The following is a 72089-nucleotide window of genomic DNA, read 5'->3' on the forward strand; positions in this document are numbered from 1 at the left end:
GTAAATACACGCCATGTTGTAGAAACTTGCGTCGATTCAGCAAACTCTAGTCGGGTTTTTAGGCATTCCAGACTTCCAGTACCCACCTGTGATGTGTGAAACAAAGCTTTCTCCGTTTCTCCCCCGGGACATGACGATTCGACGAGTTTTGTTTAACGGTTGAGCTCTTGCCCCTGCGATGGGCATGGATATATGTAGGTATCTGTGGATCCATTCTAGTTCACCTTAACTGAATATGTTGATTAAGTTGAAGTAGAGGGATCTACTTGGCCCGTTCCAGCCGCCACCATCTCTCCACACCTTGGTTGCGCCCATCCTGTGGGTGACCCTGTGGACAGCCGTGCCGAAGTGGGGGACGTAGTCGAACCAAATCTTGCGAGCCGATTTCACATGGATTCACAATTGCAAGTATTGAAACAACCAAGTTCAGTTTATCAATGAAACATCCAGACGGCAACCTTTAGCGCTTCTACAGGCGATGAGACCACCTGATTCCTTTCTGAAAGGAAGAGCATCCATAAACGAAGAACTCGGCTTCGACTTAACCAGGCTCCGTGACAATAAACGAACAGTAGAAAAAAAACCTGAAATATTCCTTCATTTGATCTACCAGAAAACAATCACCTCTATCCGAATTCAACAAGTGATTATAGAAGTCAGGCACAGCACACAAACTGACAGGAACTAACTTCTACAGTTCGTGAAGGGTCTTGGTCTAACCAAGTAAACAAATCATCAGCAGAGGGACGTGAAGCTCCTATTATACACTCAAAATAAAGGCGAGTTCGCAAAAAAAGCAGGCACCAGAATGGCCGAAGACGTCAAAAATAAGCCTGGGTCTATGTCTCCCTTCGGGACCTCCTGCGTGGCGCTGCGGTCTCCTCCTTCTCGTCATCTTTCTCCTCCTTGTCATCTTTCTCCTCCTTGTCACCGCTGCTTCCAGCATCGTCTGTTTCTGTGGCCTTGGGCTTCTTCGCCTCAGCTGCAGGTTTCACAGGAGCCTGCTACAAGCAAATGTTGTGTGGATTGAGCATTCGCTTCAAGTTAAGGATGGCGAGAGCAGTAAAACAATTGTTGGGAAGAACAACTTACCGCTGTCTTCCTGCCACCGAACAGGATCCTGAAGAGCACGGTCACAAAGACGACGGCGACCGAGACCAAAATTCCGATTGTGATGTTGGGCTGCTTCTCTCCCTTCTCAATCACATCCTGTATGAAAGATACAGAGAGAACGTATCATTTTCCAGATAAAACACTAGTCAGATGTTTGAAAAGAAGATCAAGGATCGTCAATCTCACAATGATCTTGGTCTTGTAGGGAGCCAAAAACGGAACATCAGCAATCTTGTACAGAACATCAAAGATCTTTTTCTGCAATATGAATCACAAATCAGTTAGTGAGTGATAAATATCCAAGCGATGCTACACTAAAGAAATTAATGAACATAATAGCTTCAAAAGACTCGTAGAATGAATCACCTGGAACTCAGAAAGACCATCTGCACCAGCAGCAGCCTCCTCAGCCTTCTCCTTTTCCTTCTCAACTTCATACTTGGGCTTCCAGGTCTTCTCTAGGATAGAGGTAGCAACCTTCTCATCGTCAGCAATCAAAATATTGTCAAACAGGATGCCATCTTGCATCGTCCAGATCTCAATTCCAATAGCAGCAATTGGATCAAAGTCAGGCTTGTCAAGCTCAAAGTACTCAGGGTTGGGGATTTCCTGAGGCTTCCAGATTCCCTTGTAGTTGGGGTTGTCAATCAGGGGTGCATGCCACTTGCCCTTATAAGCAGGGTTCTGCTTCATTGGCCTCTTCCACTCGCCACATCCAGGTCCCTCTTCGCACTTGGGGTTATCAATTTTTGGTGCCTCCCATTCACCATCCTCCTCATCATCCCAGTCTTCCGGCTTGGTGGCCTCAGGATCATCAATCTCCTCGGGCTCATCATCCAGCCAACCCTCAGGCTTGGTGGCTTCTTCATCCTCAATTTCCATTGGGGCATTCTCATCCCAGTCATCGGGCTTCACTGCATCCGGATCAGGGATCTTAGCTCTCTCATCCCAATCCTCGGGTTTTTTGTCATCAGGGTCAGGAATGGTCTTGGATGGGATAAGCGCTGGCTCAAAATCATCAGCAGACAGGAAGTTTGACTTCTTCTTTTCCTCCCCGTCTATCAAAATTCTCACCTCATTATCCGGCTTCAAGATAGCCGTGTAGACATGAGAGAGCTTGTCATATGGGACAGAAGGTGGGAACTTGAGGTGATGCTCAACATACTTGCCAGTCTTGGGGTTCTTGTGCTTGAGGATGAAATGCACCTTGTTTGTTGACCCACATTTGTCAGGACCAAACATGATGGTGTACGGAGTCTCATTGTCGAACTCCTTCGCATCCCATCCAGCATCCTGGGGGCGGATGTACTTAAGATAGGCACCCCCACATTCAAGACCATTCTGAAGTCTAACTTCAAACTGCAGGACTACTGTCCCATCCTTCAAAGTAACTGGCTGGTCAAGCTCCTTGACTATGGCATATTTCTTGGCCTTCTCACTAACAAGGAGGCCATAGTCCTCATGTCCATCACTCTTGGCATGCTTCCATACACCTGCAAACCAGAGTATGTCAAACATTTAATCTATGACACAGTGGTACAAAGAAAAAATGAAGAAACAGGAAGTTATGACAAGTGACAACAAAGTTCAATGAAAAGTGGCAGAGTAGCAAAATCTAAAGTTACCTAGTCAAAAGAAGGATTGCATTGCTACTCCATACGAAAAATATGTCAAACGACAATGACAGGACCGAAATACTATTACCAAAAGAGTATATAGGGAAGAAAATTATTTGTTGTAATTAACTCAATGCATCATCACATGCATATAGAATTATCCAAAACGTCACAATGTCATATGCTACTCCAGAAGTTCAATGTTTGCAATTATCACAGCATCAATAAATGTTAGCAGTTTCAAAAGCAATTCAAATAAGCATAAAACTCATCAAAGCAACTGGCACACAAGCAACCATGGTCACTGCAATGATCCTGTGTTCCAAACAACCAAAAACACGATGTATCTTCTGCAGTTATCAGCACAGTGTATCAAGAAAAGAATGAAGGCGTGAGCGGGAAGGAGGCAAAGCCCCCTCGATCACTAGTACTTTGGAACGTGGAAAGGCTAGCCAACAGATCACATAGTAGATCTGAATCTAGTGAGATGCTGTTAGCGAGGCACACGCACATCTGATTTGACTAAAGCACGTACTTGACTGACACTAACATATCCTCAGATTCCAACCAAACCAGAATACAGGTATACACCTACTCGTGGATCCCGTGAGCAATTGCGCAGTTGACTCGTGCTCCTAATTCTTCGCACTGACAACTAAGATCTCGCGCGAAGAAGACCCAAAACTCCCACTAAACCCACGGATCTGGCGCAGATCGGGCAACCACAACAAGGCGAGGCGAGAGATAGATGCGCGCGTATACCTTGGTAGTCGCCCTTCCCGGAGACAACCCACCTCCCCTCGAAGTCCTCGTCGAACGGCTCGTACAGCAGCTGCACACACACACACACACCCCAAAACCGGCAGAAGCCATCACAAATCTCGCCCCAAAAATTCAGAAAAAAATCTAACAGCGACGAATCGCTACGGGTTCGCTGAGATTACCGAGTCGGAGGCGCGGATCTGGACGAGCAGCGCCGACACAAGCAGCAGCAACAACGCGCGCCCTCCCATCATCCTCTCTCTCTCTCTCTCTCTCTCTCTCTCTCGCGATCTCCTCGAGCCGAGGGGTTCTCGAAAGCTTCCAACCAGAGCGAAGCGTCCGCGAGTGGGATAAGAGGAACGGGTATAAGAAGCGGGCGCGGTGGAGCGGATGGACGGTAGGGATTTGTGGAGGGGGAGAGGGGGCGGTGGAGATCGGTCGGTCGGGATGGCGGGGCCGGAAGTTGCGAGGAAAAGGGCGTCGCGTGACTTGTTCCGGCCAATGAGAGGGTGCGGGACGTGGTGGGAGCCAATGGGCGGCCGCCACGTATGCATTGTGACGCCTTGGCCTTGTAGGACGCCACGTCGGGCGCGCTGAGGAAGCATGTGCGCGTGTGGGTTCCAGTTGAGTGGGGCCGGCGTGCCAGTGAGACGAGAGCCGAAGACCGCGCATCCGGTGTGCTACCACTAGTGATATATAAGAGGGTTTTATACAGACTTGACGAAATCAATCATTAAATTTTAATTCTAAAGTAATCTATGCTCTGAGAAATGATAGGAGATAAATTATGCTGAAAGATAATTCAAAAATAAATCAAAAAAAAAAAGAATTACTGATCACTTAGATTTATCTTTCTATTCTTGCATACATTACTTAAGCTCATAAGTGATTGTACCACAACATCACAACTTCACAAATTATGAATATGACTTAATATTTTACATTACCCAAAGTATGCTCGTATAAAAGAGATTCTATAGAAGAGTTTGATTCATATCACGACCGCTAAAAACTATTTGGCAGTGATCCTTTACCCCATGTTCCACATCCCTTCTCAAGTCCCCTGCTCCTCTTCTCTGTGCAATATGTTATGTATCAAAGTCACCAATTGTACGGTTGCTCATCCATTGGGGAGGGGCATCTCCTCAACGCCAATCACTCTTTTGTATAAAATAAATAATGATCAATGAAATCAGATATAGAGTTCACTCTCCATTCTCTCTACTGTCCAATTTACAATTATACTTTAAGAGCAACTCCACTGATTATAGATAGCAATTAGCTCTTATTACTGCAGCATGTAGAGATAAGAGAAATAAGGGGATGGAGACGAAGCTATTGTGAAGGGAAATCTTACTCACATGGAGGGAAATCTTGGAGAGCTAGCTCTTAAAAAGATAGAAAAGAAGATATAGCTCTAAGCATTATAAGATATGAGTAATTGATAATGTAATCTTTTGAAGAGTGTGCTGAGAGAAATAAAAGATAGTAACTAGAGATAACCACTAGAGATGTCCTAATACATCCTTTGACTCCCACTGCCATAACTAGTCATTGCGCTGGCACTGTCATCAGTACATGCTGTCAGTATGCTTGCGTCATTTTTCACCCTAGCCATAAAAGGAGCTCATCCCCCACAATGCACTGTCCTCCTATCTTGCCGTGGTAAGCCAAGCAGCACCATTGTTGGCTTTGTCTAGCCAATGCCACTACTGCCCCCAATTTCTCTCTAAGGTGTTGTTTGGTTTCAGCAGTGGTAATATAAATGGTAATGATATTAGGTTAAGGGGGACTAGTGGTGGGATCACTGATTGCTTGTTTTGTTTGGTTTGATATCATAATGCAAACACTAATGACTGGTCAAAATCGCTAACCACGGTCAACACCAAACAAAGGAGTCGCGACGACATGAAAGTACAATGATGGCGAGGGGTGAATATACGTTTTTATAAAAATTTGTTCCCTTTTACTATTGGTCTAAACTTGCAGCAGAAAAATAAACTAACAGATTTTTCACACGTGAAAATCCTAAATATGGTAGGCTAAACTAGTGCACAATTATCCTAAATAAGTGTGGAGGTTACAATCCTGGGTGACAAAGATTACTCAAATCTAGCAAAAGATATGTAAAAAAATATTAATTAAAAAATTCTGAAAACATTGTTGATCGAAGACTCCAGGTTGACCCGGGTAATCTGGGTTCAGAGCTGATTGTATAGTATTCAGAGTTTTTGGGTTAAATCCGGAACCTCCGAGTTCAACAGAGAATGAACTCAAAATTGAAATTAAATAGCGTATAAAGGGTTCTAGCTCAAACTAAGTGAAGTCGTATGTTCTAAGTGATGATTCCAAGTAAATCTACGGGAAACCTACAATCAAATGCATACGAACAAGTAGATCAAGCAAAATACATAAATATTAAGCAAGAACATAAAAATAAGAGAGAAGACACGCGATTTGTTTCCCGAAGTTTGGACACTTATTCTAGAGGTTCCTACGTCTCCGTTGAGGGGCTTGGTCACACTTGAACCGGGTCTCTCAACCCTTTTCTCTTCAAGCTCAGTCACACTTGAGCTTGGCTTTCACTCTTGATTTCTTCTCCTGCGGAGGCGAAATTGAAACATTCACAAATTTTTCGCAGCACACCACAACCTTTTGTGCTCACCATCGACGCCTAGCCTCCTAGGAGCTCTAAGCTCCAAGAGTAACAAACGCTTCGCGAACTTCTCGCCGATGAACTCAAGTGCTCAAGAATGGATTTTAGCTCACTTGCACTCAATATTTCAATCTCTCAACCCAACTCACTTTTCTTCTCAAATCTCTCACTAAAATGGAGTGGGGAGGAGTTCTTTTGACTCTAAAGATGTTTTTTTCATGCTCTTGCAGCAGCAACAAAGAATAGGGGTGAAAGGGTATACATACCCAACCTAGCTGTTACACACTTTTTTTACGAGTATCCGGATCAACCCAAAGTCTCCAGGTTGGCATTAGAATGCATAACCGAGAACCCTAGCCGGAATACAACTCAGAGGGCATGGAACCCAGAGTCTCCAGGTCAACCCATAGTATCCGGGTGACACACTTAGGCACTAACAGGCCAGTTGGCTCGGAACCTCACCTGGAGACTCCAGACAACTCGAAGTATCCGGGTCAACCTCGAGTATCCGAGTTCAGCACAGCTGGTCCTTTAAAAAACGGCGATAACTTTTGATCCCGAAATACAATTTCAACGATTTTGGACTCTATAGAAAGCTTATTCAGAGGGCTACACATCCCAACTGAATTCATGACATCAAACACATTAGATCAAACTAGGAATACTTTGAAACCAAATTCAGACACTTTCACACTTTTCGCACTTGGCTCCTTAAGCTAACTCTCACTTTGGGTTAGTTAGAAAACTCTTGAGCACTGAGACACGACAAATAGCTCACGTTGCATCCCTATTAATAGTGTGGCAAATTTATACTCAATTTTAAAGATAAAACATGTTTGAATCATATTGAGCCTTTGAATACCTTTAAGTACTGCTTCTTTCCTTCAAATCTAGAGAGTTACCAACTTTTATATCATCGGCACTCCATCTTTTCTTGATTCTTCATGTGATTGATGTGAATCACCGGTAGCTCCATATGACCTCACATGGTATAGGCGCAAAGCCTTCACTCGTTCTTCACCACCACATTGGTCCTTCGATGCTAAGCCATTTGCTTGTCCTTCACCACTGGATGGTCCATCGCAACCAAGTCTTGCTTGCCCTTCACCGTCTTGCCATAGAAAACCACTTTGTATTCGATATCTTCAATAAATTCACTTTATCATATATGGAATCTAATCTTGTTCTTCACTCTTGGCATATAGAATATCTCAACTCAACTCATATCTTCTTATAGATCCTAACCCCAACTCACTATCAAGCACAAAGTATATGGATTAGTCCATAAAACTCAATTGGAAACTTTTATACCGTAAGTTACTTGATCTCCACAAGTAACTTATTAGCCTTCATGCATATTGTCAATCTTATTGAGCTTCTCCTTCTCCTCATGAGCATCACCTAGCATCACTAAGAGCTCATTCATCTTGATGCACTTTCAATTTTCTCATTTACCTAGAGCTTATATATATCTCTCGTCCATGAATCACCTATGGAACAACCTACTAATAATTCTCAACAATATTGTTAGTCCATAGATATTATCATTAATTACTAAAACCACATATAAAGGCTAGATGCACTTTCACGACAGCACTAGAGGGCTCACTAGCAGCGATTCCGGCTATGGCTTGGCTGGAAGAGTGTGGGGAACCATCTAAACAGTATTCTAATTAATCATTAATTCGATCATTTACTTAATCACAATTTTAACGATTAATCAGAATACTATTTTGGTAGTCTTGATACGTGTTTTGTGCCAAATATCGGAATACATGTCTTTCCAACATTTAACATCACAACACGACTTAATAAAGAGCGAGTAATTAACATTAAATTATAAGTTCTTAAGCATTTATTAAGTTATTACAACTTACAGCAAAATAGTATTAGGAGGAGATAAAAACCGACTCAACTCCTAACCAACAAAAGAAACTACGTAGCGAAAGACTAAAGACTATTCAACAAAAGAAGGATTGAGCCATATGCCCTTAGACTCTATTACAAAAATACGACCTCAGAGTAGTTGCCTACACCTGCCCGCCACCACCCTCGGTAGGCATGAAGTAGCTAAATATCAACTCCTCCTCGCGGGTAGTACCTGAAATAGCAGCGTAAATACGAAGGTATTAGTAAGACTTAATCCATAATGGGTACTTATAAATAGTCCGACCCTAAGGATTATATATTTAGATGTTAGCAAGGATACATCTACATGGTTAAGTAAATTTCATATGCGAAAGTAAATTTCACATATACAATGTGAGCATCTAAACTTGACTAAAGTAACATACTAGCTCATAAACATCAACTGAACATAATGTAAAAGGAACCATATGGCTAATATCTATAAAGCATCTCAAACCATCAACCACATCAATCTACACTCGTAACTCTATGACTGTTGCAAATGCATAAAAGCATACTCATGACCGAGAGCGTGATATTTTGAAATATTTTTACACCTTGTAGGGGTACTACTTTACCTACACGACTTGAGAACCATACAGCTTGTATGACTACATAGGTTCATACAAGGGGTACTCATGTCAATCTTTTTCAATAAGCCCGACCGTTTGATCATGCGCTGATAGGTGCCAGAATCATCCAGAACTACTCCTGGAGCAAAATAGATACCCCAACCTGTTTCATTCCCGACACCATCAACCCACACGCCAAAAAGCCACAGCTACAAAGGTAATCGACTTATCATTCTCATATGTGACATGTAGTAAGTACGGAAAATACTAAAGACAACTGCAACAACGATCGTTGCTTAAACAATACAATCGATCTACGGTGTCTGGGTCCCTCTCCCGATCTACCTAAGAAAACTCCACATCTGGACAGGACAAACACCCCTAACACCGCCCACATCTCGTCTCATCCTCACCACTCATCCAACCAACACCATCAACCCATCATTATGATCATTGTGCAAGTAATTAAAGCCTAGGCTCGCCAACAATGAAACATTTCACCGCTTGACTTCTGCCGATGACATAAGCACTTGCTAAGCATCACGAATGATATTTTAAGTTAGATAACACCATATTAAACCTAGGCTACAACGATACAGATCAACAATTATTTAAGACGGGAGAATTAATATATCAACATAGGTTCTACCCATCATAAACCCGATATCAACTCGAACTCATGCATAATATACATAAAGCGTATTTTAATAATTTTATATGGCACTAATCATAACATGAATTGTCCAAGAGGTTTCATAATTTTAGGACATAATATTCATTAACTGTGATCTAATCAAGCCGAAACACATTTAATTAATTAATTATCAAAAGCATTTTCTTGAGTTACAATATTTTTAACATATAGTTCATACTCATATGAAGCTAATGCAACTGATTTCATGATTTTTGGAGTCCGTATGAACTAATTATGAAATTTACAAGCTATCAGGACAAAAGAAAAAGCCTGATAAACAGTAACTCCAGAGTCTTCAGATAATTTTCTGGACTCTCCGGATTCTTGAGTCTCCGGATAATTCTTCGAACTCTTCGGACTGTCCAGAGAGGCTTCTTTAAAGGGAAAAACTCGATCGGTTTGATTTGAGAGCCTCACCAATATAAAGGGAAACATATTTGATATAGTTCATGGAGTCTAGAACTCACTCACTAACCTAGCAACACGATTCCTAACTCAAACCTTATCCAAATTATCTAATTTAGCTCCAAAGCTCAAGAACTCCGCTCCAACTCAAAATCGACCAACCAAATCACACATTCTCTCCAGAGGAAGCCTAAGGGACTTACCCACAGTGCTTGTGGAGGTTGGGGAAGGGCCGGAGCTCGAGATGACCATCAGGGAGGTGGTGACCGGCTTGAGGAGGAAGAAGGTCTGGCCGAGGGGCTTGAGCTTGATGGGGAAGATGATCTCCCGGGGCTGCGGTGGGGGAAACTTGTCAGGAACCTCCTCCTAGCCTCTACGTGCTCCTCCTTTCTCACTTTGCCTGTTGGGGAAGAAATGAGGGAGAGTGAGAGAGAGAGAGTGAGAGGAGAGAGTGAGCTGAGGGATGAGGGAGAGGGCTTGTATGGGTGGGAGAGAGAGGGAGCAGGTGAGGGAGTGAGAGAGGGAGGGGAGTGAGGTGGCTGCATGTGAGGGAGAGGGAGAGAAGTGGTTGGCCCATTCTGATGGGGCCCACGTATTAGAGAAACTAGGTATTTTCAATGCGATTTTTATTCTTTTCTCTTTTAATTCTCTATCTCTCATCCATTTGACACAAACCGAAGTGCTCCAGCGTTCAAAAATGAAATTACACCAAATTAAGTATAATGCTTAAGAAGCATGATTATGCTTAATTATGTGATTACGGATTTAGAACGTGACAAAAAAGGTAGCAGCAGTACCAACGTGACATGAGGATATATTTGAGGCAGCTGGGCCAGTCTACAGTGGTCGAAGCGACTTGGCGTTGGCGATTTCTATGGGTGGCAACTCTTCATGACAGTGCCTAGACGCGAAGAAGACGAGCTCACTGGCAACCTACAAAGGAAGGGAGGGGGAGCAGAGCGCCAATTAGGTGAGCTGGGTTGTGTACATGCTGCACCTATGAGAAATCGATGAAGGAGCTCACCATACCGTCATTAATGGGCTTGGGCTATCGGCTACAAGGAAGAAAGCATGTTCATGAGCCACCACAAGCGTACCATGTCTGAGCCATCCCAGTCGCGCCAGATCTTGGAGGAGCTCTACAGAGGCCTCCTCTGCTAATCTTCCAGTTGGATCTCGTCTGCCAAATCTCCTATGCTAATCTCCTTTGCTCGATCTCGTCTATTCCCCGCTGGAGAGCCCACGCCCAAGATTTTCTTCCATAAACCCAACCACCTCCTCTTCGACCTCGCCGATGAATCCTCTACTCTAGCTCATCTTCAACTCGAGCGAACCCACCACAAACCGAGGGAGAGGAGATCTTAGAGAGAGAAAGAGGAGGGGATGCAGATCCAACAGCAAGGGAGTGGCAGATCTGTTGGTGATGCAACACGATGGCCGACATTGAGGAAGAAAGGACACAAACGTAGGCTCATACGATATGGGGGAGACGGCAAGATCTATTGGGGATTTGACAGGGAAGTTCAGTAGTTCACTGTGCAGCACCTCAAAGCGTCAGGTGGCTGGTCGACATTGGTGGAGTAGCTCGCTGCATGGCGAGTGAGTGGCGACGAGTTGATACTGATGAGCGATATCGCGATGCGTTACCGGCCAAGAGGGACAAATCAAGTCTGAATAGACCAGAATCCCATTACACAGTAATAGATCAACAACTAGATTAAAACAAACACCCATAATAATATAGTTACCCTCCAAAATCTATTTAGGTTAAAAAATATCCGAACCAAACAGCACATAAACCTTATCACACCCCGTCGTCATCCTTGACCGCGCGTGACAAAATCGCCCGCCATTTAGCTGCTTGCGGGCACACGTGCCTGGACCAGAGATTTTGCACGGCTAGATCTAAGAACGACATCGCGTGCCCCACATCAATCTCAACAGCATTTTTTTTCGAAGGCCAACCGAAGCTGAGCCGGGCGTGGAAGCTATCGACATGCGGACCACGCTGTCGCTAATCCTAGAGGCCAACCCGCACCTCCATCGCTGTCGCTGGTCGCCGCTCGCCGCGACCACGCGTTCGCCCAGCGACGGCAAGGGCGAGGCTAACGGTGGCAGATTGGCAGGTTGGCATATGCAAACCTGGATGGTGTCTGTGCTCTCGGCAGTCCCGGCATCTGAAAGAAGCACCAAACAGGGTGAACGTACTGACTGATACTTAACAAAGCGAGTTCCTTTTTTTTACTTCTTAACAGAGTGAGTAAATTGTACAGCTAAAGGAAAAGCACCAACATCTTGTTGGACAACGGGGTAAAAATGGCTATATACAAATAGATTTCTCTGAACTTTTCTGAAACAATACTAAATTGGAGCATCTGCAAAGTACTAAATGAAGTACGGCCACATCATAATATTCTAGCAATCGATGGTTTAGTTGTTCCTATGGTTACACAAATCGTATTGTTCAGGGCTTCAGGCAATCTAGTAAAATACCATGCCAATTATTCACCTACACAAGTATCACAGACATGTCAGACAATAGATCCGGAAGCACAGAAACTAGATAAATGTCAACATCGATAACAATAGGTCAGGTTCAGTCATGAGCTCTAACCAACATCAACAATATTTTGTTTATCCTCAATCGAACATTCTACTGTATTATTACATTGCTACGGTGACCCGGGGGCTTCAGGGTCTTCAGAGGACTTAAAAGCAATGAACTTGATAAGGTCAAAGCCCTTGCTAGGAGGCGGTGCTTGAGCTGGAGCTAGCGGGTCCTCGTCGTCGTCAACACCCAGTGCCTTTTCTTCTTCTGCTGTCTCTGACACGTCGCGAAGACGCCAAACGCCACGGTGCTTCTTCCTTGCGTGCTCCTGGAACTCCTCCAGGTTCTTTACAGCAGCCCTCCTCTCCCAGGAGTCCCACCTCTTCCTCTCAATCTGAGCGAAGCCTCTCTGCAGATAAAATTCGTGTTAGGAAAGAACACAAGCTTTACATAGATAAAAGTACTACAATATGTAAGAACACAAGCTTTACAATGTTGATGTAAAGGCATATTATCCAGGTAGAACTAAATGGAGGAGCTACATTGTTCAAAATTATTTGGATGGTGAAAATAGCATTACCTCAAGCATAGCAGCGTTGATGCTACTTTCAACGTCCTCATCAACCAAAGTTACAATGAACACTTCTCCGGTTCCTTGTCCTTCTAGCTTAGCTCCTGCAGTGCCGCGCTCTTCAACTATGGCTTTAAACTCTTTCTCATTATCAAGCAAGAGCCTGCTTAGATACCCAGCAGCTTGTTCACCAAGATCATCCTTTAGGCTAGGCACTGTAATGAATGCAAGGCTACACAGCTTGGCAAGAGGAGGAACCAAAGAAGTAAATTGATCTGCGGGTCTCAAGTGACTGTAAGGAACTGCTTCTTGGTTTCCATAGTCAATGTAAAATACAATAAACTCAGGCTCTGCAGCTCCTTGACATTCGCTCACAATCTGCACAACAAGAAGAGATGAGTATATATTGTTATGTAAAACTTAACCTAAACAATACTCTACAAAAATTAACTAGAACACATAAAGATTTAGTTTTTTTACTATAGACGTACAACAGACAAATAACATGAACATATAAATATTTAAATTTTTGCTATAGATATGGAATAATGGGTTTTCACCGTACCATGGCTCTATTCCAAGAATTGTCGAGGCTGAATTGGGCTAGTACCATATCTCCCTTGGCAGGATTAAATGGAGCAGATGGGTCGTTAGCTTTCGAAGTGTTTGATGGATCTTCAGCTTCCAAAGTATCTAATGGGACTACATCTTTCAAAGTCTTTGATTGATCTTTGAATAAAAGAGACCACCTAGGAGGAAGAGGAATCACATGATTCTTTGCCTCTTCTTTAACTTCCAATGTATCTGATGATGTATTCTTTGGTTGATCTTGAGCTTCCAAAGAATCTGATGAAGTATCCGGGGAATCTTTAGCAATCAAGGTTTCTGATGTATCATTAAATTTCAGAGAAGCAAGCTGTTCCTGAATGGAGGCCAAGCGACGGTCACCAACTATTTGGACGTAGAACTTTCCACCATCAAGGACTTCAGTTACAATAACCTTAAGACAAACACATGCAGTTAGCATATTGTTATTTGCTCACAAAATCATATTGTATTATGGTGTATCCCTCCAGGTTACAATAGCATTTGTGTACAGTAGACAAACCTTGAGAGTTTCTTTTTCCTTTTGTCCCGTCATGGATCTTTGGGGAATCACTTCTGCTTCATTGTAGTTCTCCCACACCTTGAAAACAAAATTATTAGAATTTCCTTAACTATTCCCTTTTTGCATTATAAAAGAAATAATTGCGTCACCTTCAGTTTCTTATGCTTGGCGGACTGTTCTACCCTTAACAGAGTTTGCGCATCCGGGGTCCTGCTGAGGCCAAATGAACTAAGCTTGGCTAGGCCGGCTTCTAGAAGAACAGAAGCCATATTGGTCTTGGACTCCCATAACGAACCTAAGAATGTTCCAGTCTTGTCCACTGCTTCAATCTCAATCTACATAAACAAAAACATCCTTTAGAAAATATAATAAATAGCTAAGAAAATAGACAAAATAAATAGAAAAGGCGTACCTCCACATCACGTTGGAGTATCCTTTTCCTCATTAAAGAAATGGCATCATCAGAGTAGGGCTCATTTTTGCCAGGGCACCGAACACCAGAGAATGAAAAGGCAATAATGCTGTTCTCTTTAGGAATTGTTAGCTTGAAACGATGGCCACTAAAAATGTAATCAACAACAGCAGAATGTCTCCTATTTTGCTGCAACAAGTGAAGAAAGTCTCTCGCCTTCTTTGCAGGAGCCTGAGAAAATGACGAGCTTAAATAAAAGTTAATAGAGGCGCAAAACAATGGTTAAGACAAAATGAACTTGATCGAGTGAGAGAAAAGCCTAACCGTTGTCAAATCATTCATGTGAGTTACAGGATGATCCTTTTTGGAGTGATAACCTTTCCTCGCTTTCTCAGCTCGTGAATAGGCTGCCAAGAGTGCATCATAGTGGTGAGACCTCTCCTCATAGTCTCGGTGTCGGGTGACATCAGCAAAGCCCCGTGAGAGCAAGAGCTCGGCAACGTTAACACCAAGCTGGTTACCAGAGCTGCTAGAGGAATTAGAACCAACTCCCTCAACCTGGGAGGGTAGAAAAACTGACCCATAATCCAAAACTCTAGTATCAGCCGAGTTGATTTTGTGTGCAACAACCTGTCCATCTGCAATATTGATTCTCCTAGAATACTCCATCGACACATTCACCTGAACATTGCGAGAATCAAATTATGAGATCATTTTTCAGGAATATAAATTACTATGTTCTTTTGCAGTTTACTAATAACTAATACAATCATAAGACATTGCTCGTACCTCTTTACCAATCAGACGTGTGCGCAAGAATTCCTTGGCTACACGAGCAAAATGTTCAAGAGTTTTGTTTTCTCCAGAAGGATCAGCCACCTTTGGAGGCCTGATGCTAGAAAGGTTTACTCGACGTTCCGCCGAAGCCCTACCATAAGGTGCGGCATCATCAGCAACTATTATGCAGTACCCATTCACAACCTCTATCACCTGGAAAGATATTAACACAAACCAAATTAGTTAGGTGATATACATAACTATTCTGATTTCAACTAAACAGATAGTATTGCACAAATGTAGCACGTGAGCCAAACCAAACAGATTATATAATTTCTTGATAACCATTTTTGCTGATAACAGAGACAATCTTCAATCCTTTTTAAGTTAAAAAACATCAAAATGATTATATGCCACCAAAATTTAACTTGTTTACAAAAATCATATCTGTGTAATGCTTAAACTACCGGCCGTGATTCCCCACAAAGAAACAGAGAAAACAGAAACCACGTGTTTTGCTCACACCCAGTACCCCTCCAGGCACTTGACCAATGCCGCAGCTTCCAACCCGAGACCATCCACAACGAGCCAGTAACACCCAATACGAGCTTAAAGATGGCATGAGTATTGACTGTTGAGCACGAGCTTAAAGAAGCCATGCAGGTGAGGGCAATTTTGGGTCTCAACGCTGAACAAATCAGACTTAGCGGAGCAGTACAAAACATGGGTGTGGAACCTTTGAGGGGTAGTATTAAAGTAAACCAAAAAAAATTCTACAGTATTTTTCTGAGTGAATCAACTTTTCGATGGTATATAGCCTTTTTTTCATTTCTAATGTGGATATAATGCTACGTTCTTAATAGAGAATGTGAGCAAGTGAACTAACTTTTCCGGTGAATTTTTGGTTCTGGATTGGCCTTGTATTTGTAGCGGGAGGCTTAAATCCGGTCCAAATCCTTAGTTGCTTCTTCTTAGCCTCGAGATCGGCATTCTTCAACTTTGTTTTGGTTTCAGGTCCAAGCATGTTTGCGCCCCACTCCATATACTTTGCAAACCCCTGCATCGAAAGGTGCCAGAAGGTGCTCATGAGTAAAATTAAGAAATACTAACATAAAAAAACTATTTTGGCCTAAGGAAAAGGTGAAATAATAATGCATACATTTTCAACGAGTTCAAGTGCTAGGTCCTTTGCAGTGTTCCCATCAGAATAATACACTGAACCAAATATGTTGTTAAAACTGGTACCCTCCAACACAATCCGCACCTAGAGAAAATGCAATAGAAATTGTGGTTAGAAAAATAATTCTAAAATGTGTAAATCATAGTCGAATGACGTTGATAACTCAATATTCAATAGTGAAAGTGGAGCAAACTTACTTCCCTATTAAGAACTCGTGTCTCGGTGAAGTGCTTAGCCTCTCTGCCAAATGGGTCTGGTGGAATTTCAGAACAAATAGCAGGAGACGCTACAAGCTTTTGTACTGCTGTCATTGATGCTTGAGTTTCTGCAAATGCTTTCCTGTTCACATCATCATCCCCACCATCTTCAGTTTGAGCAACCCTACTTGGAATGAATGGTTGTCTTCCCATGGATGGGGCCTAAGATTAGAGTCCAATCAATATTTGTCATGAGAGGGAAATGTGCACATAGAAGAGGGTTTATGAGGTATATACCTGAACACCGGCGACATGGACATGGACAAAATCAAAACTGGGGATCAAGTAAACACAAAGAGTACTTCCGTCGCGTACTTGTTCGACAATGGCTTCCAAAGCCTTGCCCTTGTTTTTAGCAACAAAATCTTTCGCATCGGCTTCTCCAATGGATGATGTTGGCAAATTTCTTATTGGATCATTAGGTTCCTGAAAGACAGAAATAGAATGCAGTTTAGCCACTTGTATATTTCAACAATTCATGCGCTAATTTGATATGTGATGGCAGGGAAGGGGGACAAAAATTTGGCACATGTACATGAGGGGCACAAATCTCGTAACAACACCAACACAATGGCAAGGATGGTAGGCGCAGCATACGCGCAAGGGATATAGTATTTTCCATATATGATATGCATAACGATCGTAGGTCCCAGAAAATGTTTTCGCTAGTGCAATATAACCGTAAATGGTGCAAGTAGGATCTTCCAAATCTGGAAGAGGAATACTAACCTTGGTCCAACGACCTAAACCATGTTGCTTGGCAGTATCCTCCAACCTTACTAGTTCAGCAACATACGGATTGTCATTAGCCTTCTGGCCTTGCTGTTTCACCTGATCAACCAAACAAAAATAATTAGAATCAAATACTATAATACCAACGACAATATAGGGCAATGACACCAAAGCAAATGATCCTTTTTGGAAAAGCAAAGCAATTGAAGGATCTCACATTTGCAAATCCATTAGCAACTACCAAGCACGCGATGTTCTGGTCACCGAGATAAACTGTGCCAAATTCCCGGCCTGTAGCAGGAAGCATGTAGTCCACTCTAAACGTGACATCCTGTTTTCAGTTTTAGCTCATATTAGATTGTAAGAACACACTGGATGCTACATACAAGACGATATATATCAAGAGAGTGTGGATAATGCATGTATATATGAACTCATATGGAGCACCTGTCCAATGCAAAGCTTCCTCAAGAACTCCCTGCTTTCCCAGGCGAAAGGCTCATCGGTTCCAAACCGACGTGCCTACATACAGAGTGAATAATATTTTTTTTAGAACAACATGAGGGCGGCACGATCGAGATCTCACAGTGGACGCACATAAGATCTTACCAGCCTCGGCGCGATGATGGAAGAGAGTGTTATGGACTTCTCCGGGGGGATCGTCTCCGGATTCCCGCTCCCCATGATCACTAGTGTGTCGCCGGAAGGCACGGCCTTGACCTTCCCCCTGAACCAACCCGACGCCGCCATGGCTGAAGCAGCCCTTCCCTGCCATTGCAACACACAAAGATCTCCGTTAGATTTCAAGCCCAGCCTGTCCCTCCCTGTACACCCAGAATCTACGGATCCTTTCTTTTCCCAACAAATAAAGAAAAAAAAGAGAAAATATGCATGCAATGCAACGTGAGCACGTATATATGCTTCATCAGCTCACGCAACGCAGAGTTGTCTTCAACTTAGGTAACCGTAGATCGAGACCGAAGCTAGCTGCTTGCTATCTCGCTGCCACTGTAGTATCAAAAATTCATGTTTGATCTGATCTGAACGCCGGAGATCTACACGGTACGTATGCATTAATAGTTGGAATATATCGATCGATCTAGACGAGTACGTTGTGATCACAGGTGCGTTAAACTTCGCTGGATTCTTTTTGCCCTCTCCCTAGTTGAACGATCTAACAAATCCGAACCTGGCAAGAGGGGATCTAAACCTAGCAAACAACAGCATCGTGCTCAAAATTTTTTGGGGAAAGGGAAAAACACGCGCACCGAATCGAACAAGAAGGAAAACGAGCTGACAGACACCGGATCCCAGGAATCCCAGCAAAAGGAAAACGAGAATTCCACGCGAAACCTTCCAATCCAACACCCCCAAGACGCCGAAACAGCTAGCTAGCGATCGCCGAGGCCGGCCTCCGGATCGCGAGGCAGATCCGGCCCGGGGACGACGCTACGTACCTCCGCGAGAATCCCTTCTCGCTGGGCAGGCAGGGCCGAGGACGAACGGACGGGCGAGGCTAGGGTTCTGGGGGCGCAGGCGGTGAGCGAAATTTCGAGCGGTGCGAGAGACACGGGGGAGAGAGCGCACTGGTCTGTCGGCCTATTTGTAGTGCGAGGGGAGGGCTGCGGGGTTGGTGGGCGGATTGCGGCGCGGCTTTGTCGAGTCCTTTTCGGCGTGTCCGACGTAGTAGCCTAGTAGGTCTGCTCCCCCCCCCCCTCCCCTCCCTCACGGTCATAGGCTAGATCATTGTAGGCAGAGTACAACTCTATACGTACTTCGTTTCTCTTGGATTGAAACAATGTAGGCGCAATCGTATCTTTGGAGCCTGGGGATTACATGTATCAAGGACTGCAAATGTTTTGATTTGTTGTGTTCCAGACCAAATGCGCTAAGTCGAGACATAAGATACGGTTTTTGGCGCGAAAACGCGTGAGTCTATATTTAGACATCTTTAATTCACTCGATTATATATATGGATGTACAATTTTTTGGAAGAATTAATGCGATTATCCACACAAGTCCTAACACGCTGAAAAAGCATGAGATAAAATTTTTGTGGTGGCTTTTATTACGTCCAACACGAAGATAAATAAATATGGTCATAAGGAATTTTTTTAAAAAGAGCGAAAAGGACACCGATAGCCATCAAGTGAAGTTTGTTATATTTACTCTCTCTCTCTCTCTATATATATATATAGCAGACTGTACTAATAATTAATAGCTCTATTTAGTACGTCTACAATGGATATGTTACATTACAACTTTTATATAGATTATGTATATGAATTAGAACTTATCCATAAGGTCATGTTAGGTGAGCGTATTCACGAAGGCGGATCATGAATGGCTCCAATGCTAAAGAGACCCCAACAACAATGTTTGGATCCGAGGATCCATCTCAACATCCTTAGCTTGCCACCTCCACACTTCATTCATACCATTGGAAGTTATCTAGAGAGCAAACATCCTTGCTCGGTCATCACCGCCAATACCACACCTCTTTCCTCCCCATGTGCTAGCTTTCTGTCACCCAAGACCCTACTGACCGCCACTGAAATTGACTTGCTCTAGTATAATTGTGGGACGCACATCGCAATTTCATACCACAGCTTCAACACGCCGCTCTTCATGAATTCACTTGATGTTTTGATTTCAAGCATCAACAAAGCAAAGTCTATAGATAATATAAAAAGCTGACAATCCAACTTCCATATGGAAGAACATGATCAGTTTTGGAAGACGAATAGAGAAGTGGGTGCAGAGTTAGAGGTGGATCAAGGTGTGCTAATGGCAGATGAAGTGGAAACGCATAATGTGGTTGCATGTTCTTGTTTCTAACTTAGGAGTAGAGCATGTGGACGAGTATGTGCCAACTAGGGATGAGCACTAAGTGTTAGCGAGATAAGTTTGTGCATACTTGCTGCATGTGTTAGTTGAGATACGTCACTCATCTTCGATTGCCTTATATCTTGATTATTTTAACCGTGATCACATATTGTTAAGATCCAGTTGTTGTAAATGGAAAAATGCCTTCGCCTCCTCCCCCCCCACCACCGGCGTCAGCTTCTCTGACTAGGTCATCCACCCTCAACCCACATGCCACCCCCTTCAGGTCGGGCACGGTCAGGCCCTCGCGCTCCAAAGAAGAGATGCCAAAATGGTTACTCATCAGCCCCTCGTCCGCTTCTTCCATGGTGTCTGTCGTCCTCCAAGCCGCCATCCAACCTTGTCATGCCTGGAAACTCCACTACCCTGCCAGGTTCGGCCACGGGCTCTGCTCCGTGGATACTAGTGCAATGGCACGACCCGATGCGTGTTTCCCCACAGCCACAGTTGCAAGTGTAGCAACAGGTCCCAATGTGTGCCTCCCCGCAGCCGCGTCCTGCACCTCCCAACCAAGGTCGTTTGGCCATGGAGCCCGACGATTGGAAGCTGCTCATCAGGAAGTTTCATCGAGGCATCCGGGTGCCACGCCCACCACCTCAACCTCGAGGCCGGTTCCGCCAGACCTGGTTAGGCGCTGTTTCAACTATCTCGCTACCGATCGCATTGCAGTAGCCTATCGTAGCCCGTCGAATTGCCTTCGGTGCCGGTAGGAGGGTCATCGGGCGAGGCAATGTAGGCTTCCTCACTCACCTCCGATGTTTGGGTTGTGCGATCTCCGAGGACCCTGCCATCACTTGTCAGCGAGGCACTTTTGGCAACCCTGTTCTACCCCTCAATCGCCGCAAGTGACACTACCACCACATGGGGTTGCCCACACCTTCTCCCCCAGTCATGAAGGCTGCCGTCTTCTTATTCCCAGTCCACAAGGAAGTCCTTCTCAATGCCTTCCATTTGTGTGACCAGTCCGCCACAGCTGTTGCCGTCCATTGGCCTACCCTATGCCTTCATCGCTGGTACATGGAAGCCTTGTGCGTCCACGTCATGCTTTCTACTTCATTCCTCGGTCTGAACAGTTGCTCTTAGAGGAGGCCAGGCTATCACATGCTCTGGTCGCGCTTGTGGTGGGCACTAGATCGTCGATTAGCTTAGAGCAAGTCCGGTCGCTGCTGATCAACTCCTACGGTGTTGCTTCTGGCGATTTCACCGTTCACCGTGGATGCTTGGAAGACTTCCTAATAGTGTTCTGTCACCCGTCGGCGCGTAACATCATGCTTCGTTCTCCTATGCCGGTCGGGTCGTCGTTCCAGTTGAGCTTCCGGCCGTGGCAGTGCCAATGGATGGCAACCGCGAGACCGCTCCTCTACCGCGTCCCGGTCGAGCTCAGGGGGTGCCACCGCATGCCTGGAACCTGTTCACAGTGGAGCGCATCTTGGGCAACTACTGTTCTAACATGTAGGCGATGCTAGACACAATCGCCTATGAGGATTTGCGTCGGTTCTATGTAGTCGTGTGGTGCATTGATCCTGATATCATTCCAACTGAGGTGACCCTCGTCGTGCCGGAGCCCGTCGAGGGGTATGTGGAGTGTAGACTTTTTCTATGCCCGAAAGAGATTATCCACTCGAAGTTGCCGTGCCTTCGCTATAAGATTACCATTAATATCAGGGAGGTCCATGACTAGATTACCATTCGACTCCATCTTCATTCTAGTTTGCTGGTCCATCTGGAAGGAGAGAAACCATAGGGTTTTTAATCGTAAAGCATCCTTGGCCGGTGATTTGTGCAGGGCAATCCGTGATGATGGATGGTGTTGGGTGCAGTCCGGCAACAGGAATCTTCTCAAACTCCTACAGCGGTAGTAGTCACCTTGTATTGCTTTCCTTCCTTGTTGTTCGCTCGTACTACTAGTTGCCAGGCTTTGCTGCTCCTTAGGTCGTGCTTATGTATTCATATAATATCCTGACGATGTAACCTGCTCCTCCAAGTCACCTTGGTGCAGTGGTGTGGTCGCGTGTAACTTCTTCTTCCTCTTAATGAAACAACATGCTCAGGCGTGTTCTCGAAAAAAGTTGTTGTAAATCTTGTACACTAGGTACTCTATATATGTGCCAAGAGTAATCACCCAATGGTGTGGCGAATTCTCCTAACAAGTCTCGCTTTCATGGTATCAGACTAATCTACGATCCCTGCTTTCGATCCTACACGTACCTCTTGCCCGATGCACATAACCCATCTCCATGCCCGAAGGCGCCTCCATTGCAGGAACGATTGCCAGTTCCACCTCTGAATCCTCGAGTTGTAGCACCGACCCTCCTCTCACCAACACAATGAGCCTCTTGTCGTGTCCTTATCCATCGCAGCTCTATCTGTTGCGAGCATCAAGATACATATCCATGTGTTCCTTGACATCAAGAACTCAAACTACTCTAAGTGGAGTACATTCTTCACTGCCATGCTGGGCAAGTTCACTTTATTTCACCATATCAATGGCATACTTCCTCAGCCTGATGATGTCAAATGGAACCGTGTAGACTTCACTGTGCTCTCTTGGCTGTATGGATCTATGTCTGAGGAAATCCTCGACATTTGCATGCAGCCCAACCAAATGACTCATTAGCTCTAGACAAACGCTAAGAACCTCTTTTCATGATGACAAAGAAACTCAAGCGATCAACCTACAGTCCAAGTTCCACAATCTCTTCCAAGGTGATTCCTCTATCACTGATTATTGTCACAGGCAGAAGAGCCTCTTTGATGCCCTCTACAATATCAACAAGCCCGTCACTGACCATACACTCGTCCTCAACATGATATGAGGGTTGAACAACAACTACCCCAACATTGCCAACTAGGCATAGAATAGGCATCGTTCCTGTCGTTTATCCATTTCTGGTCCATGCTTATGTTGGAAGAGATGCACCTCACCAATGAGGATAACATGGTGACCACCACCTCCCTCTATGCCATGCACAGTGTAGCCCAGACTACCCCATCAGGAACTTCCTACAGTTCACCTCCTCACGGTGCCTCCTACGGATCTTTTGCCCAAAGGCAGCAATGGGCACACCAAGGGTCATTCCAAGAACTGTGGTATATGGTGGTCCTCCCGTTGCCAACACTGCATCGGCCAGCGCTCCCTGTCTTGCAGACCCTTTTGCTCGTATGCCACCTCTTGCATCATCGGGGATGAGGCTCTACTATATATGGCCGCCATCAACACTTTTTTCATTGCCACCACAGCAATAGCTCTCCGTGCATGGCCATGAAAGCGGGCCAAGCTATGGGCCCTCACCTGCACAGCTTCCTGTGTCATCCCCATAATGGCACAACATGGGCAACTAGGCCAGAGCGCGCCCACCTCAGGCCTACTATGCCACTTTCATGCCCTCCATTGTGTCTCCACCACAATCTGCACCTGCATCGACCACGCCAACATGGGACCAGGCAGGTGTCATTGTGACATTGAACAACATGACCGTCACTTAGAGCCCTAGCAACTAGGTGATGGATTCTTGTCCGATGATGCACATGATGACCAAATATGTACTCTCTCTCACACAATATCTCCTCCTCGGTCATCATGGGCAATGGTTCTATAGTGCCCATCTCCCACATGGGACACTCCTATCCATCCACACCATCCAAGTCTTTTTCCCTTTGCGATGATCTCTGTGTTCCTGATCTTGTTAAAAACCTAATTTCTATTAAAAAGTTTATACATGATAACTCTTTTTCTATTGAGTTTGATCCCTTTGGTTTTTTTTTTGTCAAGGGTCTACAAACTAGGGATGTGATCTTTCTCTCTAGTAGCTCTGATGAGCTCTACTTTGTTGGCCAGCTATCTCCTCCGTCACCATGCACTCTTCTTTCTGTGGCTGCTTCCTCTGAGCTTTGGCACCTGATGCATCCAAAATATGTAGAGATCATATCTATGTTTTTAATGTAAAATGCTCTCATACGCCCCTTGCTAAATGCGCTTTCATATTATGATTCGCATAAATCTTGATAAACACGTTTAACAACTTGAGAATCATATATTTTATCATTTTATCATATTTGAATACTTCCTACTTGTTTTTTATGCAGAATAAAGGTGTTCATAAACTCCCAAGGATGACCCACGATGAAAAGACTCAAGTTGAAGCCACTACGAAGGAGTTACGGATGTCCAATACACTGTCTAAAGCTTGTATTAATTATTTGGACATCTAAATGACTTCAAATGCAAAAAGTCACAATAAAAGTTGTAGATCTTGTCAAAAGCTATGATTTTCATAAAAGGATTGTCTCCATCCGAGATTGTATGAATTTTCTATGAATTTCTGAAGATGAGCTGCGGTGAGAAGAAATCAAAAGGTTTAGAGGATTACCACGAGAAAACCCGGTTGAAGCTCTAACCTATCCGTTTCAACTCCGATTCGAGTAGAACTTATTTTGGGAGGTTCCTTAGCACTTAAGGAAGATATTTTGGAGTTCTGCTCCCATTTACCATCAGATTGGATTAGAATCACATCGGAGGGATTAGAAGGCCACCTACATGTCTATATAAGGTGATCCAACCCTAGCCGCTGACAAGACCCCCCCCCCACATAGAGGTGGCATCCCTTATGCACTTCCCTCTCCATCTCCATGCCACCGTCATGCCTCTTCGCCACCTACAGTCGCTGTCTCCACTACGTCTTCAACTCAGCGTCGAGCTCCATCACCATCTACACCACAAGTGAGGTTTTTTTTTTGTAACTTAGGGAGTCCTGGACAACACTTGTGTTTGCATCTTTTGATCAATCCATTGTGTCTTGTGATTTTGCATCTTTATTTATCTTTCAATGGTTGTCCAAATGTTGCATGAGTAGTTGAGTTATTCTTGGCCAAGGCAATTATGATATGAATTAGGGTTATTTAATAGTTGCTGATATAGATCATTTCTCTTAGTGTCGTGTTGTAGTTGCAAACATATATTTAAGATAACGCTAAAGGGGATAACCGGGTATATGTGATGGGATGATAGGCGAACGAAGTGACAACCACCTAGCTAGCCTTGACTTCTTAGATCATCGATACGGGGGAATCATGAAGTACAACAACTTAGGCTATAGCCCAGGTTTTACCCTTAATACCATGAACTGACCTTGTTAAGGCATACAAGCGAGGTTACGGAGAGGATAACTCAGAAAAGGCCATCTCGATTTAGACTTCACCTTCCTATTAGTAATAGTATAAAGTGCTTATTTCTATGCCATAAGAAATGTCTAGATTAGCCAGAAGCCGAGGAACCTTAGCTTGCATAAAGTCTTTGTCTTTATTGCAATGTGTCTCTAGTTAAGTTCATATTTTCAGCATTTATTTTATTGCAACTATTTCTACTTTATTCTCTCATTTACCGTTAACTTAGCCTAAACCCACCTTTCACCTAGGCTACCCAGTTTCAATCCTTTTCCCTTTTTTTCTACAATTATCTCTATTATTGTTTTGCATTGCATCCTATGCTATGACTTCAAGCACGATTCATCATATAGCAAGCTCCTTGTGGATTCGATATAAACCTAGGAATACTCCTCAGAAAAAGTGCTACACTAATCCCATGCACTTATAGGACATAAGCACCAACGCCTTAGGCACCCCGGCCATGACCCATCCACATCATTTTTTTTTAATTTTCAAGCATCCCATGTAATAAAGAACGCACCTCTGTTTGTCACTATTATGGAAAGAGTCAAGTTAGTTTAGGCAAGTTATCTAGTTGTTGTGGGCAGGAGATAAGTTGGATTTGATTAGGAGATAGAGTTTGATTAGTTTTCAATTCAGCTAGAGATAAATTAGGTAAGTTAGGATTTGGATTGTAATTTCTCCTCTCTATATAAATGGGCAGCCACGCATCATTGGAAGCGAGCAAGAAGAATTTAGCAAAGGGCTTCTACCTAGATGGTTAGATTAGAGGTGATTAGAGGGTGATCTACCCTTGGCATCGATCAGAGCCTCGAGTCTATAGGAGAAGCCCGAGATTAGAGAGCGATCTGCCCTATCCTACCCCTTGTATCCAATGTTTCCTCTCATTAACATAATAGCCACACCTGTCAACTTGGCAAGCACATCCGATTACCATTTTTTTTCTTCTTGCTCAAACACCACCTGTTGTTTTCAACTTCTTCATTGTGGTCCTTGGACCTCGTTAATCCATAGCAATTTAGGCTATCAATACTATTTGATTATTGTGGATGACTTCTCTCATTACATCTGGACTTCTCCTCAACGCAAAAATCCAATATTGCCACGATATTGCCTGATTTCATTGCTTGTGCATGCACTCAATTCAACAGCATTGTCACTACCTTCCAGCCCAACAACACCGTAGGCAACCGACCGGGAGATACACGCCTAGAACGTCACAACCTTGTCTTAATAGTCTTCAACATCTTCACTCACTGAGCAACACCACACAAGTCGCATGACATAGAGAAAATAGCAAGTGTGAGCACATGATGCGCTCAACAAGTGCATAGAAAAATAATGATATGCATGCTTATTATATTGACAGACTAACACAAAGTATATTTGCGTAAATGCAATTAAAGAAACAATAATGTAATATGAAAAGCATTAAGCAAATATTTAAGTGAATGTAACCCAATTAATCCAACCCTTATCGAACACCTAAGGCTACCCACCTTGTAAACCACAACTATCTAGTGCCCAGTACTACCATACTGTAACCATAACCATTCCACCACTATACCCAAAACCATTCTAAAACCAACTAATTATGTGAGGATCCAAGTCTTCCATAACCGCGGGCACGACTATTATAACAGTTTTTACACTCTGCAGATGTTGTCCAACTTTCTCCACGAGACATGATTTCATCACATGCAAGCAAGTAACTAAAGTCCCCATTTTGCCCGCATTAGCTAGATGCTTACACACTTCCTAGGTGTGCGGGCAGGAGGTCACTGCAAGGCTGTTACAAAGTTTCTTCCAGAATGTGCATGTCCGCTAAGGTTTCACCATTAGGTTTTATGAAGCAGACACATCTGTCCTACCCAAAAGCCTCATCTTGCACCAGATGGTTCTCAGGATCTTAGATCCGTTCCCCACACGTCCACTACCACTAGCCAAATGGTTCTGGCTTGAAAGCCTTCCCCAAATGTCTGCTCCTACCATTTGACACGCACAAATAGGAATCCACTAATTAATAAGCCAGACCCTCCCATAAAGACTCATGGTTTGTACGTTACTTATTGGGTTGTCGCTCCATGAACCAGTCCTTACTTAGGTTACTTAGGTTACTTGAGCAAAGACTAACCTACCAACATAACCATGATCACCATCACCACATTCTTTGCTCAAGGCCTAAGGTTCCATGTTGCATAAGTTCATTAATCAAGTATACGACACTTCCCAACATTCTTTCAGCAGGGCTAAGCAATTCTACTCATGAAAGACATCTAACTATAAACCACTTAGGTTTTAAGGAACTATAAGGGAATATCTAGGTAAACCCTAATATAGGTGACTACATATCAAATTGACACTACATGCAATTTTATAAAACAAAATAGTTTAAAACATAGGAGAAATATAGTCAAGAAGTACACTTACCTTTTACCCAATGATGCTTAGTGTTGTCGAAATCTTGGTTTTGAAGTCCCTCGAACAGATCCGAAGTGTTATACTAATTGCGAATTCTACTGACAAACAAAAACAACATCGAATAAACACCAGATAAAATCCAAATTGCAAATATAAAAGGAATAAAACAATGAACTGAGATCTTGGTTGAACTAGGCAAGGAGAATGGAATTAACTAGACTTGTTTCGAGGAGAGATAAAACGATAGGAACTAAAGTTTCATATGAAATGGTAGAAAAGATTGAATGAAGCATTAACATATGTGTCCTACAAATTAGTATATTAATTTAATATCATAAACTCATGTTTGAGGTACAATGACATGTAGATTTGATCAAGACCTATATGTCATAGTAACAACCATAAATTTACTAATCAAAATAATATCTTCATGTTGTAGGCATCTAGATGTTAATGAGGAATAACTAAAGTAGAGATGTGGGATTTGATATCTCAAACTAGAAAGGTTGGATAGATCATGTTTTTGGGAAAAAAATTGAGCGTAAAAATCACTTAAATAGGAGCTAAAACGAAAAAGATATGATGCTTTGAAGTTCTAGGGACCTAACTGCAAAAGATGCAATTTCTGGAATTCTTAGAATTATTTTTGTACTGGAAATCCATATTTATTGACTGAACTAATGATTGGGCGACCATGGGTGATGTGGCTTGACATGTGGCAACACGTGGACGCTGATTGGGATTAGATGTTGACTTGGATTAAGGTGGACATATGGCAACTAGCGATTGGTTGATGAAGAGGTATGGAGCAAGTCTAATCAGGGCCCTTGATGATGGATCAGACGATTAGGAAGGGTGGGGAGACAAACGACGCCAGTGATAGAGAGAACACAGTGGAGACTCGTTGGACTAGAGCGAAACCTCATCGCCGGCCATGGTTCACGACGGCGAGTGGCGGATGAGCTTTGAGAGGGTGAGGGCGATCCGATTGGCAGCTTACCTCGGGTGGCGCAGCACCGGAAGGCAGTCGGTGAAGTAGGAGGCGGCGGAGGCACACAAGAGCTCGATGGGGAGGCTACTTCGACAGGTGGGGAGCAGAGTAGATGACACAAACACGATCAGGGGATGGTGGCGAAGCTTCTGAGCGGTTCAAACGATGCAAGGCGCGACAGGAACGACGCAACAACGAGCTCAGCCAAGGAGGCAATAATGGTGATGGCGGCGGCTCTGAGATTTCAGTGACTCAGCAAAAATGGCAATGTGAGGCAGTGAAGTACGACAGAATAGAGACAAGGGAGGGTGAGGAGAACTTGGCTGCTATTTATAGGCGGCTTGGCGTGTGGATGAGGCAAGGAAAGGTGGCATGCGGGGGGGGGGGGACTCGGCCTCGAGTTGGAGTCCGGGAGGGAGACGACAACGTGGCTGACCCACATGTCGGTGGGGCGGAGAAAGTGTCTTGGCACGGGGCACCTTCTGCTGCAATTAGCGGTCTAGAAAGAGGAGGCGGCCGCAAGAGGATGGGTCGGGCGCGACCCAAGCAGGAAGGGAGAGAGCGACGGGGAGAAGTGGGCCAGAATGGCCGGACCCAGGTGAGAGGGAGGGTGGAGGGGGGGGGAGCTGGGTCAGGTCGGCTGGCCAGCTGGGCTAGGGGAAGAGGGAGCGCGTCGGCTCGGGTTGGGCCAGGGTTAGGATTAGGATTTGTTTTTTTTTTTGGTTTAGGAATTTCAGAGAACAAGATAGCAAATGAGATACCAAATAAAACCGAAAAAAATTCTAGAAAAGTTCAACAAGCTTTTGAACATTTAGAGACCAATAAAAATATTTTGAACTCATGAAAACATTTTGGTATTTTGGAAATAAATTTTGACTCAAAAGAATTCAAATAAATTCCAAATGTGCTGAAATAAAATCCAAAGGCCAAATTAAAACCTAAATGCTTATTTTCTAGCATGAATGTATTCAAACAATTATAAACTTATTTAAATTTAAATTTGAATTTAGAGAATAGGATTTTTTTCCTATTCTAATTATTTAATCTACAACTATTCTTGAAATTTTTTAGAAATTTGAGAAATCTGAAAATCAAGGTGTGACACTTTTCTCTCTCGGCAATGCAGTACCTACTTTGCACCCGCCATACGCTACTATTCCTCATTCGGCTAACTTGTCTCCTATTTCCTCCCAGGCATTAGCCTCTAGTCCCGCACCTAAGGCGTCCAGCCTCGCGGTTTCAACCGTGTCACCCTTGGCACCTTGCCCTGCTACTATTGCTGGTCTAACAACAGTGGCTCCGCACATGCCATGCCTAGCTCTTGATCGTTACACAACCATAACTCAGGCCAAATTCGATCTCATTTTGCTGGTCGATCATCTTAACCTCCATGCCACTCATATTTCTCCTATTCCTCTCACCTATCTTGGGGTTCTCAAAGATTCAAACTAGCACCGTGCACATGAATCTGAATTCCAATCTCTTCACGACAATGACATTTGGTCCTTGGTTCCTCCCCCACTCGACGCTAACGTTGTCTCTAGAAAATGGATTTTTAAACATAAATTCCACGCAAATGGCACTCTTGCTCACTACAAGGCGCAATGGGTCATTTGCGGTTACTCAAAGTAGACATGCATCAATTTTGATGAGACATTTAGCCTTGTTGTGAAACCCACAACCTTTCACGTGGTTCTCAATATCGCCACCTCACGTTCATGGCAAATCCATCAATTGGATGTGAAAAATGCCTTCTTACATGGACACCTCAATTAAATTGTGTTTTGCCTGCAACCCTCCAGCTTTGTTGATCCCTTCCGGCCTAGCGACAACATTGCCTCTTCATCTTCTAAGCGATAAGCTATGGTGTCCAGCTCCAGCATAGAAGCTGAGTACCGTGTCGTCGCCCACGCCATTACTGAGACATGTTGGCTCTGCCAGCTCCTCAGTGAGCTTCATCACGCACTATAGAAGACCACAATTGTATATTGTGACAACATAAGTGCTATGTATATGTCTTGCAACCTGGTCCAATATCGTTGAACGAAGCACATCGAAATTGACATACACTTTGTCAGGGATCAGGTCGCACTTGGTGCCATTCATTTGCTGCATGTTCCTTCACAGCAGTAGTTCACATACATTTTCACCAAGGACCTCCCAACAACAATGTTTAAGGAGTTTTGTTCCAGTCTCGGTGTCCGTGCATCTCCCGATTCGACTAAGGGGGGTTGTTAGCAAGATAAATCTATGCATGCTCGCTGCATGTGTTAGTTGGATATGGTTGTAGCATCTAGGTCCCTAGGTAAGTGGTAAGTATTTCGATGATTAATGATAACTATATCATTATGACTAAAAAGTTTATTTTGAAGGGTATAAAAAATTTAGTTCACAATGATGATTGGGTATTTTCGGTCTCTAAAATTGATTCTATGGACGATCAGAGGATATGAGCATCAAGATCAAGGATCTTCTAGTTCTAAGTGTCACAAGGAGATGAATGACATTTAGAGTGGTATAGGTCTCATTTTTTTAGTCTTTTGACCATACTATAAAGAGAGGCTATGAGTAGTAGCTTGAACTAGTTGAGTCTAGACTTGGTTGGATCAACACTTGTGAAATTCTAGCATTATATAACTTAGAGAAGCCTATGGATGAGATGATGAGAAGTTAGAGCTTAGGAAAAGTTTGAATTAGACGAGCTCAGAAAAATTTGTTCTCACCGGATAGTCCACTAATCAACAAAGAATATACACCAGAGTGTTTTTTGGCTAAGAGAGAAAGTTAATGTCTACACCAGATGGTCTGGTGCTAGTGTCGAGTGCACACCGTAGTATTTTACAAAACTTGTGCAAATTATCAGAAAATAGAGTTGAATACACCGAACCCAGAATAGCATATATACTGTATTTGTCATCAAGAAGCAAGAGAGTGCACTAGAGTAATTTGCAAAATTCTTGATTAAAGATTAAGGATATCATTAGTGTATAGAGAATAACAAGTGTACATCTAGCTGTAGTTTATGCTTGATCTTGGTCAAGTGAAGCTATTGGCTTGTTACTTTTGGTGGTTAGAAACACCTACCCGGTCTTGGTGATTGGAGGTGCTTAATAAGGTCTTGGAGATGTTGTGGGAGCCTCAAGAAAAGCTTTGTGTATGGTTTGATTCCCGCCACTCTGGAGATGGAGAAGTGGCAATCATGAGGGAGCAGTTGAGTCTTAGTGACTCAAAGGGGAGTGATATCCTCAGTGGATGCTCCAACGAGGACTAGAGGGGAGTGCCAACTCTTCGATACATCGAGAAAAAAATGGTGTCTTCTTGTCCATCTTTTTACTTTTCCGAATTTACTTTAAGCATTTACATTCTTGCAAGCTTCAATTCTGCAATTTACTTTGTATTCTAATTTGCATGTTTTACTTGCCTTCCTCTAGCTTGTTTGTGTAGTTGCATTATCTTTCATCTAGGATAAGGTTACTACTTGTTCTAAAATTTGATAGAAATATTTTTAATTAGAGCCCAATTCATCCCCCTCTTGGGTCATTTGATCCTTTCAATTGGTATTAGAGCTTCGTTTTCTTGATAGGATTAACATCTTAGAGTAATGGCCCTCGGGAATAGCGGTAGTGTACCAAAGTTTGAGGAAAGAACTTTGTCTATTGGAAAGTTCCCATGATGAGCTATCTTAAGGCTATTTTACCTGAAGTTTTTCTAGCCATCTACATTGGGTTTGATCAACCTTTTACCGAATAACTAGTTAAATAGAATGCTAAGGCTAGAAATGCTATATTTGAGGGAATTAGTGAAGAGGTATTTTCTAGAGTAAGGAGCAAGGAATTAGTTCATGATATTTGGACCAGTCTTTCTGAAATTCATGAGGGTTCTAGAAAAATCTAGGAGAAAAGATATCATGTGCTAATGAATACTCTTAATCAATTTAAGATGTTTCCAAATGTGTTATGCAATGATGGGGCATCTTGTAAACTCATCTATGCAATGAAAATCAAGTTTCGTAAGTTGATGAGTTACTGATTTAGAATTTTCTTTGTTCTATATTCTGTGTACTTGGTTTTGGTTTTTGATTAATTTCATGTTTATATCAAGTTTCATCTTGGTTTAATCCATCCAAAATCTTGCTAGAATATCTAGTGTTTGATTTGAGAAAATTTTGAATGACTTTGGTTTGATCTCGAGTAGCTTTTTGGTCAACTCGAATAGGTTTTGATCTGCTCGATTTTGGTTTACACAGTCTACTTTGACTAGGAATAATTCTAGATCCACTTATCAAATTGACTCGATTCTTGTTGGGTTACTTTCGTATTTGAATCTAGGTTCAGATGTTCAAATTTGAGGGCAATCAGACCAGCGGATCTTTCTCTACATTATTTTACTAGAGAATATACAATCCGTTTCAAGTGGAATACCGAGTTTTAATCGATTTTCAATTTGGGTGAATTAATCTCTGAATTTGGTTTTCACAATCATTCACCCCCCCTCTGATTGCCTTATTAGAGTATAATCAATCCTATAGAACGTGACTGGAACCTAGTGGGTCTTCCGTAATAAAGAAGATGAGAATGGTGTGGTAGTACACAACAAGGCAAGACTCATCGTGTAAGGATTTGCACAAGTTGAATGATTGGATTTTGGTGAAACATTTGCTCCATGGTAAGTCTTGAAGCCATCCATATCCTTCTTGCATTTTCTTTATATCATAACATTAAGTTTTATCAAATAGATGTGAAGAGTGTATTTTTAAATGGCTTCATTAATAAACTTATTTATGTTGAACAACCCCCTGATTTTGAAGATCCTAGATATCATAATCATGTTTATAGGTTGTACAAAATACTTTATGGACTCAAGCAAGCCCCAAGAGCTTAGTTTGAATACCTACGTGACTTCCTCATTAACCAAGGATTCAAGATCGGGAGGTTAGATACAATATTGTTCACAAAGATCATTGACAATGACTTTTCTTATGTCAAATTTATGTCGATGATATAATATTTGGTTCAACTAACAAAGAGTTTTGCAAAGAATTTGGTGACATGGTGTCCATAGAGTTCGAGATGTCGATGATTGGTGAGCTCAACTACTTCCTTGGATTTCAAATCAAGCAATTAAAAGAATGGACGTTCATCCATCAAGAGAAATACATGAAGGACATTCTCAAGAAATTCAAGATAGATGATAGCAAGCAAATCAAGACCCCATGCCTACCTATGGACATCTAGATATGGATGAAATGGGTAAACCGGTTGATCAAAAACTTTATCATTCTATGATTAGGTCACTTCTTTATCTTACCACATCTTGGTCCAATATTATGTTTAGTATATGCATGTGTACTCGTTTTCAAGCTAACCCTAAGAAGTCACATCTTAGCATGGTTAAAAGAATCATTAGATGCCTAAATTATACACCTAGCATAGGTTTGTGGTATCCCAAATACGCTAGTTTCTTACTCTTAGGATACTCGGATTTGGACTTTACCGGATGCCGTGTGGATTGTAAGAGTACTTCAGGTGGGTGCCACTTGCTATGGTCCCTGGTTTCATGATCTTCTAAAAAGAAAAATTTCGTAGTCTTATCCACTGCGAAAGCGAAATACATAGCCGCCAGAGCATGTTGGACCCAAATCCTCTATATGAAACAAACCTTGTTAGATTTTGGTGTTCATCTAGAGAAAGTTCCACTCCTTTGTGATAACAAGAGTGCTGTAAAACTTGCAAATAATCCCGTTCAACACTCTCGCACAATGCACACTGATATCCATCATCACTTCCTTAGAGATCATGTGGCTAAAAATGATATTTCTCTTAGTAGTGTAAGGTTGGAAGGTCAATTGATGGATATATTCACAAAACCTCTATATGAAGCTACATTTTGTAGATTGCGAAGTAAGTTGAACATGACAGATGCTTCAAATGTGATGCATTCATAATAGGTGCTTGTCTAACATTCTCAAGATAGTGGTGAACATGTGTTTTACTTGAGTTCGTGACCCCTAGTTTCACTCAAGGTATGTTGTTGGGTTCACTATGAAGAAGCTTGAGGAGGAAAATAGTATGACAATATAGATTTATTTTATGCTTTGCATTCACATGTCATATATTTTGCACTTATGTTTACTTTCATGCTCTTGTTTTGCATTGCATGTGCATTATCGGTAGAGAGATCACAAAGGAGAATATCACTCTTTGAGATTGTTGTTCACTCTTAATGTGGACATCATCTATATAAGTATGATTAAAAAGATGTTTGTACTTAGTGCCTATTGAGTCATGTCCTAGTGAATTTAAAATTTTGCTCTTTAAGTTCATAGGCAATATGGCTCACACATTTTCTTAGAGTTTTCACTCTCCTTTCTTTATTTGTTCTTATTGCCTATTGCGAAAATTATGTATGGTATATCCTTGTTGGGCAAATATTTGCAAATGAATGTTTGAGAGGGTAAGGTCTTCACTCAAGCTAGTCCAAACATGTGTTTTGTTGAGTGTTTATTTGAAGTTTGGACTCAGTGAGAGATTTTAGTGTAGAAGAGTTTTTCTTCTCACCAGATGGTCTGATGTTCCTTTCTATGTTCTCAATGGACCGGTGCTTAGACTCTGTCAGCTCTGCATTTTCCCTAGAAAAAGGTCCAACGTTTGCTGAGAGTTCTTCACCAGACCTTCCTGTGTTCAAGCCAGTGGTAGTATCTCAGAAGTTCTAGAAATCTGTCTGGCGCATACAATATTTCCATCACGGACCTTCTGGCGTTCAGAATTGAATTTTTCCTCAGAAATGGTCCGGTGCTCTATACTGAGGTTAGCAGACAATCCAGTGTTTGAAAATCGGTTTTCTCAACTCAGTTTTGGCAAGTCTCCTGGAATTTTGTCTTGTGCATTTGTCTGACGCTCAAGTCTATGCATCTCCTAGAAGAAATCGGCTTCGACTCGGCTTTCTCTTCCCGATTCGATTGCTGTCGTGCCATCACCCAAGCTCCCATCGCCTCATCAAGTCGTCATTCCAACACCGTCGAGTTCTAGAGTAGCTGCGCACCTATCCCCTTGTGCCACGTCAGCCACCTCACCGCCGTGTCTCACTAGAGCTCTGCCCTAGCACCACTTCCCTGTGCTTAGCATTGCCACCACCTGAGACGTAGTTCTTCTCCATCATCACCGGCTTCTCCCATAAATTCTTCGTGATGGGTCGTGAGCGTCGTGGCAAGAGCAAGGCCGTTGAGCAATAAAAAAAGAAAAGGTCAAAGGAATAGAAAGAGTGGGATTGAGCGATAGCTGTTGCAGATGCTCCTATTTCTTAGTGAGGTCTTTAGATTAGAGGTGACACTTCTCCGCCGCGTTGGTCCACTCGCACTCATTCTACCATGAGGTTGGGCTCGACGCCTTCCGGCTAGTTAAACAGCAGAAAGAGGGCTCGTCTGGAGCTAGAGCCAAAGGAGGAGGAGGAGGAGCAGCAGACAGAGTAGCCTCCATCACAGGCAGAAACTAGGTTGCGTGAATTGACATCTTTCAAGTCACCAATGATTAAGAAGCTGAGGTTCGTTCCAGTCAGAGAGTGGTTTACCCTACAAAGAAATAAGGGGGTTCCTAGGTTCTAGAGTACACTGTATGAGAGCTTCCACATGTCATACCTGAGGAAGAATGTCAGCTTGAACGAGTACAAGACGCTCAACTGTTGTTACATGTAGTTGGCTTCAGGGAGAGTGGACATGAGACAACACTTTGTGCATTCCCTGGAATATCAGCTCTGCTTACGGATGTGAACATATATGTTGAGGAGTGGGTCAGAGTGTTCTACACCATAATGTCGATTGTAATAGAGATGAACTTCATTCAGTTTATGTTCCAGGGCGAGCAGATGAGATTATATCAGAACAACATGTTTGAGTCTTTGGGGGTTCAGGTGAGTGCCAGGTACCGTCATGAGATCGTTCATCTGAACGCCAACCCTCCTCGTCGTCCTCTTGTTGGTGGTTACTTTCCGACAGACGATGAGATTAGATCGTTGTTCTGGCAGCCATTCGTCCTAGGTTCTCTCAGACTACCAGACATTCTCACACTTGACGCAAAGGCCATCCATATGGCCATGAGACGCAAGCTATTGCCGAGGGTCAGCTATGTAGATGTCATCACAAATATATAGCAGTGCCTAATCCTTTCCATCCTTACTCAATAGCAATTTGACATTGTGGATCTTATTCTTTGTGAGATAGAGGATGTGATTGCAGATGGGATGACGATGGCTAGATAGCATCCCTATGTGCACTTGATATCATATATGCTTGCTCACTCGATCAGGTTCCTTGAGTTTCTTCAGACCTACGATTAGTCTTTGACTTACTTCAATTAGTATTCTCCTACTGCACTTTCAAACATACGCCGAGGTTGGTGTGCCATGTTATATGCTCAGGAGTAGATCCCAGTAGACAAGCAAGAGAGGGCATATGCTGAGGACCGTGCCCTAGCTGGGGACGAGGTAGAGCTACCACAGGCTGTCTTTGATATTGACAACAACTTAGGTTCTGACAATGTTGAGTACTTTGCTCTAGTCGCTAGGTCACACGTTGCAGAGGTAGGAGGATCTACTGAGGCAGTCCCATAGACTTCAGTGCCTCCCTCTGCAGCACCTGAGATGGCACCTCCCATGACTCCTGCTGCATAGCCTTCCGAACTCTTACTCATTCTTCAGCAGATGCAGCAGCAGCCGACAGTTCATGCAGAGATGCAGACGAAGCTTTAGACTGATCTTATTCGCCAGCAGGAGCAGCAGTTGGTGCTTATGCAGTCACTCCAGCAGCATTAGCAGGCTATGTTCATAGCTCTCCAGTCAGACAGGAAGAACACCAATAGGATGTTCTCGTTTATTTTTGGTTGTTTGGGATCTCTGTTTTAGGCTTCAGGTCTTCAGTTTCCAACTGCACCTTGAGCATCTGCTCCAGCCCTGAGTCCTCTCCCAAATAGTGTTAGCGGTTTCTTGGTACTCCGGAGCCAGGCTTTCCACTCTCACCACTTTTCTCCACTGGAGTCTTCTCACAACCTGTCGAGACGTCTCAGAGGCCAGTGTTTGCACCATTGTCTACACCTATGACCATTAGGCCCCTTAGCTTTTAGGACTCTTCGCAGCTGACTGTCCCTGAGCAGCGTTCATCAGTTGTTCCACCTCTTGCTGTCACATAGCCTAAATTTGATGAGATAGATTCTACGCTTTGGGTAGTGCAGAGTCAGATTGTTCTGGAGATGGTAGCTCAGGGTCATGGAACCTTAGGCTTCGACCCCCGTCTAGATGTAGTTTCATCAAAGTCTCTTGCCCCATCCGTCTCTGTTCAACCTTCAGCAAGATCCCTCTCAGTTGATGTTGACATCACTGCTGCCGCATCCGACTCCGAGTTCGATTCAGGGTCTCAGTTCATGGCGCGTCCTTCTTCGGCAACGTCGGCTCCTTCGTCTCCTATGGCCTTATGTGTTTAGTAGTGTTATCTTTTTGGTTCTTAGATGCCAAAGAGGGAGAGAGTCTAGTGTTAGGGGAAGAGTATGTTAGGGGAGAGAGAGAGTTAGTTCGAATGTCTAGAATTAAGGGGAGTCTTAGTTTCAAGAGGAGCTTGAGTAGTTAGGTTCGGAATGTTAGATCTTATTGAATTTTGATGTAATAACAGACTATTTGGCTCTTTCTATTGATGTGTTTTGCTTGCCATCACATTGTGTTTCCTCTCATGCTCTGTTTAATTTTAATTCACCTAGCATAGATAGGTTGTTCTATTGCTAGACTTTCTCTTACTTAATTGTTTTATGTCGTAATTTCTTAGTATGATAGGGTATACTTCAATTCATATCTTTATCTTCTTATTTGTGTTGTCATCACTCACTAAAAAGGGGGAGATTGTAGTATTTAGGCTCCTAGGTAAGTGGTAAGTGTTTTGGTGATTAATAACAACCATATCATTGTGAGTAATAAGTTTGTTTTGAAGGGTATAAAAAATTTAGTTCATAATGATGACTACATATTTTTGGTCTCTAAAATTGATTCTATGGACGATCAAAGGATATGAGCATTAAGATTAATGATCTTCTAGTTCTAAATATCACTGGTAGATGAATGCCACTTAGAGTAGTATATATCTTTTTTTAGTGTTTTGATTGTACTATAAATAGGGGCTAAGAGTAGTAGTTTGATATAGTTGAGTCTAGATTTGGTTGGATGTAGACTTGTAAAATTCTAGCACTAGATAGCTAAGAGAAGCCCATGAATGAGATGTCGAGAAGTTAGAGCTCAAGAAAGTTTAAATTGGACAATCTCAAAGAAAGTTTGTTCTGACCGGGTGGTCTGGTGATCAACAGAGAATATACACCAGAGTGTTTTTTTGGCTGAGAGAGAAAGTTGATGTCTACACCGGATGGTCCAGTGTTAGTACCGAGTGCACACCGGAGTATTTTACATAACTTGTGCAAATCCTCAGAAAATGGAGTTGAATACATCGGATGGTCTAGTGATCAGTGTGTATGCATCACCGGAGCATTTTCCAGAAGTTTTTCTTTCGGCTCAGTGGAGATGTTACTAATCGGATGGTCCGGTGTGTGAATAGAAAATGCCAGAGCATTTTCTAACAGTAACAGCTAATGACAGCGGGCAGTGGCCAGTCGTTGAAAAAAGGTACACACCGGATGATCCAGTGTGTGTGAGAAGGCGTATACCAGATCATCCAGTATTCATAGAAATCATAGGCGGTTGGGTAACGACTAGATTTAAACCTCTATCCTATTAATACCTACTCACTTCGTCTCACTTCTATCTCTTGTGAACCCAGAAGAGTGGATACATTGTGTGTGTCATCAAGAAGCAAGAGAGTGCACTAGAGTGATTTGCAAAGTTTTTAATTTAATATTAAGGACATCATTAGTGCATAAAGAGTAGCAATTATGCATCTAGTTGTAGTTTAGGTTTGATCTTAGTCAAGTGAAGCTATTGACTTGTTATTCTTGATGGTTGGCAACAACTAGTCGGTCTTGATGATTCGAGGTGTCTTGATGAGCTCTTGGAGATCTTGCGGGAGCCTCAAGAAAAGCTTAAAGTTTGGTTTGATGTCCATCAATCCGGAAATAGAGTAGTGATAATTATGATGAAGCACTTGAATCTTGATGGCTCAACAGGAAGCGATATCCTTAATGGATGCTCTAACGAGGACTAAGGGGAGTACCAACTCCTCGATACCTCAGAAAAAAATCGGTGTCTTTTTGTCCATCTGTTTACTTTCTTGCATTTATTTTGAGCATTTATATTCTTGCAAGACTTCAATTCCATAATTTACTTTGTATTCTAGCTTGCTTGTTTACTTGTCTTCCTCTAGCTTGTTCATGTAGTTACATTATCTTTTATTTAAGATAAAGTTACAACTTATTCTAAAATTTGGTAAAAGTATTTTAATTAGAATCCAATTCACTTTCCTCTTAAAGTATTCGATCCTTTCAATGGTACTCATTGTATCTATCTTCGATTGTCTTATCTCTTGATAGTTTCAACTGTAATCACGTATTGTTTGTTGTAAATCTTATACACGATGTACTCTATATATGCTAAGAGTAATCGCCCAATTGTGTGGAGAATTCTCCGAACCGAGTCCTGCTTTCACTACGGGCAATTCTTAGATCATTCCTAATCATTCTCTCTTCATCTTGTTTAATTTCTGGTTTTCTTCCCTGTTCCAATTCTCTTTATTTTTTCTTATCTCTAACAGCTTCCTTTCGAAGGGATTCGAGAGAATGACCTTACGAATTCCTTCATGAAGGGAACCGTTAGAGCGCTGAATGGAACGAAAATTCATTCGCGAAGGGATTCTAGGTCGCAAAAGGAATCCGTTGGATATGATCTTAGCAGATGATAGCAAGGAAAAAGTGAGCTTATCAGCAGGTGAAGACGTATCTGAATCTATGAAGTCATCGAATTTTGCTGCTAAAGTGGGTGTTGTTGTATCTGAATCTAGTATGCAGAAAACATCTTCCAACCCGGTGATTTCACTAGTTTAGTAGAAGCATGATCCTCTCAAAAAAGGGAGTGTAGTATTCCAGTGGAGATTTTTACAAACTAGATTATCAGCAGTGTGTAATTAAAAAAATGCTGAGGCACCTGTTCAAATGAATTTTGCTATAGCACTAGATGTACTGATGGTCAAGTTTGACAGTGTTCAGCGTCAAAGAGCAAATTCCCGTTCCTCTGTCTATGTATATAATCCACATTTGAGAGATAGTAATAAAACAACAGATCAAATAGAGGTATGGGACAGTCCATGGTTTTACTAATTTACTTGCGCGAAACGGCCAGGAGAAACAAGTACACATGCCCAAGAGAAATATGCAAAAGCCTCGGCGTCGTACGGTACGGTATGTAGCGTATGTGAGCATTTTTAATAGGACACTGCTAGCGCTGGACATCTGGATACAGTATCGGACGGTTTCTAGCTGTTATATCGAAGGAGCAAGGTAGTCGGTTGCCCTCCGATCAAAATGATTTCTCTAGACGCTCGTAAGACTAATTAGTGAGCTACACTTCCGATCTATGCCTCACTATCTCCATTTCTTCATATGCCCTCCCTCCTCCCTCGCGCTCCCCGCCGCTCGTCGCCTTTGGATCCGGCAGTCCTGCGCCACGTTGCCTCCATATCCAGCAATGCTAGTGCTCCTCTCAAACCATACCGTTATGGAGGACACCATCACGCTGAACCAGCTCGATGCTGCCATCTATCGTCGTCCTCTTCATCAGCCAGTAGTTAGCGCTTCTTCTGAAGACGCCGCCACTGGATCTCCATGCAACACCACGTTGCCATCCACCTCGTAGATTTGGCCGCGTACACGCAGAAGAAAAGTTGGAGTCAGAAGCCACTCTCATTAGCTAAATCTGAGCCAGGCAATGCAACATCGTAAGTTAATTAATACAACATAAAAAAAAGAAACAATACAACATTGAATAATAATGAGTGCAATATAAAAAAAGAATCATTGCAACATCAAAAGGTATTTACTGCAACATCAAAAAGGAATCGATGCAACATCCTACACAAAGGATTGCAACATCGTGCAACATTAAAAAAGACAGCTACAACATCGAAAAGTATTCACTGCAACATCAAAAATGAATTAATACAACATTCTAAACTAAAGACTGCAACATCATGTACAAAATGAATCGCTGCAACAAATTAAATCGAAGGACTGCAACATTCTTATCACAAAGGGGAAGGAGAAGACGACTGCCACAGAAAGGTGTTTTGCCATAGAAAGGAGAGGTCGTCGCTGCCACACTCGCTGAGGTGCTCAGAGCAGGAGGAGTCACAGCTACCGCTAGAGGAGTAACCGTTGCCACACTCGTTGAATGGTGCGGACGACGCCGGGGCCGTCGAGCTCCCAGCCTCGCTCCCCCTGCCTTGTCACCCTTGACCCTATGGGTCACATCGTATTAGGCCACTAGATCCACTACCACGAGCTTGATGCATAAAGCTCGAGCTGGTCCGCCGAACGAGCTAGCCGATGGATGTAGTGCTGCAGTCAAATATGAGCCAATCTGAAGAGGGAGTGATGAGACGAATGGAGGGGAGCTAGATTGAGCTGTGGGGAGCTGGATCTGAAAGTGGAGCGGTGACTGAGGGGCAGCGTGATAGGAGGTCGGATCGAGTGGGGGGAGTGACGAAGGAGGCAAGACGAAGATGACCAGAGAAAAGTGATAAGGTGGGGCTGTGGAGGGCGACACGATCGGTGTTAATGATCGAGGATGGACTGTGCTAATTATCGATGATAGGCTACAGATTGAGCGGGCCGTCCAATGCGTAGAACACCCAAACATTATCATTTCCGTTTTCGATATCTAAAGTTTGCATCATAACAAGTGAAGGCACTACGATATATAATGGAGAACTTCTCTTTTTATGAAAATTCGTAGTATTACTACACCCAACACAACAATGATCAGCGCATGCGCAAAGTCACCACTGCACTGCTCTACTATGGTTAGACCATCCCCAGTTATACTCTTTTCATTTCATCCTCTTCTGGAATTTCTCTTCTCATTCTTATTTTCTTTATTTTTACATTATCTTCAACGGTTTCTCTTTGAGAGGATTTGTGAAGGGGAAGAAGAGAATCTCAAAGTAAAGAGAATAGAGTTAGGAATCCTATTCTGACAGGAACTACGAAGTGAAACCGTTGAAACGCTGAAGAGAACGAGAATCCCTTCGTAAAGAGACCGGAAACCGCAAAGAGATTCGGTTAAAGATAGCCTTATAGGGCATGTTTGGTAGAATTCCCCTCATCTAAATTCTCTAGCAAGATGATTCTATGATCAAAAATAATCTTCTATATTAAGTTTTATAAAAAAATAAATAAAAAACTGATAATTTAAACTCCTAATATTTAATTCATTTAAAAAAATCACCCTGAAAACTAAAAATCACGGTTGGACGGTACCTCAGTGTGACAGTCTCCCTAACATGCCCTCGCAACCGGGCTGCTCTGGGCGCAAAGCAACTTCCCAGGACATGACCCACCTGTCAGCTGAATGCTGATCAAATCAGGTGGCCCCGAGAGACGGCAGGGAGTCGCGCCGGGGATGGGGTAGTTGGGTAGGCAAGGCCGTACGCGGAAGAAACCGCGGCAGCCTAACAGTCCAACACAGGAAAAAGGCGCAACCGAATCGAGCGGAAGCAATCAAAGCCACCCAGCCGCGGCGCAAGAGAAGAAAGCGCCATCGTCTCGTCCCCCGTCCCGACACCGGGCCCGTATAAGCCCTCGCGCCGCGCACCCTCCCAATCTGCCGCGCGGGATTCGGTACCGTCGAAGCTCTCCGGTCCCGCGAGCTAGCAGGCGTTCCACTTCTGCTGCTACCTGTGGCGGTATGGTTCTTCTTCTTGCTTGCTTCTTGATTGATTTGGAAATCATCGTTGTTTCTTCTCTTCGGAGGAATTTGGGCGTTTCTTTATGTGACGCCGACTCGTGCATTCGGATTCTGGTTGGCGGACGCGGGGTGGATTGGGGTTGAGTCAATCGAGATTGTTGGGGGATCTTGTCTTGGTGATCGACAGAGTTGAATCAATCGAGATTGATTCGCAAAGAGAGCTCTGCGACGAACAAATCCCCTGTGCGTTCTTGGCTTGATGCGATGTGCAGTTATGAGTCATCTTTTCCTTAGCTCCCTGCGCTAAGGTCCGATTCAGGAATGTCCGACAAGAAAAGGTAGCTTGCTCGGTTGATCTATTAGCAAGATGGTGCTTCCCTAGGATTGAAGTTCATTCAGTCTGGTGCTCCGAATTCATTTGCTATTTTGGTGGGAAACGACAATACTGAATGAACGACGACTGTAGATGAACAATCTATTTTGGGCAAGATTGGAGGGGAAAATGGTTTAGTCAAACTGAAAAGCGAAATCCCTTTGGGATCTTGCCCCAGAATACAGGTGGGCAGGATTCGTTGAAAAAGGTGGATAGAATAGATACTGGATACCATTCAGGCTAGGCTACTTATAACGTCTGTTCTACTTCCAGTGACCTCTGGAAGAAACAATTGGTGCTCAATTTGTAGCCACAAAATGTAATTTTAGACTCTGGATGCCGATACTAACGCTGTCGCCCTTCATGACCTTATAAAGAGCTAGCAGAGAAACTAAAATATTTGAACTTAGAGGAGAGCAGTTAGGTAGGGGACTGAGATTGAGACTGACAGAGAGAGAGATGACAGCCCGTTGTTGGCGCTCGGCTAGGACTGGGCGGCGTTAGGGTTAGGGCGTGTGGTACTGTTCATGTCGATGGCTATACTGGTGGCATGCGGTACTGTTCATGTCGGTGAACAGTCGCAAGTGGTGGCGGTTGCAACAGGGAAGGGGAGAAAGGAGTTTAGGGAAAACCCTTAACCTTCCTTGATCTTATTGATAGATGTCTCCCTCTATATATATATAGGAGAAGACTCGACCCTTAAGAAACTAGAGATTGGATCTTATAGATATGATCACAATCTTGATTACATTCTTTTAAAACAAAAACATTCTAATTATATCTAATGATGTGTGGACCAACTGGGCCAACCCTAATATATGGTGGTTTAGCTCGCCATCTTGCCCTTCCTGCGGCTATACTGCTGGCTGACCATGACATCTCTCCCCGTTTACTGAAGCAGCTCGTCCTCGAGTTGCAGTGTAGGATATAGGTGCTGGATGGTAGAAACATTCTCCCACGAAGTTTGCGACATCGGTTGATCTTTCCATTGAATTAAAACTTCGAGTTCTCCTTGATAGCGTCTAATGCGGAGGACCTTAGCAGTATGAGGTACGGTACGTCCCTCATGAATAACTGGTAACTCTGGCGGAGGTGAAGGCACAGGTCTAGTGCATTTCTTGAGAAGACCAACATGAAACACATTATGCGACTATCCGCTGGCAAGTCCAGGCTATAAGCAACCTCACCAATACATTCCAGAACTTGATAGGGTCCATAATAACAAGGAGATATTTTGCCTTTTGGAGCAATCGCAATTACATGCGCAGTTCGTGTGAGAAGGCGCAACCAAACCCAATCTCCTATAACAAATTCCAATTGGTGATGATGTTTATTATAATAACTGCGTTGAAACTCTGGAGCCTGAAGAAGACGTTCCCGAATAGAATACAAGAAGGCATCGCGATCCACCAAAAGGTCATTCATTGTTGGAATTCAGGCATCGCCAGTATCATAAGATCGAAGGATCGGGGAATATCGACCATAGACCACCTTGAATGGTGTTTCCTTTAGAGAGGAATGGAATGATGTGTTATAGCGATATTCAGCCTAAGGAAGCCAACAAATCCAATCTTTAGGTTTGTCCACCGTGAGACAACAGAGACACATCACGATGACTTTATTGACAGCCTCATATTGTCCATCTGATTGAGGGTGATAGCTGAACTCATATCCAATTGAACTCTAGAAGGAGCGAAAAGTTCCTTCCAAAAGCGGCTTATAAAGATGACATCCCTATCACTCACAATAGATCGTGGTATCCCATGAAGACGAACAATTTCATCAAAGAAGGCACGCACCACCATCGGTGCTGTAAATGGGTGGGCCAAGGGTATAAAATGAGCATATTTAGAGAAACGATCCACCACAATAAGAATAATAGTTTTGCCGGCAACTTTTGGTAAGCTTCCAATAAAATCCATAGCAATGTCGTCCTAATCTGACATGGCACATCCAAACTTTGGAGAAGACCGGCTAGATGAAGATGTTCAGTCTTATTTCTTTGGCAAGTGGAACAATTCCGAACAAAATTGCGAACCTCACGAAGAGTACCTGGAACATAAAAATCAACACAAAGGCGTTGAAGTGTCTTTTGAACACCCTCATGTGCCGAAGCATGAATACCAGAAGGACCGTTTGAAGCAGCGGCCAATTTGTTAGAAGATAAACATGTTTTTTGTAAAGAATCAACGCATCTGATACTTCCCACGGAAGAGTGTGGTTGCCGTACTGAATCTCAACTAATAATTGACTCATGGAATCATCTTTCAATATAAATTGCCGAATATTATTAGATAATTGAAATTCCGAAAAAGAGATAACGAATAGGGAGATATTGCTATTGACTTGGCCAGATAAAGCATTAGCCACTGTGTTGAGTTGACCGAGCCTGTATTTCACTGAAAAATCATAGCCTAATAATTTATTTACCCATTGGGTTTGTGGGATAGTAGAAACGCGTTGATCCAATAGATATTTGAGACTATAATGATTTGTGCGAATAAGAAACTCATGACCCCATAAATATGAGCGCCAATGGCGCACAACTTGAACTAGACCAACTAATTCCCTCATATGCGGCCAATTTCGAATGACGGGCCGCCATAGGATGACTATAGAAAGCCAAATCACCTAATCCTTGATGTAGAACAACGTCAAACCATGTTCCCGAGGCATCACATTCAACAATGAAGAGGGCATTGAAATATGGTAATTGTAGAATAGGAGTTGAGGTCAAGGCCTATTTAAGATGCTGAAAGACAGATGTGGCCTCCTCCGTCCAAAGAAATCCATCTTTCTGCAATAATTGAGTGAGAGGTTTGGCAATACGACCATAATTGCGGATGAACTTGTGATAGTACCTAGCAAGTCCCAAAAAAACACGCAGTTGTCTGATGGACGTAGGGACGGCCCATCGAGAGATAACCTCAATTTTTTGAAGATCAACTACCACTCCTTTAGCTGAAATAATGTGGTATAAATAGGAGACTTCAGAAGAGCCAAATAAACATTTAGATTGTTTAAGGAATAAATTGTGAGACCGGAGTGTAGCAAAAACCTGGCGAACACGCTGGAGGTGTCCAGCCCAAGAAAGGCTATAAATCAAAATATCGTCGAAGAAAACCAAGACGAATTTTCGAAGGTAAGAAGCCAAGACATCATTCATAAGAGCTTGAAAAGTTGCCAGGGCATTGGTGAAATCAAAAGGTATGACAAGGAACTCAAAATGACCATGATGTGTGCGGAAAGCCGTTTTTTCAATATCAGTTGTATGCATATGCACCTGATGATATCCCGAACGGAGATCTAGTTTAGTGAAATACTTGGCGCCTTTGAGTTCATCCAAGAGTTCTTCCACCATCGGGATGAGAAATTTATCCTTAATGGTATTGTCGTTTAATGCACGATAATCCACACAGAAGCGCCACGAGTCATCATGCTTTTTGACTAATAATACTGGTGAAGAAAATGCGGATGTGCTATAGCGAATAGTACCATTAGCCAACATCTTGGTGCATTGGTGCTTTAATTCATCCTTCTGCAACTGAGGATAACAATAGGGGCGAACAACAACAGCGATAGAAGAATCCTTAAGGTGAATACGATGATCGTCTGAGGGGGTGGAAGTCCTGTAGGTATAGTAAAAAGATCCTGAAATTCACGAAGTGAAGAGTCCATCATATCTGTGGGAGAAGCCTCAAGGTAATAATTGTAGGGAGCATGACGATTGCGACTGTGTCAAGTCACTTGATGATCTGTTCGTCAAAACTTCATGGAAGTGTTTGGAAATACCAAACAATGGGGCCAAGGGAACTTAACCACTGGACGCCAAGAACCATATCAAATCCTCCCAATGGAATAGTATAAAAGTCAACCAAAAAGTTCTCATGACCTATGAAGATAGAAATTGATGGACAAAAACTCATACTGGCAATAGAATCGCCGTTAGCGACGGCCACATGCATACCATGTTGGGGAGTGGATACTGGAAGGTGGAGTCGACACAGATGTCCTCACTTATGAAGTTGTGTGTAGAGCCAGAATCTAATAGTGCTTGCAATGTACAATTGTTGAGATGTACTTCCAATTGCATTGTACTGGTCATATTTATTCCGGAAGGGGCATGTAAAGAAATTCGCACATCGTTCGTCGTTGATGTTCCTGTCATGGTTAACATGTCAGTAACTAGACGGGATGGGTGGATCGACGTTCGAAAGTCTGGGGCAGAGCAATGGTGTCTTCCAAATTATGGGGATCTTGAAGTTCCATCTCCAATCTAACACTTTCTGATAGTCCGACAGTATATAATTTGGCTTGTTGATGGGAATCCAGATCATCCACCTAGTTGAGAAGCTGAAGGAAAGCATCCGTAAAGGTGGCCACCATTCCTGATTGTCGGAGGCAGGTAAGAGCCCCCAACGGATTATCGCGTGGAGGGGGGGGGGGTCCAAAGTGACGATTAATGGCTGTTGCAAAACTGTCCCAAGTGGGCACACCCTCATCGTGTCCAGGCACATATACCATTGGTGTGCACCATCGGAGTCTAGGGTACATTGTCCCTGGAAGAATTTTTCATAGTGATGCAACCAAGGGAGAGGGTTCGTGGAGCCATCAAACTCAGAAAACATCATCTTATAAGAGGAGGAAGACCTTGTGGGAGGGCATGAAAGCACCTTAATGCGATCCCGAGGTCGAGGGTGGTCATGGGTCGCAAAGCATCCAGGTTCAGAATCGGCGATGAGGAAGGCTTCCAAAGCAACCTTCAACGCCGTTGGTCGTCGTGGTAGGGGGCACGAAATCTCAACGCCTCCTTTGAATTTAGTGGAGCGGCGAGGACGACGAACAACTCATCAAACCATTGTCAGCGTTCGCGGCGAAATTCCTCAAGTTGTTCGCAAAGATTCGCCCATGAGGGTGCAGGATCAAATCCCCTGTTGATCTCCATGAATGGACTAGGCAACAGAGGTGTCTGATACCAGATGTAATGGGCAACAGTTAAGGAAGGGATTGAGATTGAGACTGACAGAGAAAGAGAGACGGTAGCCCCTTGTTGGCGCTCGGCTAGGGCAGGGTGGCGTTAAGGTTAGGGCACAGGAGGTGGTGGCAACGACTGTGCTGGTGGAGGGCGTGTGGTACTGTTCACGTCGGTGAACAGTACCCACGAGTGGTGCTGGTTGCAATAGGGAAGGAGAGAAAGGAGTTCAGAGAAAACCGTAAACCTTTTTTGATCTCATTGATAGATGTCTCCCTCTATATATAGAGGAGATGACTGGACCCCTAAGAAACTAGATATTGGATCTTATAGATATGATCACAATCTTAATTACATTATTTAAAAATAAAAACTTTCTAATTATATCTAATGACGTGTGGACCAACTGGGCCCACCCTAATATATGGTGGTTTAGCCTTCCATCTTGCCCTTCTTGTGGCTATACTGGTGGTCGACCATGACGGATCCTCTTCCAATTCAATACAAATTTCAGTGTCCATGAGATAAAGAGGTAGCCATCCAATTCTCTGCTGTAGCATCATGGCTCATAGGGCTTCATATGAAATATCGATGCCTCTACCACACATATATAGTTATATATATTGGAGGGCATCGCCAGCGCATACATACAAAATTAAGTACTACATGGAAGGTCAATTATGCTTGGTACCATATATGTTAAATGCGCGCTTAACCTGTGATATGTGGCCTTTCCTGCTTACCATGGAGAACATGGATGGTATTATCTGGGCGTCAGTATGTTAGGACTTCGGAAGATATGCAAATTATGCTTGAAGAGAGATATCTGAGATGCCATCACATGCATCTCTAACAGCAAAGTACTGTAGACAAACTTGAATATATGCCAGTTATGCAAATCATTGTTCTTCTCTCCCAACCAAAAACATAATTTCAGCATGTATGCAGTAAACATTTTACATTTAAGTTATTTTGATAGGTCTCTTTCATTTTTCCTGCAGTTGCTTTTTTTTTTCATCCGTTAAGATATAAATTTTTGCCATATACATTGTAGGTTGTGTTTGCTTCCTTCACTTCTATAGTTGTACTTGTAAATTACACTCCCTATTTATTTGCTTCTTTTTAGATATTCAGGTTCTTTGAGTATTTCAAGATCTCTTCCAACACATTTAGCTTAGCATTTTTTTTTAAATATAATTGTTTTTCCTGACAATATCTAGGTTGGAGATGACACACATGTTTCCAACTTTTTAGATATTCAGTTTCTTTCAGTATTTCAAGACCTCTTCCAACACATTTGGCTTAGCATTTTTTTTTAAATATAATTGTTTTTCCTGACAATATCTAGGTTGGAGATGACACACATGTTTCCAAATGAAGGTGCCTCATCCAGCTCAACCTCTATGAGCAACCAGAGGAGTGAGACCAATGATGATAGGATGATTGCAATGGTTCTCACAGAAGAATATGCCAAGTTAGATGGTGCTATGGCCAAGCGTCTTACAAATTTAACTTCGATTCCTGTAAGATATTGCATAACTTTTTTCTTCTTTATATTTTCTTTCCTTGTTCCTTCTCTTCCCTGCGCAGAACTATTGATTATTTGTTTGGTCATTGGTGGGCACACTCTATCTTTCCCTTTCTGGTACAGATTAGTTGACTAAATAAAGGTAACCTCATGGGCTTCTTACCTGATACTCATTGCTTCTGTACGTTTGTAGCATGTTCCCCGGATTAACACATACTTCCCGACATATAGTGATGCCACTATGGACCATTATCGCCTTCTTGATAGGTAACTTTTCTTGAACTTTAGTTTGCTTCAATCTGCTCAAGTGTTCACATTTATTCATTGGAAGGCAGGCCCTCATTCAGAAGAAGATATTTCAGTGCTTCCCCTTATTTTGCAAGGCATTAACTTTCTGCACGTTCAGTGGTTAACTCCATCATCCCGTTAGTCTTTTTGGCTAACTTTCTGCACGTTGACATTGGTTAACTCTATCCTCCCATTAGTCTTTTGGCAAACATTTGGAGATCTCTGTCCTTGGGAGTTGAGAGTGTAGAGTTATCTTGATCATAGAAATCTTCCTTTTCTTTCTGAAATTGTCATTCACATGGTATATCTGCACTTCCAAACAATTTTTAGCCATTTCTATACTCTATGCACATTATAGATATGGAAGTTCAGTCTCTTGTAACTACCTTCTTCCTGAGATATAAATGAAATATCAACATCTTGTCATGATGTAAGAGTTTTTTTGTAGGCTGAATGCATATGGCTTGTACGAGGTGAGGGTATCTGGTGATGGAAATTGTCAGGTTGACCAACTTCTTATGCCTATTGTTATTTACTTGATGAAATTAGATAATCCTATTAAACTCTTAATCATATGTTCATGTAGTTTCGTGCACTCTCAGACCAGCTATACCAATCACCTGAGTATCACAAGAATGTTCGAAAGGAGATTGTAAAGCAGGTATGTCAATACCTGGCCATATTGGAAGTACAACTTTTTTACTTCTTGTTAATAAGCTCATATGGCTCACAAGTGTATGCTGTAACACATGCCTTTTACTTTTTTCATGCTTTTTGTCACTCTGTGCTTAACTATATTAGAATTCCTTGGTGTGAAGTACTAAGTAACATAATTTTTTTATCAGTGGTCTGTTAATTCCCTTGTCTGAGACCTGCATGCTTACATGTGCTGTTTTTCTCCTTGTGCAGCTCAAGGAATGTAACTCCTTGTACGAAGGTTACGTTCCAATGAAATATAAACATTATTGCAAGAAAATGAAGAAGTATGTATTTTCCTAGTGTTAATTTTTCTGCTTCAATAACAACAGTTCCTGAACTTGTGCTTTTGTAACTGTGGTGTCATCATAATACCATGTTTCCAGGTCTGGTGAATGGGGTGACCATGTCACGCTGCAAGCAGCTGCTGACAAGGTTAATTCTCTTTTCCCTGCTATGATTTCACCATCATTTGCTCAGCTGAGTTTTCATGCAACTACTGTAGTACTGCAACATTTTTAGCCTTTACATTACTATGCAAATAATTGTTATTATTTTAATATCTAACTGAAATACAAAACAACAATAACCTGTGTTGTCCATGGCATGACTTCAGAATAAAACCTTAATGATCTCGTAATCTGTGTTATTTTAATGTATTTGAATTCATCGTACACCATTTGATATTTATATTATGCTTCACTAAAAGTTCCATACTTCTGAGGCAAACATATACTTGTGGTTTATACTTTACGGACAATCAGTACATATATTTACTGTTGTACAACATGGATTCCCTGGAGAGGATGTGTAATGTTTTCCTTTACTTTTTGGCAGTTTGCTGCGAAAATCTGCCTTCTAACATCATTCAGAGATACCTGTTTTGTTGAAATTATTCCTCAATATCAAGCTCCACAGAGAGGTAAGGTTTTGGATTACTACCTTATTAGTTACTAGCTTATCAGCCACACAGAAAACTTTATGTATACTGACGTAGAACACCTCACTAGCGACCAGTAGCTGTTTGCATTATGTCACTTTCACTATGTGCTGTTTCAGCGTTATTAGTTTGTGTTTGGATTTGTTGCAAGATCTTGCGCATACACTTTTATGGCTTTATGAGCACTGCACACTTGTGCAACACATAGGTAGATACAAAATCAATAAAGAAAAGTTACTGACCCAAAAATCTTACGTTTTTCAGAGATTTGGCTAAGTTTCTGGTCAGAAGTTCACTATAACTCACTGTATGATGCTCGAGGTCAGAAACACAATATACTTCTCCGAACTTGCTTATAGCAAGTCGTAAATACATTAATGTGGTTGGCTCATGCTGTCATATACACGTCTTTTTTAAGAAAAGGAAATACTTGTTGCCTTGCAGATCTCCCTAACAAATACAAGCCTAGGAAGAAGCATTGGTTGTTTTAATATTCATGCACAAGTTTGCTTCAGACTTGGTGGATTTGTTGCTTGGCCCTTCCACGGTTTCACTACTGTTCTTTGGTGGCATCCTGGGGATAACCTGTGTGGTTTTCTCCCCTATAGCTCTGAATCAATGGCCTGTTGCGTATGCTGGCTCCTCGGTATAGCATCATGCAACGTTAGATACTGTTACTATACAACATTAGATCTAAGGTGGCAACATTAGATTCACCTTTACTGACAAACAAGTTTGATTGTATACCTATTTGTTCATTGTTATATTCTTTATACATCTACATACTGGTGCTCTTCGTCAGTTTGTTCACTTCATTTTTGGAACAACTCATCATTATCATTCTTTGACCTAATGTGTATTGCCTTTAGTTGATACGTTCTATTGTGCATGGCTTCTATGCCTGAATATATGTTTACCAGTTCTCAGGTCTGGATGTAACAACAGTTGTTGTACAGCCTACCATGAACAGAACCCGCTACCATGAACAGAACCCGGAGTGTCTCACGCCAAACACTGAGCATCTCGTGTAAAATATCTAGTGAGCAACACTTAGGATACCTTGGTCGTGACACTACGTCGTCGGATTTTTGTCGTCACCCGCGCTCTGGAGGGACTCTGTCGAAGCGCAGATAGCCGGTGGCTTGTTCTTGGTCGTTGAGATCAAGAACGGGTAGTAATGTAGATTGGAAAAGATAAGTAGGGCAAAAAAAAGGTACAGACGAAATGTAACGTAAATTATGTTTGATCGATTAGAAGATGTTTTTAATTGGTTATGACCTTCTTATATTTAAAGAGTGGCATGTCTTAGCCATAAGAAATCAAGACTCCTGATCCTAACTGAAAGATATGATTCGGCCATACTATCTAATCTATGAACTTTCTACAATTGGCATATTTTTTCGCTTTGACCCGAGTATCCTTTATTGTGCAGTTCGGCCTTCTTGAACTCGACTACATGCTCGGCTCGAACACCTGCTTGCGTACCTCCTGCTACGTGCTCAAAATTTGACTAGTCACTGCCTGGTTCAACCACCTGCTCGGAGATGCTCACGTGCTCGAATTCAACCAGCCCTTCTAGCTGCTCGGAGATGCTCACGTGCTCGGATTCAACCAGTCCTTCTAGCTGCTCGGAGATGCTCACGTGCTCGGATTCGATCAGTCACTGCTTGGTTCGACCAGTCACTGCTTGGTTCGACAACTTGCTCGGAGAGCACATGTTTGAGCCCGTCCAGTCTTTCCAACTGCTCGGCTCAATCACGTGCTTGCATTTTGACCAGTCATTGCTCGGTCTAACTATCTGCTCGGAGACCAATGTGCTCGAAACTCGAGTAGTTCTGCTCAGAGACCAACGTGCTCGGAGACACCTGCCTTGTAGTTTTCAGCCATTATCCCTCGATCTCATACAGCTTCTCCTAGTCGAAGCATTCTATTATTGACCTAGTCAGAGACCACCTTAGCCAGAGATCACCTGCTCGAAGATCACCTAGTCAAGGGTAATCATATCCGGAGATCACCTGATCAGAAACCACCTGCTTAGTTCGACCACTACCACACATTCAACCAGGTCCAACAATATCCCATTAAGTCGGTCATCACTACAATAACCACTACAAATGACAAATTTTGTCATCAACACATGCCCCCTTTGCCAAAAAATAAACCTGACTCCTGAGCACTACTACAATCCCTGAATGGTTACTACTTAAACACCGTCTCTTACTCACTCGGGTGATAGAAACAATTCATATTTTTAGTTTAGATATCCCTTTGAGCATACTAATATAACCAAAATAAGAAGTTCTAACAAATTTTTCGGCTTTTAATACCTAATAACAATCTTCTGGATACAACTGTAGCAACCGATCACATCCATCCCCTTTTTGATGATACACAACTAAAATATGAAGACTCATAAAACGGCATCCAGAGACCATACCCAGTCCACAATTGATATTCAAACATACCTGGATAAGGTGTCAATGGCATCGACATTGGTAGAATAGATAATAAAAAGTGATGATATGGTTGCCAATGATTTTGGTATCCATATGCAGACTTCTGACATTGTAATTGCCTTTTGGAACCTCACGCCTGACCAAGACCACATTGATCAGCTTTTTCATTCTCGCGCTTGTCCTGAAGTTGTTTGGATGTCAACTTCGGCTTTGCCTTTTGGTTAGCTTCAATAATTGATATTTGAATATTAGTTTCAACCTTTTTGCTACCCTTAGGGACCCAAACCATCTTCCTCTCTTTCAACCTTTGTGTGCAAGGTTGCTGTGACAATCTTCCCTTATGTGGATATGATAAACTGCGTGAACACCGTCTCAGCTGTGGCTTCGCATTGGGCAACATAGACACTCATGTTCCCTTTTTAAGCACATCCAACTTTCTTTTAAATGCAGCCAAACCTGATGCTTTTGCTTTGCTCCTGGCCGAACTCACAGTATCATTTCCTCTCTGTTTAGCCCGTATACTAGTCCGGACATCATCAACATTCTTGTGACCAGCTCCTGCCATTTTTTTGTTATCATCACAAACAACCAAGACAACAGTAGTAACTGGTTGTTTACATTCCTTTAAATCAGCCAACTCTTGAGTTGCATAGGTAGCAATTATATTGATCGTATCTCTTTCAACCCCTTTGCCTCCAATAATAACCGACCTTGCAGCAACTTCAATCAGCCTTTCCTCCTTTCCAACTAAATCTGATTGCCCATCAGAATTGTTACTATCCTTTACGCGATACACTTTATTAACCACTTTATTCTCTCGTTTATTACTAGACCAAGTTCTTCGATCAAAATGGTCATTGTTAGGATAGGGCTTTTAAGGATAACATGTTTACATCATCCCGTTAGAATTCGATTCTACTTAACTTGTTTTTGTAGGGAATAATGTGAATAGTATGACCTATATGTGTATATGATGCATGTGTGTAATTTGCATGGCCTGTGTGTCATGGTTAATTATAGCCAAAGGCTATCATGTTATTGTATAACGGCATGTGTGCTGACCTGTGATGCTTTTTTTCTCATGTAATTTGACTAGTGATATTAGGTGTAATAGATTAGTACGTGATCATGGAAACTTGAAGCGTGATGACCCGGAGGATAGGGACCATGACGATGGCGATCACTATGTGAAGGGGCTATACTATGTCACAGTTAATATGATTGCCTATGATGCCTATCTATGTTCTTATCATACTGTTTATTCATGTTTTATATGTGGCGGATATGATTACCATGATAGAATAGTTCCCTCCAATAGCTACACCTAGGTTTTGATCATTGTTTGGTAGGTCTACCGAAGTAGGGTGCCATCATTTATCTTAACCTATTAGGGTGGATGTCAAACATCTACAAGCATAGTGTTGGTTTACTTAACAAGTTATCAAAACATTTTTAGGCTTAGGGCATGGTGTTGGGTGCCGGGGTATTGGATGTTACCCAACAAACAAGAGTCACATAAAGATGTGATTAGCAATGTGTTGCTTACCATATCACCTAGGTTTCTAGCAGTGATGCCAAAGCTCACTAAAACCTAGTTGAATATGGATCTTGTCCCATTGTATGGCATTAGAGGGAAACAATTTCAAAACATACAGTGGGAGTATCTTCTGATAAATTGTTTATTGGATGATACACACAAACATAGTGTTGAAGCGTTGCTTATATTTTTGTTGTAGATTTTGGAAATAGTTCCCCTTACAATTTCTGGATTAAATTGTGACGATTGATATTGAATTGAGAATTGTTCTCACTCAATGATGCAAAGGATGTGTTCTAGAGGTTCTTGTCCTAATGAACTAGCTCAAAGATGCTATCTGATAACTCAGGGAGTTTATGAGAAATGCCATGATTACTCACTTTATGTCCATTGCCTCACATTGAATATGACTTCAATATGATTGGAGGGCATATTGCTTTGTGGAGAACCAAGCTTGGCTAAAAGATACTTGATCATGAAAGTATCGCTTGTTTCAATGTTCAGAAAGTGGGGCATAGCACTTAAAGAACCGCAATCATACGATGATAGTTCAAAGGAAAACCGGGATTACTTGAAGTTCTCAAGAAAAGGAAAGGAAGTATGACTTCTAGCTCTATATACCAATGATATAGACTTAGATCTTGCAATTTTCTCTTGTAACTCTTGGGTAGTTGATACTATGATCAAACTAGAGTTTTTTTGCAAGATATGAAGTTGATATGTGCATCGGCAATATAGCAAGTGGTTGTTGTATTGGCCGATTGGTACTATAACTTCATTATTGTCCTCAGAGTTTTGAATGAAATAATTGTTATTCCGATCTTAACTTGACTATGACCATAAAAAACTGCTTTAGAAGTAAAGGATTGTGGACAAATATTGTTTAGCTTTCTAGCAACTTGGTACAATCACTACTACAGAACTGGTCTTATATGCCGGCCCATCACTGCCGATTCCTAATCGGCCGGCAGTGATGGGGCATCACTGCCGGTTCATAAGCCGCGCGGGAAGAATCAGCCATCGTTGCTTATGAACCGGTAGTGATAAGGGTCATCACTACCGGTCGATGGATTGAGCCGACAGTGATACCCTGCTCTCTCATCATTACTGACTTAATCCACCGACTGACATTGATAGCATAACATCACTGCCGACTGGTTAAATGAGCCGGCAGTGATGTCCTGGCTATATAAAAGTCGCCCTCTCCTTCCGCAAGCTCGAGCACAATAGGGAGGAGCTCTATTCTTGCTCGGTGGTGGCAATTGATTTTTGATTTTAGGTATATACAAAAATTAGTTTTGGTACATAGAAAGTTCAAATTTAAATAAATATGTATTAGGTCTGCTAGGTCAACTTAATGTTAATAAATATAGATAGAACAAACTCAATCAAAATCACCTGAGTAGCGCAGCGGTTTGTTCAGTCTTACTTGGTGTAGGGCTTGGGTTCGAATCTCTACGCGTGCATGAAGCTAAAACAAATTTTTTGCACCCTGCGGTACCCGCAATGAAAGAGGTTTCACTACCAATGGACCTATTGGGCCGACAATGAAACTACTTTCACTGCCGGTTGTCCTAGTGAGCCGGCAGTGAAGGTACCATTTCACTGCAGGTGGTCATATTGAGCCGGTAGTGAAAGTCCTCACCTATAAAATAGCTCAACGCCCTGCGCCCTTTGACACTTAGAAAATTTTTCCTGTTCCTTGTGCCGTCCGCCGAAACGCCTCCCGATGCCAAGGAGCCCACACCGTCAGAGATCCACGAGCCCATGCCCGCTGTCCGTGTCCTCCTTGACGTCGTCATCCTCCTCCTCGCAGCCATTGCCGTCTTCCTGCCCGGTGTCATTCCCATCCTCCTCCCCGCTGTCATCGCTGTCCTCCTCCCTGGCACCATTCTCATCCTCCTCGACGCCATTCCCTATCCTCCTTGATGTTGTTGTCCTCCTCCTCGACGCCGACCCCGTCCTCAGTCCCCAACCCCGCCCTCCTCGGAGTCACCTGCCTCTACACCGCCGCCCTGTCCCCGAGGCCGCGTTCCTCCATGCGGCCGTCCCTGTCGCTGTCATCTCCGAACTCCAATACATAATCGCGGTGAGTACTCCACCACCCGCCGTCTCTCTCCACCTCCCGGACAGTGTTTGTGGTTGCTGCGAAGTGATAGGTACCGTGAGGTTAATGGTTGATTTGGTAATTGAGTTCTAGTTTCACCACTGGGTGGTTTAGTCAATTGAAATTGAGCCGAGTGAGCTTGGTTTTGGTGTTTAGAACTTTTGTGCTTAGGCAATCGATTGGTGGTGGCGTTATGTTGGTGGAGGTGCTGTGTTGGAGGTGCTTATTGACTGTATTGATTTTGCATTTAGCCAAATTGCACTGTGAGTATTTTGGTTTTCTCCCCCCTTTCATTTCTACTCTCTGGACGGCTTGGTGATGTGCTTTGTGAGGTTGGGCTAGATGTCTAAGTGCAATAGGTGTTAAATCTGTTTGTTCTCTGTTGTTGGATCGGCACAAATTGCCCTGATAGTAGTGGTGCATTTTATTGTTCAGTCCCTATGCTTATTGTTGGTAGTCTGTACATTGAAAGTTAGGCTTGATTCCTGAACTAGGAGCTACTGTATTTGTTGATTCAATTAATCTTGTTTTGATTGAATTCTAGAAGAGCAAGAAAACCTTTGGTACTGCTCTGATATTTTGCTACTGGGTTGGTGTTTGTTTCTCAAAGAGTAATCCTCTCCCTATCAGCTTTTATGCCTAGTATCATTGTCCAGGAAGAAAGCTCAATTTCAGAGAATATTTTTTTCAGTTTTACATCTAGTTGTGATCTTAGCTTCTAGCCCAGCTTGTGATGTGTCAAATGGACAATTAGAGAGCAGGATATCGTAGTCCTGGAGCCAATTGTTATATTTATCTAGGAGCAATTTTATTCAATTATCCATATGCTGTTCAGTTCATTATCTTGCTTGATGGGAGGTGGTTTTTCTTCTATACTTATGGCACTTACGTGCATGTTCATGTTCAGTGTATATGAACTACTTTTTTTTCTTGATTTTTATATTCGGGTGATCCTCAAGCATATTTTGCAGTCACAAATAATGAAAGGAGATAACTATTTACCATACATATGACTGCAAAGCTCGACTGGGATGGTTATTACACATGCACCTTGCACGTCTTTTCACTATCCCAGTCGAGCTTGCAGTCGTATATAATTATCTCCATAATCTGATGCGGATCAATCAAATAATAGACTCTTTGTTGGATCAATCATCATTATTTTGCTATGTATGATAATGCTGACTTGTAAGAACAATGTGTCAATTGTTAGTACCCTTATGCCTATTTTGCTACATTAGATGTGACTTTTTTTTTGTTAAATGTGGTTCTAACGTACTCAATTACAATACTGTATGTGTATGCATTCTATCTGTCAACTCCTTCATGGTTATCTCACTCTTTCGATAGCCTCTCTCCCTCCCTCATCGGCTTTATCTCTACCTCCCTCCTTTCTCAATTCTTTATATGTATACTACTCAACTGTGAGGACCCGTCCAAACAGTATTCAAATTAATCATCAGGCGGATCATTATTCATAATCCAACCTCGACAATTAACCCGAATGCCATTCCGGCAGTCCCGGCACGTGTTTTGTGCCCAAGGATCGGAACACATGCCTCCAACATAGTGCATCACAACATAGCTTAATAAAGAGCAAGTAATAAACATTTATATTACAAATATTAAGCATGCAACAAGTGATCACAATTTACAGCAAAAGAGAGCTAGGAGGAGACTAAAACCTGCTCAACTCCTAACCAGCAAAAGAACTAAGCAGCGGAAGACTAAAAGCTATACAACAAAAGGATATGGAGCCACATGCCATTAGGCTCTATACCAAAACACTGAGTTCAGAGTAGAGTGTGTTACTCCTGCCCGCCATCCTGATCGGCAGGCACAAAGTAGCCAAACACCGCCTCTTCCTCACGACAGGAGTACCTGAAAGCGCAGGCATGAGTACGAAGGTACTCGCAAGACTTAAACCATATAGAGCACATATACATAGCTCGACTACAAGGATTATGCATTGATCATTAGCAAGGATGAACCACAGGTTAAGTAAAACATATGCACTAAGCATCCTAGACATATGTGTGAGCGACTGAAACTTAACCAAAACATATGAAAACTACCTTGCAACTAACAACTGAACAAGTGAATCTGTAAACAACATGTATATCAACAAGTAACAAGTGCCACATCACCATCTCCCACATACCAAACCACAAACCATACTCGAAACTCTACGACTGGGTGCAAATGAAACAATAGCATGCTCATGACCGAGAGCGCGGTAGTTCGAACTGTTTATACACCCTGCAGGGGGATACTTCTGGACCCACATGACACGAGGACCATACGACTTGTGCCACCCGCTAAAGTGCACACAAGGGGGTACCCGTGATAACCTTTCCCAACCAGCCCCAACCGTGTGCGACATGCAACGCTCGGCGTGACGGTACCAGAACTACTCCCGGAGCAAACTAGTACCGCTTACAAGCCCACCCACTCACACCGTCATTGTTCAGGCCCCACAAAGCCACAGCTGCGAAGGTATTCGGCTCGCCTTACCATTAGATTTGCATGTGGTGAGTAAGGTAAGTGCTAAAGCCAACTACCCCGACGATCGGCCTTAAACGATGCAAGCGGTCTACGGTGTCCGGTCTTCCTCTACCGGCCTACCTAGGGGAACTCCACATCGAGGCAGGACAAAACACCATCCTAGAACCGCCTACATCTCGTCTCATACTAACCACTCATACAACCATCCCAACCTCAACAAGTGTGTGTAACCATAAGAAGGTCCTATGCTCGCGAACAATGGGATGAGCCATCGTTCGACTTCTACCGAATGACCTAAGCATGGCTAAGCATATAAGTCGAACTCGTGTCTAAACATTGACAACACCTCACGGCTACAAGGAATATAAATACACAAGTATTCGAAGTAGAAGAATGCAATCGGCATAGGTTCTACCCATTGGTACCTGATACTGACTCACTAAACATGCATACATACATAAGCATAATTTATCAATTTTAGACTTATCCAATTACACAAGAGGGATCAATATGCTTAGTTGCTTGCCTTGCTGTTCAGGTGGCTGCCCAAAATCTCCTTCGCTCTCCTGGAAAACCGGCTCGACGTTCTCTAAAAAGAATAACACGTGCAATGCCATGAGTATGGATGAAATGCAACAATGCATGCCATAGGATGCGCAAAACATGTTAAAAGTGCAAACATGCGAGCTAGAACAAAATTGGAACTCAAAACAATTTAAAAAGTCGCTGAAAGTGCGGAACCTTCGGAGAAATCTCCGGAACCTCCGGACATATGCAGACTATCCACAAAATTATGCGGAACATCCAGACATTTGCGCAACTCAGGCAAACTCCGGACTATCCGGAGAATTCTCTAGATACTCCGGACATGTGCGGACCCTCCGGACTTTGTCCGGACACTCCGGATATTGACAGGAAATGTGTTTTCGCTGATTCATTGATCGATTCAATTTGAACACTAGACACACTTCACCTAAACATGGTCATACACTATATAAGGGGTTTAGATCCAATTAATTACACAATGTTAAAGATTGAAACCATTTCAATGACTCATTAAACCTTAGCGCGTATTTCATTAACCAACGGAATTCAAACACTCATCTCATGGCTCATAGTATTTTTAATGTGTAGAGCATGTTAATACAAAACTAACAAAAGTGGTTTCATAATTTTAGGACATGGCAACAACTAACCGCGACCTAAACAAGCTGAAACACATTTAATTATCTCACTAATTCTCAAAAGTATTTTCTGGAGTTTCAACATTTTTAACATGTAGTTTATACTCATACGAAGCTAACGCAACTGGTCTCACGTCAATTAGAGTTCGGATGAATTAATTATGAATTTTACAAGACTCAATGCGCCTGATGAATAGTAAGTCCGGACCCTCCGCACTTTTTTGCGGAACCTCCGCACTTTTGCGGACTATCCGCACTTTTCTGCGGAGGTTCCGGACTGCGGAACCTCTGGACAATTTTCTGAAGGTTCTGGACTTTCCAGAACTGCTCCTATTTGAGAGAAAACTTTACCAAATCAATTTGCGATCTTTTTCACTCTAAAGGGAGATATGTTTAGGAGAGTCTAGAACTCAACTAAACACCTAGCAACTCAATTCATAAATCAAATTTTATCTAAATCCTCATTTTGGTCCAAAACATCATGAACTCATGAGCTTTGCTAAAACTCGAAATCGACCAACCGAACCACAAATTCTTGTCATGAGAAACCTAAGGGACTTACCCACGGAGCTTGTGAAGGTTGTTGACCACCGGGAAATGGAGGAAACGCTCGGGAGACGATGAATTCCTGTGTTCTTCACATTTCGACCTAGAACACCAAAAGACACCAAAATCGGTTTGAATCCTTCGGAAAAACGAAAATGAATTGGAGGGATGGATAGCTTGTGAGCTTGTGATCGCAATGGTACCACATGCATACCTTAATTCTTCCTCTTGAGCTCAGATTTGAGAAGGAATAGAGAGAGGGCTTGAGAGCTTGAGTGGGGATGAGGGAGCTCCTCCTTGGCCGGTTGAGCACGTGAGTGAGAGTGGGAGCAGGTGGGGTAGAGAGAGAGAGGGCAGGTGAGCTGCCCCTTTGTGGTGGTTGGAAGGTGGGGCCACATGTGGGTCCCACATGTTAGAGACAAAGAGTCCAATTTCGCTGCGAAATTAATTCTTTCTCTCCCGTATTTCTTTCTCTCATCCAAATGATTTCATACGAATGCATTAACATTCCGAATTATAATTACGCAAAAATTAAACATAATGATTAAAAAGTGTGATTATGCTTAATTACGTGATTAAGAATTTGGGGATGTGACATCAACTGCTCGCCGTAATCGTATGCAGAACTTCCAGGAAGGAATGACACCACCAACCATCGATCTGACCCAGGTGCCAGAAGGAGATGTAGTGCCACCGTCAAACATTGAAGAAGGTAGCCCGAGCCACTACCTCAACCTGGAACAAATAGGTGTCTGTGGAGTCGATGAGGTAATTCATAATTAGATGAATGCACCTCTTCTACATATTATCGTATAGGTTCCCAATAGTTTTCTTGCATATGCGCAGATGCTTGATGCTTCGGAGGGTCACGACAATGAGCAATCCTAGGTGTGGCATCGTGTCCAAAGTCCCACAAAGATGCCTACCGGGCGATTTGTGATCACGGAGGTCTCTCCAGCAGGGGAGCCAACTGCACGGAGGGCTAAAGCGATCGATCGACGAGCTTCCTTCTTGGGATTTCTCCTTTTGCTCCTCAGCCTACAGGGTATTAGCAACCGTTTCCAGTTGTTGTAGGGGTGCTTCTTACTTATCTGATGAAAGCTTATGCTTTACGATCTCCAAAGACCAGGAAGTGATGCCAACGCTTGCAAAAAAGCTTACGGAAGCCCACGAGTAGTCTGCACAAGGCTCTTTCAAGCCAGACAGGGATAGGGATAGGGACAAGCTCACTTTGGCCCTGGAAAACAAGGAGCATGGTGGTCGCACATGAGGCGTTGGGGTGATGGGTTGGAAATATGGATTCCCAGGAGAAGTCGACAGTTACAAGAGCCGAAAGAGATCCCAAGCAGATCGAGATGCATAACAAAGGTAGAACAAGCTAGAATGATGGAAATGCTTGAACAAGCGCTAAAAAAGGAGACGGGATATACAGAAGAAAAAATAGCACAAGCCCTCATGCATGAACGAGGCACCATTGTGAGGGAACAGGAACGGCTGGCAACATCTCCTGAGTTTGTTCGCTCCAGCCTCGGTGGTCGTCGGAGTAGCTGTGCATCCACAGGAGTTCTAGGAGCTGACCCTATCATTTATGGCACTTATCCTGTGGACCTCATCATATCACGGACACCATGTGAACTACACATTAGTGCTAGGAACATTACCATCATGGTGGCTTCCAGCGTGGCTTATCTCTGTGGCTCCCATGAACATTTGCATGGACGTCCGATACCGGAGGGCTACGCCGCGGTCGAAATAGATGAGGCAGTTGACCAGTACCGCCATGTCAAAATAAATGAGGCAGTTGACTAGTACAACCAAAAGAAGTTCACCTCCTCAGCCATCGCCTCAAAGAAGTCCATCGCTCAAGAAGCTAACACCATCAAGAAGCCACCCATCAGCTCGGAAAACAAGATCAGGTTCTGCAACATTTAAGTAGACAGCATCATCTAAGAAGTCAGTGGCACCTAAGAAGTTGGCGAAACCTAAAGATGTCTATTCACTCACTGCTGAGGAAAAAAATAGGTTGTGGACGCCAGTGTCACGTCTCATTTCCATCCTCCACCACCTCCATCGAAGCCTGTTGTGCCTGAAGATGCCTTGAATTTTTCATGAAAATGGCCAAAGCTAAACAGACGGGGTCAGCTTCAAGTAAGCCACTGACTGAGTATGAACGCATCAGCAAGATGCAGGCCAAGAGCAAACCAGGCCCAATCATTAAGGATACTCCAAGCATTACGGACTTCCTGGCTTCTTCTAGATTAACAGCAGAAGAACTAGCACGACTTACTGTTGGAGCGGATATATCAAAGTCGGATGTTATATGGCCGTTTGAGTTGGGCAAACCTTTAGTCAAACCATATATAGAAAGAAATCTTACAACTCAAATGCGTCGATTACATCAATGGTACTTGGAGCAGTCCAGGCAGGGTTTTTAGGCGATCCCTGTGAGATACAAAGAAGAATATTTCCTCAATGGGGATGACTTCTTTTGGTTGGAATTCTTGCACTTGTATGAATTGTACAAGGAAGATGCACTCGATGTGGCTATAGTCAGAGCATGGACTCTGTAAGTGACTTATGCATATAATTCACGTTATATGATCTTGCACCTTGTAGTTGCATAGCTAACTTCTCTCTTTCGTAGAATGGAGATCCAATCATATGAACAAGACTTAGATAAGAAAATAGGATTCATCGATCCTGGCCTTGTGAACCAGAAGCTTGTAACAAAGAATCCAGACTTCACCGAGGCCTAGTTATTGAAGTATCTGCTTCACCACCAATACAAGAAATTCATACTCTTACCCTAAATCTGTGAGTTCATGTTTGTGCTCAAGGGCATTCTCATTTTATGAGCAACTCCATTCTAGTACTAATTTGCTATGGTGATATTTCTGCAGTTTTTATTGGATCCTCTTTGTCATTCACCCAAACTTGAGCAAGATCATTGTGTTGGACTCAGCAAAGAGAGATCAGACGACTTACCAACGCCTCATCGACATGCTAAACAGGTTAACTCGATCATTTAATCTTCTAGACGATTGCATTTGAGTTTAATTGGTATTCGTATTCACGTACAAGGTGTACACAAGATACCGCAAGAAGAGTGTTATCCACTTTCCATTCAGGAAGGAGTACGCTGTAAAAACCAACTTTCTGGTACACAATACATATTCATGTCTTGCATGTCCTAGTGAATTGGTCAATTCATTCCGCTAACGAATCCTTTCTTCTTGAAGTGTATGAGACAGCCACCCGGTAACAATCTCTGTGCGTTTTATGTTCTTACTTTCATGCACGCATTCAGCCAAGACGGAGACGCTGTTAGGTTCAATAACATTGAGGTATGAAATAACATATCGATGCCTTCTTTTCAATTTCTACACGTGTTTTAGGACTAGTTCTTTTGATGCTTCAAACGCAGCGCTCCAAACTACGCACAAGTGTGTTACCACCTGCTGGAATACATTCCCTTCTAGAACAGATGGCTAGGTTCTTATTGGAACATGTTATCAACCCAAATGGCGAGTTTCATGAACCGATCATGCCGTCCACGTGTGCAAGACCTTCAGATGACACCTTACCTTCAAGCAGAGAATATACGACAAGGAGGAAGGCTACCAAGGGGCTTGACAACGTATTCTATTTTCGCAATTCACACAATATTAATGAATGACATTACCTGTTCTACGATATGCCACGATGTGTCTGACATGTGGGACCATGTCCCACTTGTCATCCTCACAATGGATGGCATATCATAGAACCAACACTTATTCAGTTGTAAATTGTAGATTTTTCCATTTATTAATGAATGATATGAATTGCTATGTATGATGCGAAGTTGGTATCATTGGATGACTCTTGGACATAATGGCCTTCCAACGACGATGCAAAGGAGGAGCAAGAAGCGGCATCTCGTAAACATGCCCAAGAGGAGGAGGATGAGAGGCTAGCCCGTGAGCTGTGCACTACGGAGGAGCAAGAAGTAGTATCCTGTATACACGCCCAGGAGGAAGAGGACGAGAGGGTGGCCCGTCAGTGTGCTGCGGTGGAGGCCAAAGGCTCAAAACCTAGAGGTGTTCATGCGTCAGACTTTGATGTCTTTGACGCCAGCGAGCTTGGAGCATAGACGATGTTGTGGTCGATCAGACGTTGCCGGATCCTCCGCTCCACCATCATCGGCCCCCCGGCACCCCTGGATGTACTCATGCCATCAATCGTCAGTGCGGGGACGCGGTCCTCGTCGTGGGAGAGGTAGAGGGATACTGGACTGGCTCAACTCAACCGACTTTTTAGGGGGTGACTTGTAATATTGTGTGTTTATCGATACCTGACTTGTAATATGTGTTCATTACTATGTATTAATGAAGGTGTTTTTATTATTGATTTACAATAAATATGTGGATCATTGTATGCATGTATTGAGAGAGAGACGGAGAGATTGAGGAGAGAGAGAGAGTACAAAGAGGACAGAGAGGAGGACCGTGGAGGGGGAGAGAGAAAACATCGCCGGCTCAAACCTTCGGCCGACAGTGATTCCAACAAATCACTGCCGGCCGAAGGATACAGTCGGTAATGATGCCATAGAATCACTGTTGGCTGAATCCTTAAGCCGGTAGTGATGCCTTGAGTATCACTACTGGCTGAATCCTTCAGCCGGCAGTGATAACCCCCTTCACTGCTGGTCCACCGAGCCACAGTGATAGTTCTCGACTATCACTGCCCGTTGCCCACTGCCAGCTCCAAAACCGGCAGTGAAGGGGTTTTCTGTAGTAGTGAATCATGATCTATTAGTGAATGGATTTTGAGGATATGTGAATCTATAGTTTTGATCGACTCCACTTTTATTTGGCATTGTTGCTTGCGTCATATGAATAAGAGATGCATGAAGCTCCATAGAGATGGTCTTCAAGATTCACTTGATTTTGAATCATTTGACATATGTGAATCTTGTTTACTTGGCAACATGACTAAGTTGCTTTTCATCAGTCTAGGAGAAAGGCAACTGAGTTATTAGCTCTTGTACATACAAATTTATGTGGGCTGAGGAGCTATATAGCTAAAAGTGGTTCTCAGTACAAATATGAATCCTTCAAAAAGCTCAAGGAGTTTCAGAATGAGGTACAAAATCATACGGGCAAGAGAATTACATTCTAGCAATTGGATCATGGAGATGAATACTTGAGCCATGATTTGATGATCATCTAAAGCAATGTGGAATTATTCCACAATTGACTCCCACGACATGCCTTCTTAAAATGGGTGTCTAAACGGATGGGCCATACTTTGTTGGACATTGTTTGGTGTATGATGAGCTAATTTGATCTTCCATTATCTTTCTAGGATACGGTCTAGAAATTGTTGTTTTCACATTAAATAGGGTTCCATCTAAGTCTATGGAGGAGACGCCATATGAGATATGGATCGGGAAGTGTCCCATATTGTCTTTCCTTAAGGTTTGGGGTTGTGAGGCCTATGTAAAACGTTTGATGTCTGATAAGCTCACTCTAAAATCTGATAAGTGCTTCTTTGTGGGGGTATACAAGGGAAACCAAAGGATATTATTTATATAACTGATAAGAAGGCAAAGTATTTGTTGCCTGGATGGTGTATTTCTAGAGGAGTTTCTCTCAAGGAACGTTAGTGGGAGCACAGTGCAACTCGAAGAGATTCGCGAACCATCAAAAAATGTATGAGGTCTTACTGAAGCACAACTGGATGTTACAAAACATATTGTGGAGACACCAGCCCCACGTCGGTCAGAAAGGGTCAGTTATGCACCTCAGAGGTTTATGTTCCTAACCACGGAGCAACGCAATATATTATTGTTGGACAATGATGAATCTAAGACCTACTCAAAAGCGGTGATGGGACTGAACTCTGAGAGATGGCTTGAGGCCATGAGATCCGAGATAGAATCCATGCATGATAATCAAGTTTGGAACTTGGTTGATCCACCCGATAGTGTTAAGCAGTTGAGTGCAAATGGGTTTGAAGGAAAATGGGTAGACACTGATGGAAATGTTCATGTCTGCATTGCACGATTGGTGGTGAGAAGTTTCATGGTAATTTAAAGTGTTGATCATGATGAAACATATTGGTCGTCGCAATGCTAAAAGTCTACCAGGATCATCCTAGCGATTGCTGCATATTGTGATATGGTAATTGGATGTCAAAACGACTTCCCTTTATGAAAACCTAAGTTAAGGCATGTATGTGATACAGCCTAATGGGTTTGATGATCCTAAATTTTGCTAGGAAGTTATGCAAGCTTCGATAGTCCATCTGTGGATTGAGGCAAGTATATCAGAGTTGGAATTTTCACTTTGATGAGGTGGTCAAAGGAGTTTGATTCCATCAAAAGTGAGTAAGAACCTTGTGTTTACAACAAGGCTAGTGGGAGAACATATGTGTTTCTGATCTCATAATTATGTATGACATATTATTGATTGGGATGCAATCCAATGCATCAAGTTTCTCAAATATTAATTGAGAAATAGTTTCAAGATGAAGTTGTGGGAAAGACAGTATAAATAGGGCATAAAGACCTATAGAGATAGATAAAAGTAGGTTAAAGTGTTGGCACTTGCGAGAATCGATGTGTGATGATACCTGATGAGAATGATATCGTGAATAAAATGCCCAGAAAAAGGCTAATAAGATTAAGCCGAAGAACGCACATTGAAAAGGTATTGTAATAGTCGATATGCAGGATTCCAAGTAAGTTTTCTTGCCAATGCCATGTAGTGTCAATCTTTGCAAGACTCAGCGTGTTGTGACACCTGATGAGCAGGGAAATCTTGATACCAATCACAAGTCATGTTTATAGTCATCAGAAAAAAATCATCCTCTAGTACTGGATAAGAACAAGGATGTGGCCATGGTTTTTAGAGGACAGAAAAGGTCGCTGTAAATGGTTACATCGATGGAAGATTCCAAACCAACAAAAGAATCTTGGTGCAGAATCTTGTATTATGTAAATGATGGAACGGTGAGCTAGAAATGTTCTATGCAAGAACCGTTACCTACTATATAACTATTGCTAAGTACACCACCGGTTTTGAAGTCGCATTGAAAATTGCTTGGATCAGAAAATTAGTATCTGAGTTACATGTGGTTTGCAATGTGTTCAGTCCAATGGATCTCTATTGTCGATAGTTGACCTATTGCCCGAGCACTGGACATTTGAATTGAATAGAGAAGTGATGTAAATATATGCAATTGGTATTGGATACCTATCGGATTGTATCTATTAGCTTGTCTTACCTACAGCTTAAAAGAAGGTGCACTATTGAGCAATAGGTATTGGATACCTATGTGACTGGCTCTAGTGCAAGTAGGAATGTTTTGGTCATATGCCACAAAGGCAATCATGGAGATAATTGTACCACATCTATGTTTGTGTTGTCTTGAGTAATTTGTTACTCTATTCCTTGAATGACCATTATAGATATTGATTAGCAAGTACGTGACTTGCTCATGAGACTCATTCTTTGATGTTATTCTAAAATAGTCCCTAGTTTCACATCATCATATGGAACAATGATGATTCACAAACCAACACATGTATTGATTGATGATCATGTTTCATGGATCATTGATATGGAGATATCAAATCAATAATGTGGACACATGTTAGCGAACATGGTGTTGGACAGACCTACCTCGAGACACTGCTGGGATAGTTATGTGAAGTGCCATCAATTGTAGTCTCGAATTCTGTACCTGCAGAATCCTTTGACTTGAGATCGTCATTGATTCCAAAATGTGTAGTAACACACTTAGGGGCTTCCAAACGCTATCCCATAACTGGGTAGTTATAAAGGTTGCTTTCGGGTATGTTATGAAATATGTCGTGATATGTGAGCGATCAAGATGGAAATTGCCCCTCCTAGATAACAGGAGAGATGTCTCTGGGCCCCTCGAAGTAGTTGGATTGAGAAAGTGCATGGCCGTGCCAATATGATTAAAAAGTTAATCATGATGAATCCACTACTTGATCGAGTGAAAATGTTCGAGCTATCATAAGGGTGGTACGTATCTCGCCTTAAGCTTGACTGATATCATGTGGCAAAGGGATTGGTGTATGCGTATATCAAGGTTCAGTCGATATGATCTTTATGTGTGCTCGAGGGTCAATATGTGCTGCTAGATACCACTATTGACTTGCAATATGGAAAGGGTTTTTGCGTCACGGCCATTTACACATGAACCTAACAGGTCGCACACTTAAAGGAATGGAATTTAAAACTTGCATGAATCGAATCTATTGCAAGTGGGAGATTGTTGGTGTTACACCCTAGAGGCGATCGCGTATGCAGATTGTATCTGCGAATGGGATTTAATATTATTGAATATCCACTAGGGCTTAGTCATGATGGGCTTTAATGTGATTAAAGGCCCATTAGTGTATTCTATATAATACGTGGCAGGAGACGTGGGCGCATGAGTTGATTTCGCCACCAAAACCCTAGCCGCTACCTCTTCTCTAACTCCTTGTCAAACCCTAGTCGGGCGCGTGGTGCTAGCACACCGGTGTACGGCGTTCCATCCTTGTACGTGTGGATACCATAGAGGCATTGCTGCTACTGCATCACTGATCTCTTCGGTATGAAGATCGTTATATTGATCGTGCTCTCTGATCACGACACTGGTCGCGCTTTGTCATCGAGGAGCGCGACGCACCCGCTTGGGCGTGCTCGAGGAGTGTGAGTATCTAGTCGACAAGGTGGTCGATAAGATCGACTACTTCCTCTTCGTGGTCAAGGACGTGGTTGAGGTTTTGCTTTGTGGTCGCGGATCATGACAACGCTACTCAGAGTTAGTCGCGGAACACGCTTCGCCGCTCAGAGCTGGTCGAGGAACACGCTTCGCTGCTCGGAGCTGGTCGAGGAACACGCGATGTTGCTAGGAGCTGGTCGAGGAACACGCGACACATAGTTGGATCAGTCTACTCCAACTTTTCTTTCGATGCACTGCGTGTCCTGGGGTAACGATCCATGATCCTCTACTTTCATGGTTTCCAGTTTGAATGTGGTAGAGAAAATTTTTGTGCTACTCGTAGCCTACCCGTTCTCCAACAGCGTTTCATGCCATCCACTCGAGTGTTTTCCTTCCCTAGGTACTCCCTTTTGACGAGCAACATTGTGGGCAGGTGTGGTGGAGTAGCAACCCATCTCGTAGCATTTAATGCTACGGGATGGCCTTGCCAGTGACATGACGGCATTTAGTGATGTGACAGGACATGTAGAATTACTAGAGAAGAGTGGGCATGTGTCACGTCCCAAATCCTTAATCACGCA

At 42.8% G+C, this 72089-nt stretch overlaps 3 protein-coding genes across 3 annotated transcripts; 1 reads left to right on the plus strand and 2 right to left on the minus strand.

Moving 5' to 3' along the window:
• Positions 1-574: 574 nt before the first annotated feature.
• On the minus strand, positions 575-3840 carry LOC133887970 (calnexin homolog). Its single transcript, XM_062328024.1, has 6 exons — positions 3674-3840; positions 3492-3561; positions 1480-2606; positions 1300-1371; positions 1093-1209; positions 575-1001 (listed from the first exon to the last, which is right to left on the minus strand). The coding sequence occupies exons 1-6, from the start codon at positions 3743-3745 to the stop codon at positions 840-842; spliced, it is 1620 nt and encodes a 539-aa protein (XP_062184008.1). The 5' UTR covers positions 3746-3840; the 3' UTR covers positions 575-839.
• Positions 3841-12398: 8558 nt separating this feature from the next.
• On the minus strand, positions 12399-20504 carry LOC133889445 (ribonuclease TUDOR 2-like). The gene is made up of 18 exons (XM_062329964.1): positions 20385-20504; positions 17921-18079; positions 17759-17833; positions 17529-17642; positions 17309-17410; positions 16817-17005; positions 16520-16741; positions 16302-16406; positions 16029-16199; positions 15155-15355; positions 14690-15046; positions 14366-14596; positions 14103-14288; positions 13954-14031; positions 13739-13845; positions 13411-13486; positions 12855-13223; positions 12399-12683 (listed from the first exon to the last, which is right to left on the minus strand). The coding sequence occupies exons 1-18, from the start codon at positions 20502-20504 to the stop codon at positions 12399-12401; spliced, it is 3147 nt and encodes a 1048-aa protein (XP_062185948.1).
• A 22913-nt stretch (positions 20505-43417) lies between these two features.
• Positions 43418-53250, plus strand: LOC133888511 (OVARIAN TUMOR DOMAIN-containing deubiquitinating enzyme 12-like). The gene is made up of 10 exons (XM_062328786.1): positions 43418-43650; positions 50346-50520; positions 50719-50792; positions 51262-51316; positions 51400-51474; positions 51723-51796; positions 51896-51944; positions 52347-52431; positions 52714-52770; positions 52894-53250. The coding sequence occupies exons 2-10, from the start codon at positions 50353-50355 to the stop codon at positions 52938-52940; spliced, it is 684 nt and encodes a 227-aa protein (XP_062184770.1). The 5' UTR covers positions 43418-43650; positions 50346-50352; the 3' UTR covers positions 52941-53250.
• The last annotated feature ends 18839 nt before the right edge of the window (positions 53251-72089 follow it).

This window comes from Phragmites australis, chromosome 13, assembly GCF_958298935.1.
Source record: "Phragmites australis chromosome 13, lpPhrAust1.1, whole genome shotgun sequence".
NCBI lineage: Eukaryota > Viridiplantae > Streptophyta > Magnoliopsida > Poales > Poaceae > Phragmites > Phragmites australis.

Coding starts and splice junctions, on each gene's coding strand:
- LOC133889445 (XM_062329964.1), bottom strand. CDS start 20,504: ATGGAAGAAGCGGACGAGGGGCTGATGAGTAACCATTTTGGCATCTCT. Junction 15,356..16,028: donor ACCAAAAATTCACCGGAAAA/GTTAGTTCACTT, acceptor ATATCTTTCCAG/GTGATAGAGGTTGTGAATGG. Junction 13,224..13,410: donor ATTCTTGGAATAGAGCCATG/GTACGGTGAAAA, acceptor CTTGTTGTGCAG/ATTGTGAGCGAATGTCAAGG.
- LOC133888511 (XM_062328786.1), top strand. CDS start 50,353: ATGACACACATGTTTCCAAATGAAGGTGCCTCATCCAGCTCAACCTCT. Junction 51,317..51,399: donor CTGGTGATGGAAATTGTCAG/GTTGACCAACTT, acceptor ATGTTCATGTAG/TTTCGTGCACTCTCAGACCA. Junction 51,797..51,895: donor TATTGCAAGAAAATGAAGAA/GTATGTATTTTC, acceptor CCATGTTTCCAG/GTCTGGTGAATGGGGTGACC.
- LOC133887970 (XM_062328024.1), bottom strand. CDS start 3,745: ATGATGGGAGGGCGCGCGTTGTTGCTGCTGCTTGTGTCGGCGCTGCTC. Junction 1,210..1,299: donor CCTACAAGACCAAGATCATT/GTGAGATTGACG, acceptor TCTTTCATACAG/GATGTGATTGAGAAGGGAGA. Junction 1,002..1,092: donor TCGGTGGCAGGAAGACAGCG/GTAAGTTGTTCT, acceptor TGCTTGTAGCAG/GCTCCTGTGAAACCTGCAGC.